We start from the raw sequence: 72,089 nt of genomic DNA, 5'->3' as shown, positions 1-72,089 counted from the left end.
CCTAAACAAGTTGCCTATTCAATTTCGACAGAATCGGTATGGATTTGTGTGAGCAGAATTTATGCACACCTCCCTGTAGGACTCTGGGCTTGCACCCGTGTGCAAGCAAACGCCCAGTCTTCAAGCTTTTAAATTTCGCAATTGGTGAGAGTAAAAAGTGTATAAATTTGTCTTTATTTAGGCAAGCACTCGACCCCAAGTTTGTTGCAGTTGTATTTTTGCGGGTACGCACTGTCTAAAAGTTGGGGTGCACTTAGCAAAACATTTTCTTGAAAAAAACTGACTTTACTTTGGAGAGGTCTGATGGTAGTACAGTAGGTATATATTTTCAGCAATTCAGGAACGTTCAGAGAAGAAAAGTGGATGCTTTATGAGCTTACATGCATAATTTAGGTTTCATGGCATGTTTAAAATTTTTTTTTTTTAATCTATTGTGACTGGACTTTTAAGTTTATGGCTTTGGGGATTGCTCTCCCTCAATGGCATCACTAGGAGGGGGGGGGGGGCAGATTGTCCCGGGTGCAGCACTTAGGGGGGTGCAACTGGGCGGTAAAAAGGGGAGTAGGGTGTCGCAGAGGGCCACCGTCGAGGTTGCCGCTGACCCTAGTGATGCCACAGCACCCGCTGCACTTTTAACTGTAACATTCATTACAGTCAGGATCGTCGGATGTGTTTGGGAGATGTGGGGGCTACGGGAGGTGGGGGAAGGGCACTTCTCTTCCCTTCTACCGTTTTGTGCTCTTAAAATGTCAGGATTATCCGGGCGTTAATAGTAGTCCCTCCTGTTTCGATGCACGTAATTCAGAGTGCACACTAAACGCTGGCTCACACACTTGCGACTGCTTATGGCCGACTTCTTGTGATATCTTACAACGAGTAACGCCGAGAGAACACGGTGATGCCATCTGTGGCGTGGCCTTGGAAGTGCATATCACGAGAGCATAGGTTTTTGCAATACTTGCGAGATCAAATGTACTACATACTATCTATGACAAATGGCTGTTTATAACATTGTTCAAAGTTTCTCAGGTCAATGAAGAATGAATGATGCTCAAGAAAAAGTAAATACTATACGAAAATTGCAAGCATTCCACGGCTGCCCAGTAGATGGAGCCAGTGTGTTTTCTCATTGTAAGAGATCACAATGCAGTCAGTTGTAAGCAGTCGCCAGTGTGTGCCCGAGACGAAGCATAGCTTGTCAACTGCATTGCAGCGCTTCTCACAAGCTTTTTTTATTTTTTTACAAATGTCTTTCAGCTCCACTGGTAAACATACGCAAGGCACTGACACGTCTCAAAGCCGAAATAACGCAGATGGACGTGCGCATTGGTGTCGCTGTTCACACCCTGCTCCAAGCAAAGCTGAAAGAAAAGGGAAACTTCCGAGTGACTGCAGAAGCTCCAGCTGCTAGCTACGATTCCGTGTACTAGCAGTACAAACAAAAAGAAAAATCGGAACATTGAATAAAACGTGGAAAGGCAATTTGTATGTTCCTCTGTTTGCACACCAGTTTACAAACTGTTAGATATTGAGAAACCCCCATCTACCTTGAATGGCGGCAAGCTGAGGAATCCCCTTCGCAGACATTGTAAGCAATAATGCAGAGAATGAGTGCTTGTTCACCAATGGGTGGCATCACTGTTACAATAGTGCTTCAGCTAAGGATATACTATTTGTACCTCCCCCCCCCCCCCCTTAAAACAAAAAGTTGCAGGTTTTTTTTTTTGTTTTTTTTTTATTGCGAAAATAGTTTATGTATCGCGGAACACACATCCTCCACCCAAATCTAGCGCTGCGGTCAGAACAATAGTCGGTTACAAGTTAAGAAAAGTTTTGGAGGGAAAGAAAGGTTGGGGAGGAGGAAGCAGACTAAACGCTGAAGAGAGGAGGAAGTCTCCTCCCCTTCCTTCCAGCATTCTGTCTGCTTCCTCCTCCCCAACCTTCCTTTTTCTCACAAACTTTTTCACCTGTAACGGACTATAGATGCAAAAGCTTCAGAACTAACCAAGCCATGTGATCTTCTGAAATTTTAAATGGAAAAATGGTGGCCGACAATGGCTCTCGAATACATGGAGCTGAATGGCGCCAGTTACCGAGTGGTGAATGGGCATTCGGCAGTGCACAGTTTATGTTATATGGTGTATGGTGGGTGGGTGGGGAGGAGGGGGGGAAGGCGGTGCGGTGCACGCATTTCTGTTGGGTACAGGGATGGGCAAAAAAATTTGGGCGCTCGGGAAACTACAAGGGTATCCCTATTGGAAAAACGTACAAGAAACAAACCTGCTGCTTGTACAGTCCTGGTATGACACCACCATAATTTATTGTTATTATACATGCAGCTAGTTTGGTTTTGCGTTCCCCATAACTGGAGATACCGGCACCGCTATGGCTCCGGGTCTGTCTATACTGGCAGCCGGTTTGCTCGCCGATATGACTCGATATGGCTGGTATGATTTTGCGTCCGATGACGTAGGCGACCGCCATCTTTCCAACGAAACGCCTATACCACAAGACCACCGGTATAACTAAACTATCTCTATCTTCCAACAAAAACGTCCATCGTTTACCACCGGTATCGTTACATACATTATACATGTCGAAAAATAACATAAGCCGCGTTTACATGAATGCGACTTAGTCGCATTGAATCCAGTTGCCGCATTCAATATGCGGTCATGTAAACGGCATAATGCGCAAAGCGCATCGCATTAAAGTCGCTAGACAGAGGTGGATCGAGATGGCGAGTGCGCATTCATTCAGCCCGTGTAAACGAAGATCGCATCGCATTTTGGAACGGGGAGGATTATCGGAAGGCGCTCGCTGCGGGAGCGAGTGAACAGCTGAGAACATGGTGGCGGCCAACCTCGTCGGCGGCGCGGAGAGCGGTCCCGCAATTTTTTTCCCGAGAGCAAACGCAAGCTTTTATTGCGATCATAAGTAAGCGGAATTTAGCGGAGCTGCTCGGTGAGGGCGGCCCCGTCCAAACCTTTGCGAAGTACGACTTGCGCGTCCGAAGGGGTCACAAAGGCTTCGGTGCAAGCACGCATGACACCGAGAGCTCCGATCACTGTAGAGCACTGCATGGTTGCGCAGAACGAGCAGCTCCTACCTCGCTGCCGTTCCTGGCTGCGCAAGAGCCTCTCGGACTCGGGGTCTGGTCGCGATCGGCGAGGTCTGGCGCGGCGAAACGTGGAGGCTTCCTCAAAGCGTGCACACACACGTCGCCTCTCGTTCAGAGTGGACCGGCGGCCCGGACTGGAGTCTATAAACGCCTTGGTTTTGATGCTTCTTCCGTCTCCCAACTTCTTCCACAGCACCGAAGACAGCGGGCGCGATCTTTACGTTCACTGAATGCTTCGAAAGGCCTCCACGTGCGATGCACCGGAAAACGTGGTGCGGCTGGTGCCGGAACGGAACTGACGGAACTGCATAACTTCGAGCTTTGAGTCAGCGTGCACGGCAACAAACCGATCGTGACACTAAGCCGCGGATACCGCATCGCCGGTCGACAGGGGCAAATGGCCCGTTGCTCGTATCGTGGGCCGTGACTCGTACTCGGCCAACTCGGCGTCTTTTCGTGGCCCCTCGCGTCGTCGCAACCAGCCGCAAACATACCAGCCCGCGACCGTGGCCGATGTCGGAGAAAAGCGAAACCGAAACGTAAAGCTTCCGCCCAGTGGCTTCCGCTGCCGCGCCTTTTCTAACTTCCCGGCCAGTCCCGGTTTACACGCTTCCGGTCGTCGCGGAGATGGCGACGCAGCCAGACGTAGCGGTTTTGGCGCTGGCTCCTTCTGCGTTTTACGGGACAGATGTTTTACGGTCCGTTTCTACTGCGTCTCTGGCTCTCAACTCGACGACGCCTCTCATGGTTCAACCAGGCGTGGTCAGCCGGGGTCAGCACAGCGCGGCCGGCTCAACTCGTCCGATCGCCGGACCGCAGGCGACTTCCGATTTCGGCCGTTAGGCCTAGGATCCGAAGGACTCTGTTTCCGTGAAGCGGTAAGCGAATCTCGTCCCGTTTTCGTTCTACTTTTAAATTACGTTAGGTGCGCTACAGTGTAAGCATGCGTGCCAAGTGTTCGTGACAATTTTGAACTAGAATAATTTTGCTTCATTGCGGTTTGTCATTTACGAAAAAGTAAATCGAGCAATGAACGAGGAGCCGTGCTTGAAAACGATGTATGTACGATGTTAACTTCTACCTGGGCGGCTTAAAAAAAACTCAAGACTGGTTACGGTTGGATGCGAGGCTGGTCCCAATGCAATGGTAACCACTTAGAGCACCTTTCTGAACAGCATGTAAGCAATATAGCGATCAACGAGACGAGCGACGACGAGAAGCTACGAGTGCCGGCGCCGAGCGACGAAGATTTCTCACTCTCGCTGCTTGCGCCGCTCGGTTCCTGGGCTTCTAGAAAACGTCGCTCATCACCTTGATCGCTCGCACCAATCGCTTTCATAATGTGTGTCTCGTCGCGCAGCTGACTACCGTGTTTATTCAAATATATGTCGACTTTTGTTTTTCTTTTCTTTTATTTTTTTTTATTTTTTTTTTTTTTCGGAAATCGTGACTAAAGAATTTCGACCTACATTCGCGACCAAATTTTGCGACCGTACCGGAGGCATGAAGCTATCGAGTCACCGAGCCGGCGTTGCCGTAGAGCTGCGCCGCTTCTTGTTTCCAAAAGCTTTTGTTAAACAACCGAAAACAACAGCGGTGGCCGATGCCGCTATCGCGCGCACCTCTTGGGGCATTGAATTTCGCCATCGCACCTCTAGCGTTCCCCTTGCTGGGCAATGGGGAAGGAGAGGAACGCGATGCGCCATGCACTTTGTCCTCCATCCTCGCAAACGCGCACAAAAAAATAAAAATAAAAAAGATGTTACTTTTGTTAGTTGCTTGAGGCGGCTCGGCTCGCGTGTTGCTCATGGCGACACGGCGGCTTTGTTTGCGTCTTTGTAGTTTGTCTTTCGTCGCTTCGCACCTTCTTTCGTTTCTTGTCGTCATTTTACAACGGTGTCAGTGAAGTATTGTGGCCGATTTGCGAGGATGTCTACCAAGCTGTGAAGTGATGTAAATAAAGGTTTCTTTCTTTTGCCCAAAATTTCCCCTGTTCTTAAAAATAAAAAAAAAGTCGACCTATATTTGAATTTTTTTTTTATTCTCGGTGGGTCCAACAAATAGAGTTCGACCTATTTTCGAGTAAATACGGTAACTTTAATTTTTATTTTGGGTTACGTCGGACGTAACTCGAATGCTTGACAGTTACGTTGGGCGTAACTTTAATTTTTATTTCGGGTTCCGTCAGACGTAACGTTAGACACTGCGTTACACTTAAGAAAAATAGGGGCTGATGGTTCATCATATAAACCAACCATTTGTGTTTAATTAAAGCGAATCACTGGCCTAAAAAAAATACTGCTGTCCTATAGGAATGTAGCGCTTCAGATAAATTTGTTAATTTTTGCTTTTAGTCTCTGCCCCACCAGATACAACATCTGGCCTAAAGCAGTGTTCCGGATCTCCTTCCAAGACCTCAGGCGGGTCGTCATTCAATCCAGGAGGCGGCGGCGTCTCATGGGCGTGTTGCTGGTGCTTCTTACTGGACGGTGCTACCGAGGGAAAAGTGGTCGTACTTGGGAAAGGCAAGTATGGCCGCCGTAAGTATAGATATTGTTTTTACCTTAGCTCGAACCCACCTTTAAGAAATGCACAGTTCACATGTGTGCATCTCTCAATGCTTCTACAGTCGGCTGTTAATATTTGGAGTGCTCCAACTCTGTCCGCGCTAGTTTCTCTAGATTATGCAAATGGGATGCAACACTAAACCACATATGCTCTCGCAACAAACAGTGCTCTGCTGAAGCACGCACTGTGGAATCTACTCTGGCTTTATAATGCAGCACAAAATAGTTGACGCCAAGTATAGCTACTTTTGTGACTCCGTTTTACCAAAAGCTCTGCCGAAATAAACTTGCCACCTTATAGGTAGTGCAAAAGAACCTCACGTGCCTAACCTGGAGAAGGGCATTTTTTTCATAGGTAAATTTTTCTTAAACCAATACCTTCAGCCTCCTTGAAATGTTAACATCATGTGACACTCAGAAGAACAGTAAACCCCTTAATGTTGGCGAACCTTTAATTTTCGCGGCCTTTAATTTTGCGGAATTCAGTGGCTGCGATTATGTCCTCTGTGACCGATTCGAGAAGAAATAGGGGCCACCAAGATAAGGGGGTTTTACTGGCCATCGGAGGAGAGAGGAAGTCACCTTTGTTTGTATGCAAGAGTAAAACCAACAACAATCATGGTGCCGACACTTTGTGAGCCTATCTGTGTCTATTGAATGATATCAATTTTGTTTTTGTTCGTTAAAAATTGTTGCCTGTCCACTGTGGATGTCGTCTTCAACACAAGCAGTGGTTTTCCTCTGAAGCAGGCAGCATGGATGCGTGCCGCAGCACAACATAGTTTATTTGCAGGTGGTACCGCAGTTTGAAGGATGGTTCGCACAATATGGGGGAATCGCAATTCAATGTTCTACCTCGGGCGTAGACAAGATTTGCTCATTCTAAATCATTTTGTCTACAAATCGGGAACTTGCAACGAATGTACCCGCATGGTTGGAAGGGCCAGACAAGCCTTGCGAGCGCTTCGTTTTCTAGCCTCTCAGTCCTGAACCTACTCACGCACCACATGTGTAGATGTTCCGGTACGTGGGAGCACTTATTTGGAAAATGGTGAATGGCAACTGTTGTTATCTTTAAGGTGGACTGCATATTTGCAGTACTTTTCCTCACTTAAAAATATGTCTTACTAAAAATATGTAGTATAGCCGATGACAAAAAGAGAATGGCTGGGCGTCCTCCAGCACATGCTTGTGCTTTTCACCCCGCTTTAGACAGATGCATGTGCTCGCTCCAGGCTCATCAGGCGCTGAAACGTCATCGAAGGTAGCAGACGGGCTGGAGGTCGAACAACGGAGACTTCTCCCTGCCTTTCTGATGGTGTCAGTGAGCATCTACTTCTATACTCTAACTTAGCTTAACCTGCACAGAGCTGAGTAGAATAGGCTTGGCAAGTGCCCTTATTGCATATGCATTTGTACAGCTGAGGCACTTTCTAAATCAAGAACATTGTGTACCTTACCTTCAAAAACACATAATTTTGGGGGTGCAAAAGGAATTCTAAGGCATATTTTTGTTTGTATTGTCCTATTACGCATCGACTCCTTCAACTTAATGCGGAGTCGACCCAGCCTCTTGAAAAATTTAATGCTTGCCAGGTAATTGTTTTGCATTTAGTTGATATATCAGTATTTAGTTAGGTATCCCAAGTCATTAGTCGTTGAGGTGGAGTCTCTCTGTAAGTCAGTCATGTTTAACAGTCATAGAAATGCTTGTCAAATAATGTCACTGTCGAGGACATGTATTCAGCTCGAACAATCGCTGGGCACAAGCTGGTCGTGTGGTTACAGGCAGCAAACATCCCGGTTGGAACGTCCTATTTCGCAATGTAGCTGCAGACTAGGTGAGGGCCCCACTCATAAACGTCTATACTTTTAGTCTCTTTAAGCTGGACCACTTTTGAAACTACAAGCCTTTGCAGCAAAAACAGCATGACGCATGATTATAAGCTCGACGTACCATGGCGTCCAACTAGAAGGTCACATGGCTTGCTTTGTGCACTGAATTTGCAAGGATGGCTTGAAGCTTCTGTCGTGGTTAACTTTAAGCTGAGATAGTTTAAAATAATGCTCTCAGTTTTTAGTGTTGCCCGGCATGGTTAACAAGTTGGTGATATAGCGCTGCATTGAAAAGTCTGTGCATTCATGACTGTATCACCTTATGAATGCAAGCTACCTATTAAACTCTTCGTTTTTCAGAGAAATGAAATGCACTTTGCTTCCAATTGCACCCGCTTCTGTAACTTCATGGTATGTAGCACCTTATGGCTGCAAGCTCTGACCGATTTTTGTTCTGTGGTCTGCGCAGGCCCATATGAGGGAGTCACTCCGAGAGCCTCACCAGAGTTTCCTGCCCGTGGTCGTTCTAAATGTTTTTGTTGTAGGTATGCATCCTTTCTGTCTTTCCCTTAATTGTACTCAAACGTCTTCTTTTCATTGTCGCCGATTTGCCTCAAAATTGGTTAAGCACACAAATGCACGCTGTACAACTGTATTGTACATATTTTTTCCAAGGTAACTTTTCTTTGCCAAAGTTAGATTTTTTTATGAAGGTTAGTCTTTTTTGTTTTTATTTTCAAATTTATGTGAGTTTCCATGGGCAACACTAAAACGTTATGCCAGAAGCAAGGACAAGTTCACTGCTCTAATTTGTTCTCAACTGATTGCAAGAAATTTCGTTAATGTCGTGAAACCTCCTTCCAGCGCTTGCTTTGCAGCATAAAAAAAAATTATACATAGGACATACTCTGTTTCTTAAACTGCTTGCTCATTCTGCAGGTCTGCCTGCCATAGATGTCGTGCTACTGGAGAGCAGGCGAATTCGATTGCTGGTTTTGCCATTGCTTTTTTTTTTAGACGTTGTCTTAGTAGTTCTTGTAAATTTGGAGATTTTCCTAAAAAGCAAGCCGGAAAGAATATTTAGTTTAGTTAGGAAGCTGAAAATAATGATTTAGTACCCCTTTGTCACTAAAATAGATACTGTGTGCCGCTGTTAGTGTCAAGCCGAGATCCACGCTTTTTTGGCATTTTGCTCAGAGTGGTACCCATTCTTATTCGTTAGCCTCTTGGTGTGCCAACTAAACTCTTTGTATACAGACACCTGCCCTCTGCTGGTACACTCTACCCTCATGTTCAGCGAGTGTATGAACCGGAGTTGTATCCACAGTCGACACTCGCTGAGCACGAGGGTAGGAAAATCTTTCCATTGCAGCAGAGCCATATATGGGGAGAGTCTGGCAGTCTATGATTTCGCTGCCGTAACGTCTCCCTTCCGAGTGAGCTGATCAGCCCGCGGCACAGAGCAAGAGGCGTGAGCGCATGCGCGTGAACTCTAGGCTGCTCCCAGCTGAGCGGGGAGGGCCGCCATTTTCATTCATTCGCCCGGCATGGGATCGATATTCAAATTTCGGTTCTTTCCTTTTATTTGGCAGGCTCTGGCAATAAAATGATATACCGTAATATCCCGAGTCATCGCCCATCCCCGAGCCATCGCCCACCCCATTTTTTGGGCCAATATCGATTTCCGAAAAAACACCGAGTCATCGCCCACCCCTTCAAATACCCCAGCGCGGACTCTGCGATCCGCGAACACTCATCCTACCCGAATGACGCGGTCGCGGACCTTACAGTTGGAGGACGTCCGTGACAAAGTAAAACGAAGGATGGTAAGACACTTTTTTTTGTTTACGCAATTCCTCCGTGAGCGACCCCAAAGTGGTCGTGTATCCGTGCGAAAAGAAAACGATGGAGATAACAAAATAAGAATTTGTTAACGTAACCGCGGAGTGTTAGCTCAAAGTCTGTCTCCGCCGAAGTAAGGTCACCGCGAACCCGCTCCCTCTTCCCGCTCGTCGCGACCGCGGTTGTGCAATATTTTAGGCAAAGCCAAAGCGTAAACAAAGCTTTGCTGGAACGTCCTACACAGACGTTCGCAGAGCGTCCCAACCGTGCATTGATAGCCCGCCGTGCACGGACGCACGTATGTACGCACCAAACAAGTTGCGCAAGAGCTTGCAACTGACAAGGCGCCCGACTTGGCCCGACGCCAAAGTATTTGCCAACGCGACCGCCGGCTTTCCCGCTTTCCCGGCATTGCTCTTGGTCGCTTCTTTGGTCCGCTCGCTCGCTCGCTCGCTCGTTGCGCCTAGTCGGTTTTTCTATTTTCTTGTAGACTTTTTTTTCTTTTTTTTTTTTTTACTAACTAGGAGAACATAATGGTGACATTCTTTCACGGAACTAACGTTCGCGCTATATGCAGATCGGCGGTGTTTCTAGCGCGTATGCAAGCAACGGACTTCGCTATAGTAAAATATTCTTTCGTGAGCATTTTTTCTATAAAACAATGAAACTAAATCGAGTTTTGAGTTTGATGTATCTCTTGTGCATCAGCGCTAGATACGCAGAGAAAAATAGGCGGGTTTTTCCGCTTTTTGTCAGGTGTTTGTGCTTACCCACCGAGACATGGCCCACCCCACTTTTTTAACGAATTTCAGGCGGTAGGGGGGTGGGCGATGACTCGGGATATTACGGTAGTGTTATTCCTCGGTGGCTTAAAAACCTAAAGAAAGAAGTTCCTCCATGTTTGAACGCACTTTTATTTAGGCAAAAAAAAAAAAATAAGCCCGTAGCAGACGACACGTAGCCTCAACAGTGCTCCGTGCAGACAGCTTTGCGTCAAAATGGTGGTCGTCTCCTCTTTGTTTCTCTGCTGCCTTCTCTCTCCCTCCTTCGGCGTTCTCCTCCCTTTCCTCCTCTCCGGCGCCTTCGTTGCCACACCCGCTGGCTAAACTCTCCCACTATACGGCTTTGCATTGCAGTAGTAGTTTTATTTGTAGTCTTTACAGTTGAATGTGAATATTTGACAGAAGTCTCAGGTTGGGGCGAAAGGGGGTTAAATGAATGCATTTGATCATTCACCTAAATTCGGTACCCATCATTTTAACGCCTACGTAGCTTTGTCCTGGGGGGTGACTATGACTAAAATAAGAGGATCTATGTGCTGATCACGAAAGAATATGCTAGCCATTCTAATGTAGCTCTGCCAAGTACTTGATTGTGATTTGTTTTTATTTTCAGCTACTTGGGTGCCTCAAGATCTGGAGATCCTAGTGGCCACAAGCTTGGACTCAATCTTTTTCTGTGGTCTGGGCAGGACCATGGGGGAGGTAATCCCAGCAACAAGAGCATCGCAGTATCTCCCTGGCTGTGACTTTCGGTCTGCGTCACGACAGGGGAGTCCTCATGCCACCAGGTGTTAGGTATGCCACTTGAAATAAGCATTTTTCTTACCTATTAATAGAACAGCAAAAGCACTACTAAGCCTAAAATGCAAAAAAACATATTCAAATCTTGGGTTGGATGAAATTCCAATTACAAAAAGGAGTCTGCAGACATGATTAACATGTGAACTTAAAGCCCGCGGATGTAGGTTCGACGGTGTCACAGAAATAACTTCCTGCAGATCGCCTTGCTCGTGCTATACCCAAACAAATTCTTAAAATAATCATTGTGTTTCGTTGGTGTCATCAATCTTATGTCCCTACCACACTCACCAGTCGGGACATGTGAAATATAAAAAAACAGGAACTTGCACATTGTCAGCTCTGCAAATATTTATATAGTAAACAGAGCATAGCACGTTCAGCTTAAGAAAAAAATTCAGTGCAGGCCTATATTCATGGTTCACATATGTGTAATTGCTCTTTATAATGAAGTGAAAACTGCTTAAGTTGTGGCCAACTACAGGCTTTCTATTAGTGTTAAAAAGTGCGGTAGAAAATATGATTGCGCTTGGAAGACGGGGACATAGGAAGGACAGACACAACAGAGCGCTAACTTTCAACTGATTTAATTCAAGAACCTCAGCGTAGAAACGGACTGTGTCACCGCACCACATCTCAACCAATCCGTGGCCCTGCCACGGACCGCAAGTACGCCAAATCCTTATCCGCCAAGTCAATTGACGCCACACTGACACAACTTGTGCCGGAACTATTTATAGTGTCAGCCTCCATAATCTCGCTAACAGTCCTATCTTTGTGCCTCTCAAGAACAATAGACGAAACAAATAATGGTTTGCACCCGCAGTCATGACAGTGACACGACAGATCATGACTGCGAGTGCAAACCATTATTTGCTCAGTCTACTGTTCTTGCTAGGCACAAAGATATGACTGTTAGAGAGATTATGGAGGCTGATGCTATAAATAGTTCCGGCACGTGTTGTGTCAGTGTGGCGTCAATTGACTTGGCGGATAAGGAGTTGGCGTACTTGCGGTCCGTGGCAGGGCCACGGATTGGTTGAGATGTGGTGCGGTGACGCAGTGTGTTTCTACGCCGAGGTTCTTGAATTAAATCAGTTGAAAGTTAGCACTCTGTGGTGTCTGTCCTTCCTATGTCCCCGTCTTCAAAGCACAATCATGTTTTCTAACGTACCGTACCAACTTGCCCAACAATCAGCACTTGCTAAAAATTGCTATTGTGTTTTAAGCAGCTCGCACCAAATATTTTCTTGAAATACATAGGTTCATGGAAATTATTATGTAGATGTTGGCAGACAGTCATGGTGAGGCCAATCTTTAATGCCAAGTGGTCCACTTATTCAGAGTTAATTGAGTTTGTAAATATTGTAGGTCGCAAATTAAATTTTTATGGTACGCAATGGGCACAATCATCCGTAATGACTAGCTCTACCTAGGGGAACTTCATACGTTTACTACGGCAAGATGGTTTCGAAAACCAAAGTATTTAGTTTATTCAACTCCTGCACTAACCTTGTCTTTAGAAACTTTTTATATTCTTTGCGATGCTGAGATAAGACTCTGTAGAACTACTCTAGATATTTCCAGTTCATCATTTTTCTCGCGAAGCATTCGAGAGAGCCAAACCCTGTAATGTACGGAGGGAACTCACAGAATGATGCGACTGACAGTTTGGAACATTCGGCACTGTAACAGTAATAATGACATGTCACTTATGTAATGTTCATTATCGCAGATCAAACTGCTTTTTCCGTCTACACTCATTTTCAGTAGACTCATTCAGCGAACTCCCACCTGAGACTGCAGCGCTGGGTTCTGCAAAGTAATTTGAATGAATATAGATGCAACAGGTTTCTTTGAGCGTGCGTCTAACACATATTCTTCATATTGAATCTGCTAACTGTATTCATGTCCATGTCCATAATTCCACATTCCAGCTTATTTTTATTTTGACATTTGAGTTTTCTTCAGTACTTTTCTCAACATCTGTGCTTGCTGAGCCGTGCTCAAGTCCATACATCTTGTCTTTCGCTATTACATTAATATATAAAACTGTTGATGCCGAGTGAGAATTCAAGGTACCGAATCTGTCGTGCGAGCTAAATAAGAACCAATAAAAAGCTCTACAAAGGAAATTTTGTTAAAGGATGCTGTATGGGCATTAGAATAGCACATGCCATGCTAAAAAAAAAATACAAATTCTTGTTAGGTATGCGAGGATGACAGTGCTGTGCTGTTTCTGATGTGTCACAAAAAAAAAAAAAAAAAATCAGTGCCATACAGTGTTCTTTATGGAAGTACAAACTGTTGAATTCGAAGCCCAGAAGTTTTATTCAAGAATGTTCCTCAATACAAATGTATTTAGAGATCTGAGCCACTGACTCATACATGACTATGTGGCAAACATTAATTTTCATGTGGATTATAGTTTACAAGGTCTAGTCTGCATTGATTTATTGCATTCATGCTGAAACTGGGAGGGCTTCTCTGGGTATGAATAAAGAGATAAACATTTCTTGAAATCAAAACATTTGAGAACGGACAAAAGGAAGGATCTGAGAACGGTATCTTAGATTCTCTTCTTTTTCTTACAGTATCTCTAATGTTCACTTTATTTCACCTGATGCATTTAGTTTTTAGCGCAGCTCTTAGCACCCGTTTCCGCGTTTCGCGGCGTCTCTGTCGGCGTAACCACCCAACTAAACTTGGCAGGAAATTGAATTAATGTTGTGGTCATGTGACGTTAATATTTCCGCTAAGTCTAGCTGAGAAACTGAATTTTTTTATGGATGACGTGACACGGTCATGCGACATCATTTTCCCTGCTACTTTTAGCGGAAAAACTGCATTTGTGTTGAGGTCATGTGACATCAATTTCTGCGCTAAATTTAGTGGGAAACTTAACCAGCTAAATTTAGTGGGGACATTTTCCCGCTAAATTCAGGGAAGTTTCCTGCTAAATGGGAGGGAGCAGAAGAGGAGGAGGGGAGGGGGAGGAGGGGCATACCTTCCCATCCTCTTCAAGATCTGTGCTCTAATTTCACGTTACAGAGAATTGTAAACGTCTCATATTTCATCTCATGTTTATTCAACTTTTATATTGCAGGTGCGCTCGCAGCACAAATCTGGGTTGTGCTGATCCTCTACGCACAAGTTAGGAATTCCTGAGTGGCAAGAGTGGGAGTTTGGTCTGACAGCTCAAGGGACACCATTGTTCAGTATTGAATTTTTAATAATCTTCTTTTAAGCAAAGTTAAGCTTTGCTGCATGCAGTTCTTGTAAAAATAAATACCTGCAACCAAATTTACCAGGTCACGACATTTCGCCTCTGCTCTTAGTGGTCCTGGTGAGCCTCGGATAAGAGCTTACTGGTGTGCAAACACCATGCTTGTTTGAAACCACTCACTGATGTAGAGACTCGCTGACATCCAGCATTCCAATGAAACGATGGATGTCCACAAGTCTTTCTTGAACAATGCAAGCGGGGAAGGAACCATACAATCGTATCGTATTGGGGGACATTCTACAGAGTTTTTTTTTCTATGTTTTACAGATTTTTTTTAAAAAAGCCGTAAAAGCTACATTTACGCGGTCTGTGCACGTGAGTTATATGGCCAGGGCGGCATAGTATAAAAGGCTAATTTGTAATGATCCGTCGGCTTATTACAGAGATGTGCCAGACTTCTTTCAGAAAACTAGATGGAGGTTCATTCTAGCGTAGTTTTATCCCGCAAATCTGAATATCCCGTTCGTTTTCCTCAAAGATATAACTAAACGTGAGAAAACACAAAAAACATCCCACCAACAGTGACATCGTAAGAAGACCTTTCGGCCGCCAAGCGTGTGTCGCTTAAGGGCCGCGCGTCCAATCGCAAGTTTTCTAGGTATATTCTCCGGCACTGGCACCAGTCGTGACACATTTTTCTGCCCTTTTAAAAAATAGCATGTGCGTGCATAGCTTTGATAGGCGCTGAAGAGGCGTGAACAAAGATTTTGAAAGCTGCTGTTGTGACGTCGCTCTCTACGGAGGTGCTTTCACAGCGCTTTAAAAATGACTATGCAGCCTTGATTAATTAAATTAGCAAATAATTTTGATATTTGAGATTCTGGAGGTCGAATGAAGAAGATTTAAAAGTGTTTTCTCAAATACAAAACTGCTTCAGCCTCTCTCTAAGTATAGTATGTTCGTGAAATTTTTAATCAGTGAAAATAGACCCATGGTTCCAATTAGAAACCTGCTAAGCATCATCAAAACACACTAAATCAATTTTCTTTGTAAAGATATAAGACGAGTAGCATTTTATGGCGTTATAAAAAAATGGTCAATTTGGACGCATTTCCAGACTTCGGTTTCTTACCAGAGCGCATCTTTGCACCTGCGGTCCAGCTGCCCGGTGACCGCAGTGCGAAGCCGCCCCCTCGCCTCCCTCGTAGGATGAAGGGAAGCAAGGCGCATGTGTGTTGCGTGTCTATGCCCCTGGGGAACAGGACCGTGGGCGCACAGATGAGCTCTGATAAGAAACTGAAACCTAGAAACTCGTCCAAATAAAGCTTTTTACAGAATGCATAAAACGCTACCCCTGAATTATATCCTTCTAAAAAAAACTTGATTTTGTGGTTTTCAATGACTCAGCAAGTTTCTAATTGAAACCATATTTTCATTTTCACTAATTAAAAAGTTGATTAACAAATTGTATTTAATTATCTGACTGATCGTTACGACTAGGTCCCTATACTACGTACGCCTGGCCGTATAACTCGCCTGCACAAACCGCATTAATATAGACGCTTTACAGCAGCTGTGCATGGGCGCCGCCATAACTGACCTTCAATTTTTGTTCCCTCTTATTCCGTTCGCTTCACTTCATCATTACCACAACACGACAGGTTATTGCCATTTTAGATGCTACTGTGTTCTTGTGCCCAGCATAGGCCCTTGTGAAGACCCTACAACGCCCGCTTCAGTGGCTCGGCATCTCGGTAAGACAAGAGAAGGGCGGCTATGGCGGCTCAATCTGGCGCGTATGTAAAGCGTCTATAGCTTTCACGACCTTTCTAAACATATATGTAAAGCTTAAAACTAAATCGCCCTGTACAACAGTGAAAAGGCGAAACCAACACGCTGGAGCCATATGGCTCCACCATGGTGGTATCGCCTTTTTGCTGGTATAGGATGTCCCATATTACGTTATGCATGTATGGTTCCGTCCGCCTACATGGTTCCGCCTATATCCACTACGCTGGTATAGGATGTCCCATAATACGACACGCTTGTATGGTTCCGCCGACCTGTATCGTTCCGCCTTATTCCACTATACTGGAGCCGCCTTTTTCGCTTGTATAGGATGTCCCATATTACGGTTACGCTTGTATGAGCCTTTTCCGTCATCTTTCCATCATCGAGATTTTCCAACAGGGTAGTCTCAAGAACCCTGGGCTCCTAGGAAGTTGAGTAGTGACACATCGATGGGGACTTTGGTTTTCGAGGTAATCTGCAAGAAAACGGGGAAGAAAACAATTCCGTGGTTCGATCCCTTTCTGGCATAAAGTAGTTATTTATTTAGTTTATTTATTTATTGATACTGTTAGCCCTATCACAGGGCCATTACAGGAGTGGAAGGTACAAACAATAAAAAGCAAAAAGATACAAGATGTAAATACACAGTTCTCGCATTTCGCTTGGTTTCAAAAAAAGCTGACACTTCACTGATAACTTCCCGTGCTGGCACGTAAACAAGACGATACACACGATATTCACCAGTTACTCGTACATATCAAAACGTTTTCAATGCAGTGAAGGAAGGCCGCAATGGATGTTGATGTCACCGTTTCATTCGGCAGTTTATTTCATTCCCTGACTGCTCTTGGGAAAAAACTAAATTTAAAGCAGTCGTTTTTCACAGAGTATTCTCTTATGTCTAAATTATGCCGGTGCCTTAATTGTTTCGTCTTTAAGGACTTGAAAATAATTATCTTTATCTTTACATAAATTTTAATCTTTCATTGGAAGATTAGCCTTTTGACTGAGCTCAGTAGGAGAATGATCTCGCCGGTATTTGTTTTAAATGAACCTATCAGCGAAGCGCTGAACTGTTTCTAATTTAAATGCATTTGTGATGGTATGTGGATCCCAGGCTATGCGGAGGGCAAGTTCGTCTGCTTCTTGCGCAGGGGGTAGCGGTGACGTCAGAACGCCGAGCCCTGATTGGCTGATCGCGACCCCTTATCTGAGCGTCGTCTGCTCTTCTGCAACGTCGTCTGCGTCTGTCTTACCTTTCCTGCGACTTTCGGAAGCGCAGAGGCCAGATTCAAGAAACGATCTTAAGCCAAAAATGTGCGTAAGACAAAACTTAAGAACAAATTCGTATTCACGAAACGAAATTTTCGTAAGTTTTGCGCAGGTTACGACGAAATCCTACGGCAGCTCCGAAGCTGTCTAACGCACTTCTTACGATCAAATCAGCATGGCCGACAGCGTCGCGGTCGCGACGACCCACGGACGTTTATTTTTCTACCTGCGCTTCTGACGCGTCCCGGCTTCAAGCAGCAAGAAAAAATTAAGTACTGCCCACGTAGCACGAAAACGTTCTGAGAACATTCCGGGAATGTTCAAAATAACATAGACAACATTCTTGGAATGTTGAAGATTTACGTAAGAACATTCTATCAACGTTGTCAGAATGTGGCGCAGGCACTTATCGCTACATTCGGGGAATGTCTTCAAAGGGATATTCTTAGACCGTTCTGAGAACGACATAGAACATTACCAGGTCATTCAATCAACATTGAAACATCCTAACAAGGTTCTGAGAACGTTCTCAGTACATCCAAAGAACTTCTGCAACATTCTCTGGATGTTGCTAATTTACGTAAGAACATTCTATCGACGTTGTCAGAATGTGGTGCAGGCACTTATCGCTACATTCGGGGAATGTTTTCCAGTTGATATTTTTAGAACATTATGAGCGCGACAGAACATTTAATCACCATTCTAACAAGGTTTTTTAAGAACGTTCCCAAAACATCCATAGAACGTCTGCAACATTCTCTGCGGAACGTTTACAAAGATTCCACAATTATAGCTTACTTACGTTACAGCCCCACTGAGCCGTACTACATATATTGATATCATAAATCTCAAAGAGCGAACAATAGTTTTTTAACCGAAATATATTTTTTCTAGGCCTAGCACAACCTAGCTGCTTTACCAGCGCATTAGCCACAGCCTTTACTATAACGGCAGTTTACTCCTACTTATCAAAACGTGCGGCATACATAACCGTTTACTCACTCGGAGCATAAGAACAGATACCTACGGCATCCCACACTCAAGCAGGACATACCTTCTTCAAGGTATTGACTCCAAGATGCTAAAAATCGGGTCTATTCAAAACTGCCCCTCTACATACGCAGTGAGTGCAAAACTCATTATCAAATTTTGAAGACCATTGCTTTTCTCCTACACCTTATCTCACATTCCTCGGTACACTCGTACAAGATAAAACTGATCCCTTATGCTAAGTTTGCAAAACCTCCACTTAATTTGCATATTTTTGGCACAAGGTGGCATACAGTGGATGGTGTTTCGAAACACAGGTTGCTTGAAAGCTCCGTAAAGTTGGCTTCACCTGCGAAAATCCTAGGAATGTTCGGAAGCGAACGTTCTAAGAATGTTGCACATATGAATGTTCAAAGGGGAACGTTCTGAGAACATTGTGCATACGAATGTTCGCCAACAAACGTTTTTAGAATGTTGAGCAGCTTACCTTGTAAGGAATGTTCGCATACGAACGTTCCTAGAACGTTCCGAATGGTGTTTAACGTTCCTTCAACATTCAGAACACCCAGGGAATGTTCGCACGACATTGGATGCTACGTGGGTGGAAACAGACCACGACGAACAAGAACGCTGGATCCACAAACACCCGGGAAAAGCTCCAACGGCCTCGATTCCACCGAACGCGACCAAACGAGCTGGGCAGTTAGGCCTAGCAGGCACTCCGCGACTCGGCGACCGTCTGCCCACGACCAGCTAGCGTGCTGAATGGAATATGCCCGTGCGACCCTTGTGAACCCTTCCCGTATTATACTTTGATCGCTGACCTCAGTTTTAGATTAAGAGGTCAATTTCTTCCTCTTGTTATCTCCTTGTTTCCCGAGGCAACGGTCACTCGCCGATGAAAAAGCGGTGAATCTCCGACAGACGCAGGAAAGGTAAAGCAGCCATCGCTTTGACTAGCAGACGTAAAGCAGACGACGTTAACTGCGCCAACCCGCCGACGCCGTTAAAGAGTTAGTGGTCTCGCCGCACACGAATGGAGGGAAAAAGTATTCGGGAGGGAACTTGCGGACACTAACACGCTCACTTTCGGTTCTAAGCAAACAAACCTCGGCGCCCCGGGACACCTCGCCAGTGAGTCCTTTGACTTCCCTCTTTGATGCGCGTCCGCTAGTTTTAGACAAAAGCAACGTACCGCTCGAGTTATTTCGTCTGCCCTCTCTTAAAGGCGAAGTCGAGTTCGCTCCGAAAGTCGCAGGAAAGGTGAGACAGGCGTAGACGACGTTGCGAGCAGACGACGTTGCAAAGGAGCAGACGACGCTCAGATAGGGGGTCGCGATCAGCCAATCAGGGCTCGGCGTTCTGACGTCACCGCTACTTCCTTTCTCATGCGCAGAAGACGAAAATGAGCCCACTTGCAAGGCGTATTTTGGCGTACTCTATGACTGGCCTAGCGAGGGACGTCCGGTGAGGCATACGACAAGTTTCTTCTTAGGTACCATAGCGATCAATTGGCTTTTGCAGACACTATGTCTATGTGAGCATTCCAACGTAAATCTGAAGCGAATGTTAAGCCTAAGTACTTGTGCTCAGATACCCTTGCGAGTTCATGCTCGTTGATACAGCATAGTCGTACTTCCGGAATTGTTTTTTCCTCGTAACTGTCATAAAGACTGATTTTCCTCTGTCACTCTTGACACCATTTGTTAATATTTTGTAGATTTCTATTTAATTCGGCCTGATCATCTGGTGTTCTAATTTCATTATATATCACGCAATCATCTGCGAACAATCGTATTGGCACTTTAATTACATTGTGGAGGTCATTTATAAAGATTAGAAATAACAGCGGACCCAAAACACTTCCCTGAGGCACCCCAGAAAGTACTGGAGCAAAACTTGATGTACGACCACCGGTCTCAACACACTGCGCTCGAGAAGATAGATAAGAACGAAACCATTGTGTCATGCTTGTGTTTCTAAATATTTTGTTCAGTTTCAGTAATAACTTCTGATGAGACACTTTATCAAAAGCCTTGGCGAAGTCTAAGATTACTATGTCAGTCTGACCGCGATGATAATTGTTTGGGATAGTTCGTGAACAGTTTCGATCAGCTGGGTTGTAGTAGAAAGGCCCTTTCTGAACCCGTACTGCGATTGATAAAAGAAATCATTGCAATCTACATAATTGAGAAGATGTTTTGATACGATATGTTCTGGCAGTTTGGAGCATGTGCTGGTAAGAGATATAGGGCGATAATTTCTAACATCAGAAGTAGTACCACTTTTATGAATAGGGATAATTTTCCATTCTCACGTAACTCTTTCATCGCGGTCACCTCGGTGAAAATTTGAAAAAGCTGATTGGGCATGTTTTAAACAATCCTCTCTTAGCTGTTTCATTTCTACATCAACTCTCAATCGATGAAGCGACAGAAAATCTCACAAAACACGTCTTGGAAGCTGCAATGATTGTCATACCGATGACGTCCCCCCATCTTCTTAAACGGTCAAAGCCGTGGTGGAACAAAGACAGCCGAGCGGCTAGAAAGAAAAACAAAGGGTAGGACATTTTTAGGGGATATGCCCTAAACCAGACACTCTTATTGAACTTTAAAGAAAGAGGGCACAGGCGAGGAGTATTCGAAGGCAAGCAAAGAGAAAAAGTTTTTGATGGTACGCTTTCTCGATTAACAGTGTCTGTGAAGGAAGTCTGGGACCGCGTGCCTAAAATCGACGGCTCACTACCGGGCATTCACTCTCCCACTCTTGATTCGAGATGGAGTGTGTCCTCTAAGTCTTGAGGAAGAGGCCAACATCCTCGGGAGTTGGTGGGCACTGAGTATGTTTCCAGCTCCACACATTACTCCCAAACCTTTCAGCGACACAAGATAAAAGCAGAAAAAAAGTTGTTATCACATCAGGTGACGTGCACGAACCCTATGATACTCTATTTACATTACGCGAACAAAAAATGTCACTTTGCTCCAAACAAACTGCACCTCCGGGCAGGTAATATTCATTATAAAATGTTTGAACATCTCCATCCATCCACTATCGAGCTAATTTTGTACCTTTCTAAGAGTTCGGCTTGAGGATCACTTTCCATCCTCCTGGAAGACTGCTGTTGTGCCAGTGCTGAAGCCCAGCAAAGATCCCTTTTGTGTATCTAGCTGTCTTTCCAACCCAGGTGAAAATTTCAAATCAAATCAAATTCAAATCAAATCTTTTTATTCTCCAGAAATTCTGGAGGGGAGCCTAGGCAAAAAGCTGTTCAAGAACAGCTTGACTGGGCTCAGGCTCCCCCGTTTACAGGCAGCAGCATTCAATAGAGAAAACAAAGAATGAATACACAGTACGCACACATATAGATACATGAAAATAAATGCTACAATTCATTCAAAAAATGAAAATACAATAAAAACCAACTAAATAAAATACGACAAGATGTCTTTCTTGCTAGCCGAATATATATCTATGTTCTTGGTGAGATATGTATTTAACAAACAAAAATGGAAGAATATGCCGCAGGGATTGCAGATTATAGTTTGTACGTGACCGAGGGATAGCCCAAAACTCTGTACGACGTGTGCTGACGATGCTGAGGCTTTCAGTTAATTGCGAAATACAATATAAGAATTCAATAACTGATGGCGGTGCGAAACGAATGGAACACATCAGGCGGTATTCATACAAATGCTTAATAGGAAGGATATTATACTTAGTAAACAGAGGTTCAGTGTGATCAAGATAATGTACTTCCGCAATGTGTCGCAAGACCTTTTTCTGGAGCAAAAATAATTTATTTATATTTGTTTTAGTTGTAGTAGCCCAGATGAGATGACAGTAATTCAAATGAGACTGATATAATGCGTGAAATATTTTTAACTTAACATGAAGTGGCAAAATACCACGACAACGAGCAAATACACCGACAATACGAGACAGTTTCGAAATCAAAAAGTTTACATGAGCGTCCCAGGTCACATGTTCGGAAAAGTATACACCTAATATTTTGTGCTGGTTAACGATTTCTATTTCCGAATTGCCAAGTATAATTGGGCTATGAGCTAAGATAGACTTATTTACGGATCTAAAAATAATTGCTTTGCATTTCTTCGCATTAATCGTGAGCGCGTTAGCCTCTGACCATAAAAAGAAGTTCTGAAGAACAGAATTTGCGCGACATATTAATTCATCGGCACTATCCGCAGAAAAAAAAAGGCTTGTATCATCGGCATAAATGATGAACTGTGCTTGGTTATCAACGTTTACAATGTCGTTGATGTAAACATTAAACAGAAAGAGCCCAAGTATACTTCCTTGAGGTACCCCACAAGGAACGTCTTGAAAAGAGGAAGCATGATTATTAATGACAACAGACTGTTTACGATCTTTTAAGTATGACTCAATTAGCTTATGGGGTACGCCACGGACACCATAGTAGTCTAGTTTTGCCAGCAATGTTTTATGATTTAACACGTCGAAAGCTTTAGAAAAGTCGATGAACACGCCTAATGTAAGCAACCTTTTTTCTATACCTTGTAATATAATTTCTTTTTGCAGCAGTAAAGCTGTCTCGGTGGATTTACCTTTCCTAAATCCAAATTGAAATTCTGTTAATACAGACTGTTTAAGAAAAAAGTCATTGAGGCGCATAAAGATAATTTTCTCAAGTACTTTAGAAAACACAGGTAGCACCGATATAGGCCTGTAGTTGGTGACAACGTTTGAGTCACCACCTTTATGTATTACTGAAACTTTAGCCAATTTCATATTAGTGGGAAATTTACCTGACGATAAAGAGAGATTATATATGTGTGTTAGGCAGGGTACGATGATATCCATCACGAATTTGACAGGTTTCAATTGTAGTTCATCAACATCTGTGCTTTTACTGTTCTTAAGTCCTAGAAAAATGTTAAATATCTCTTGGTCGTCAGTTGGGGCTAGAAAAAAGGTATGGCTACTACGCGTGAGCTTCAAAAGGGCATCGTCATTATAAGGTTTGGGTTGCAGATTTAGAAAACCCGTGTTGAAATATTCCGCCAAAGGCACACCAAACATAGCTTGGCCATCAATTTTTAATTCGCCTATGCGAGGAGGAATCTTACTACGATTCAGGACTTCGTTAATCATTTTCCATATAATATCAGGGCGTTTTTAGTAGCATCCTCGAACTTGCGCTTATAGTACAACGTCTTCGCTTTCCGAAGTTCAGACGTTAGGACGTTCCGAAATTTTTTAAAAGTTAACAGCTTGTTGTTATCTCTCGATGTGAGAAACGATTTGTATAGGCGGGCTTTTTTTTGCATAATTTTAATGTGTATGGGTGTCACCCAAGGTTTTCTTATTTTGTTGGTCACAGTTATAGTTTTAAATGGAAAATGTAAATTGTAAAGTCTTTGAAAACCATTTAAAAACTCGATGTACGCATCATCCACATCCAGCTTAGAATGAACTGAGCTCCAATTATGGTCCAAAACTGCATTTCTGAAGGCCAGCAGGCAACTATCTGACATGTTCCTGAAGGTGACCGTAGCCTTTGCAACCTTTCTTTTCAGGTCATGATTAAACAGAGACAAAAAAATTGGAAGATGATCGCTAATATCAGCACACATGGTTCCAGAAGCGTGTAGTTTTGTAATGCAATTCGTGATGAAAAGATCAATTGCATTAGATGTGGTCTGGGTGATCCTAGTAGCTGACGTAATTATATTAACAAACCCACTTGAGCTGAGCACATTTTTGAGCTCAATAGTTTGAAAAGAATCATCTAGAACGTTAACGTTGAAGTCTCCTCCCATAACTACGCTAAACTTGTTAATCGAAACATGTTCAAAAAAGCGATCGAGAAAAGCGATAAATTTTCCAAAGTCTCCCGATGGTGGGCGATACAAAACAGTTATAATGTAGTTTCCTATTTTTAGGCTTAAAACCTCGTAGTCACTTGTTAGTCCTGAAAAAGTGTTCAACAGCTCGCATTCAAGGGAAGTCTTTACGTAAATTGACACGCCTCCCCCTCTCTTATCCTGACGGTTTAGGAAATAGTGCTTGTAACCGGGTAAAACCAACATGTCAGCATCCTGCTGATACCAGGTTTCTGAGAACATTATTATCTCAAATGACACGCGGCATCGGTTCAAAAAGGATGTAATAGCGTCATGTTTATTTTTTACAGATCGCGCATTCAAGTGAAAAATACGGGTAAAATTTCCAGCTAGCAGACACTAAGGTCTTCAGGCAAGACAAGTTCAAAGTACTCCATTTGAGACGACATGCAAAAGATGAAAAGAATGACATAAGCAGGAAGCTGGACTAACAAATCTTATCAACTGCAGCTTCATTATCAATTGTGATTACTGAAGCGCTTTCGTTCTTACGGGCAAAAATCTTGCCGTTCCGCACCCATACGAACTTCCAGTTACATTGGCGTTTTTTTGCGATTGCTTTACCAAGAGTTCGCTTCAGGGCCTGGCAAAGATGCTCATTTACGAACACGGGTTCCTCCGAGCCAAGCCCTAGGGTTGTGTTTGTAAGACGCATTTTCTTTGCTTTTACGAGAACAGCATCACGTTTGCTGCGGCTCACGAACTACACAATTATGTTCGATTTGCCATAGTCCCGGGTTGGTACGCGATGGCAAATGGCAATATCAGCCCGTACAATAGGTTCTCCAATCGATTCCCCCAACTTAGCAATTACGTCAGTGAGCTCTTCGTGGTCGCTCCTTATGACGCCTTTAATTTCAAGATTTATATTCCTGGAGTATTGTTCGGCTTCTGTAAGCCGATCCTGGCAGTCACTTAGGCGTTTTTCCATTTCTTCACATTTCCTTGAAAGAGCTCCATTTTCTCTTTTTAGTTCGGAATTTTCTTTTAAGACCGTTTCAAGCTTCTTTTTTATGTCCTCGAACTCAAGGTTCATAAAGTCCATGCTATCTTTTACTCCCTTAAAGTCCGTTCGCATGTCACAGATATCACTGCGAATATCCCGTTCCAGAGTAACCCTGAAAGTTTTCCATTCATTGCGAAGTTCGTCTTTAAGCTCATTTAAAATTTTAGAAATTTCTTTAGACATTACGTCTTGGTTCACAACAGCCAGAAAACAAACAAACACAGACAACAGCTGTGGCAGCAGCGACGGTACACTTTCTAAGAAGGAAGCAACAAGAAGTCGAGCAAACCTGCAAAGATGGTCAGGCTATAGCGTCGATATTTCGTGCCGCCGCTGCTGCCAAGTGTCTGGAAGACCGGGTGCGTCCTCCTTTTACAGGGCCGAGTCGCTGATGTGTGTAGATCCGTCCAATGGCCTGCTGGGTTGATGAAGTGTGTGGTCACGCTGACAGCTGAGCCACGTGTCTGCAGAGCAGCGAGACGAGATGCAGCACCGGGGACGGGGATCGTGTTGCGCCAGCAGAAAGGCAAACTGCAAAGATGGTCAGCCTATAGCGTCGATATTTCGTGCCGCCGCTGCTGCCAAGTGTCTGGAAGACCGGGTGCGTCCTCCTTTTACAGGGCCGAGTCGCTGATGTGTGTAGATCCGTCCAATGGCCTGCTGGGTTGATGAAGTGTGTGCTCACGCTGACAGCTGAGCCACGTGTCTGCAGAGCAGCGAGACGAGATGCAGCACCGGGGACAGGGATCGTGTTGCGCCAGCAGAAAGGCAAACTGCAAAGATGGTCAGGCTATAGCGTCGATATTTCGTGCCACCGCTGCTGCCAAGTGTGAACTGTGATCCAACTGGTTCCAGTTCAACTGGTTTAAGGGACAATTCCCAGTTGCAACTGGGACCCAACTGGCCCCAGTCGGGTCTCAGTTGCAACTGGTCCCAGTTAGACTGGTCCCAGTTAGGCTGGTACCAGTTGGGTCCCAGTTGCAGCTGGTCGCACTAGGCGCCAACTCAGGCTTCTGGGTCTAGGACTCAAGTAATAGACCGGAAGGGATGATAAACAAGAGGCTGATATTTTATCTAGAACGAAGCAACCTTCTTGATAGGTACAAACCTGGCTTTACGAGAAACTAAGCCTAAACGGCGACGTCCGTTAGAGAACAAAGAAACACCCACGGCGGCAGGAGCGGCCACAGCGGCGGCACAGCAGCGGCAGTATGACAACCAACGGCATCGGAGAATACCTGCTCGGATCAGGGAGCGCATGGGAAGAGTACGTCGAAAGGTTGGAGATGTACTGCGTGTGTCACAAGCTAGCTAGCGAAGAACAAAAGCGCGCGGTTTTACTCAGTTGCTGCGGCGCCGAAACGTACTCGCTCATAGTTACGCTGGTAAAGCCTAGTCGTCCGACGACAGCGAACTATGCAGACATTGTGGCAGCAGTGAAGTCGCACATGCACCCGCGGCCTTCCGAGTTCTACGCAAGATTCAAGTTTTACAAACGGAATCAAGCGGCGGGGGAAAGCATCGCTGACTACGTGACAGCTCTCCGCAAGCTAGCGGGCGACTGTGAGTTCGAAGACAAACAGTTGCCGCTCGATGTCATGCTCCGTGATCGTTTTGTGTGTGGAATTCGCAGCGAGGCGATCCAGCAGAGGCTGCTCGCGGAACACAAGTTGACGAGAAAAGAGTCAAAGTACAGGCTAGCTGGTGGAAGTCAACCATTTCGTCGTTTACCCTGAGACTGGGTTTTTTTTTTGAAGAGCAGAAGTAACAGAAAAACAGACAGGTCTCAAACTCAGCTACAAGTTTATTTCGTCAACCTCCTCTTATATAGTTCGTTCTGGTCGTCATCAACCAATCACATACGACTTGACCTCTGCACCGTGACTTTACAGGTTCCACTCTATCACAAAAGAAGCGGACACTCCCAACGTTTCCAAGTGAAAAGGTTCTAGTAGCAGATATGCCTCACAAAGACTTCAAGCAACTCTTTTGTGTCCTCACAATAAACAGGACAACAGCCCACAACAACATCCCACTCAAAACCGGTCACCTCCAAAATTATAGAAAACAAACAATACCCTCCAAACCACACCACAGACAATACACACCAAAAAAGCCTTTCAAAATGACTACAAAAAAAAGAAAAAAAACAACAACTTAAAACTGTAAAAATTGCTTGCAGCGGTTCCCTATTTGCATGGAAGGTTGACTAATGTAATTTCCCAACGATCTAATCCTAATTGTTTCTCTCACCACCCTTTTAACATCGTTGCTTTCCTTAACAACTACATCCGTTCCAGACCAATCCGTTGTGCAGTTTCCACACTCCTCCAGATGCTTAGCCAACTCCGAATTTGCTGCATTATTTTTAACATTCCTTTTGTGTTCTGTTAAACGATCGTTCAAACACCAAGAGGTTTGGCCTACATGCTTAAAACCACACGCCAAAGGAACCTCATACACCACGCCTACGCTACACGGCACCGACTTTTCCCTATGCGCCTTCTGACAGCCCCTCTGAACCGTTTCAAAAGGTGTCAATCTATCTAACCTAAAATCAGTGCTGAATACTACATCTACTCTGGAATCTTCTTCTCGGAAAGAACTTCAGGAGGCATGGAGACTACCATCTGTGGAGCGCCGTCATGAGGACACATTTCGACCGTGCGTGGTATGTCAAAAGAAGGCATGTGTTGGACAGTTTCAAGTTGTGGAATTCTCGGGGGGCAGAGGCAAAGAAGTGTGTACAGGGCACAGGAAATTGTAAACAACGGCATTGTATAATTAACCCGGAAAATGTAGTGATGTCAAAGAAATTGGAGGAGTTCTTGGGTAGAGGTCCGAAGTACTGTGTAAACGTTAAGCCGTCTAGAATCGACGTGTTTTCTGACATACAGTCGATCGCCAGGGTTGTGGATAGTGAGGAGAAACTTGCGTTTGTCGAAGATGCAGTAGGGCGCATGGAAAAATTAATGGGAAACGCGTACCCCATCGATAGGAGGAATTTCAAGGATGTGAGAGCGGTGAAACAAGAGTTAGAAAGGAGTTCGTTAAAACTGTTGCAGACAGATAAAACAGGAAGGTTTGCAGTTTTGCCTGTACAGGCCTTTCAGAAGAAGTCGGAGGAAGCGTTGGGGTCATTGTTTAATGAATGGAAGGGTAATATCGGGAAGCTGAGGATGAGCATTTGTAAGGTTTTTCGGGAGGAAAGCATGGAAGAGGTAGCGAAGAGCGTGTTGAAACCGTTGCGTTCAACGCTCAACCTTAAATTCTTTTTGAATGATCATAAGATTGAAATGCCCCTACGTACCGTTGTTAACGAGAATGGGACGTGGCAGAGGGTGGTCTGATGCTTTTTACAGCGGGGTTTGAAGTTAGCTAATTTGGAGAAGTCGATTGCCTTAAGGAACTCTAGTGAGTTGATTGAAGTAATGGAAAAGTTTCACGGAAGGAAGTGCGCGGTATTCTCCATGGACATCAAGGACCTATATTACTCTTTAGAGAAAAACAGACTAATGAATAGAGTGAGGGTTGCCTTGGAAGGGAACCTTATTAAGTTTCAATCAGGAACAGGATTAGCGGTGGATAGTTTTCTTTCGGTGCTAGACCTTTATTTAAAGTCAACGGTATTGGACTACGAAGGTCGAAATTTTGTGCAAAAAGAGGGAGACTGTATAGGTTCGTCTGTAGCGCCTTTGTCAGCGGAAATTTACTTAAACACGGTGGACCAACAAGTCTATGACAAGGTAGAAGAGGTGTCTCCAAAGTGTTTTGTGAAAAGATTTGTGGATGATATTTTAGTTTGCTCTGTTCAGGAAGGGTTGGACCAAGTTTTGGAACAAGTAGTAAGGTCAGCGGCGCCAGAGTTGAGATTCACATTAGAGAGGCCAAAGGGCGAGGTCCTGCAATTTCTCGACCTGCGTTTACATTTGGAACGAGGTCTTTGTTGGGAGTATGGGAAGGAAAACCCAAAACCAGTTCTGTCAAAGAGTAGCTGTCACTCGAAAAATGTAAAAGCCGGGGTAGTCAGATCTTTGATTAGTAATGCTTTGGTCAGATCATGCATGCATTTTGGACCGGAGGCACTAAAAAACCAGTGGGAAAGACTGGTAATGGCAGGCTATGGGGAAGAGTACATCAAAAGGCAGATTGCCCTACAGTGCAGGGAGAAAAAGGGGAAGACGCAAGAAATCAGGAATAGGTACGCTGTGGTTCCGTATTTTCACGAGGTGTCCCACAATCTTAGAGCATGTGCAAAAAAATATGGCGTGGATGTAGTATTCAGCACGGATTTTAGGTTAGATAGATTGACACCTTTTGAAACGGTTCAGAGGGGCTGTCAGAAGGCGCATAGGGAAAAGTCGGTGCCGTGTAGCGTAGGCGTGGTGTATGAGGTTCCTTTGGCGTGTGGTTTTAAGTATGTAGGCCAAACCTCTCGGTGTTTGAACGATCGTTTAACAGAACACAAAAGGAATGTTAAAAATAATGCAGCAAATTCGGAGTTGGCTAAGCATCTGGAGGAGTGTAGAAACTGCACAACGGATTGGTCTGGAACGGATGTAGTTGTTAAGGAAAGCAACGATGTTAAAAGGGTGGTGAGAGAAACAATTAGGATTAGATCATTGGGAAATTGCATTAGTCAACCTTCCATGCAAATAGGGAACCGCTGCAAGCAATTTTTACAGTTTTAAGTTTTTTTTTTTTCTTTTTTTTTGTAGTCATTTTGAAAGGCTTTTTTGGTGTGTATTGTCTGTGGTGTGGTTTGGAGGGTATTGTTTGTTTTCTATAATTTTGGAGGTGACCAGTTTTGAGTGGGATGTTGTTGTGGGCTGTTGTCCTGTTTATTGTGAGGACACAAAAGAGTTGCTTGAAGTCTTTGTGAGGCATATCTGCTGCTAGAACCTTTTCACTTGGAAACGTTGGGAGTGTCCGCTTCTTTTGTGATAGAGTGGAACCTGTAAAGTCACGGTGCAGAGGTCAAGTCGTATGTGATTGGTTGATGACGACCAGAACGAACTATATAAGAGGAGGTTGATGAAATAAACTTGTAGCTGAGTTTGAGACCTGTCTGTTTTTCTGTTACTTCTGCTCTTCAAAAAAAACCCCAGTCTCAGGGTAAACGACGAAATGGTTGACAAGTTGACGTTCGACGCGGCGTATGACTTGGCGCTCACGGCGGAAGCCGCAGCCAGGCAGCTGAAGGACATCAACGAGGATCGAAAGACGGTCACGGACGGGGACGCCAGCGTGCATGCAACCGCAGAGAAGAGCTCGCCTCACGAAAAGGAAGAGAGTTGCTACCGTTGTAACGGTAAGCATCTTCCGACTTCATGCAAGTTCAAGACTTCAACATGTTATAAGTGTCAGAAGCTAGGGCACATCGCGGCAGCGTGTCGTTCGAAAAAACAGGCGGTGAAGCCAGCGACGGGAAGCAAACGTGGAAACGCAAAACAGGTGCACGAAGTGGATGAGTTATTCTCCATCTGCGAGCTAACCGAGGCACCAAAGAAGTACATGATCGAAGTTTCCATTGCAAATGAGCAAGTCACTATGGAAGTGGACTCTGGTGCATCCTGTTCGATAGTCAGTGAAGACACGTTCAGGAAAATTGAAGCAAGCTCAAGAAAAAAGATTCCTATCGTGGAATCGAGCACCAAGCTGGTCACATGGTCCAGTGAAACGCTGCCGACCCTCGGTAAAGCGATGGTGGACGTCATGTTCAGAGATCACGTTGCAACATTGCCGTTGCTAGTGGTCGGAAGGCAAGGCAACAGTTTGCTGGGCAGGAACTGGTTTCCAGCATTGGGGATTGGAGTGCAAGGCATCCAAAAGCTCAGCAGCTCCGAAGAGGACCTAACGGAAGCTTTTCAGGAGATTTTCGGCAGCGACTTGCCAGGATTCACAGGAGCACCCCTTCACATTGAACTGAAAGACACCGCTGAGCCGAAGTTCCTCAAGTGTCGTCCAGTGCCATTTGCCCTTCGTGAAGACGTCAACAACGAGCTGGACCGCCTCCAGAAGCAAGGCATCTTGGAGCCTACCCAGTATGCCAGCTGGGCGACGCCACTGGTAGTGGTAAGAAAAAAAGACGGTTCGCTGAGACTGTGTGGGGATTATCGAAGTACGGTGAACAAGGCAGTGAAAAGCAATGTTTACCCTCTACCGACCACCACCGAAGTGTTTGCAGCAATAGGCACCAGCTGCATCTTCACAAAACTCGACCTCGCGCAGGCCTACCAGCAGCTGACGCTGGACGATGAGTCTGCAGAGCTCCTCACAATCAACACCTTGAAAGGACTTTACAGAGTCCGACGACTGCCTTTCGGTGTTTCGGCAGCGCCGGGACTGTTTCAGCGTGTCGTCGACAGTCTGATCTCTGGAATCCCTGGCGTTGTGGCGTACCTGGATGATATCATCATCTCGGGAAAAACAAAACAAGAACACAACGAGCGTGTGGAGGCTGTGTTGCGACGGTTACAAGACGCCAGACTGAGGGCCAACAAGGACAAGTGCCAGTTTGGCAAGACAAGCATAGAGTACCTTGGACACAAGATCGATGCTTCGGGGATTCACCCAAGTGCCAGCAAGGTTGCAGCAATCCACTGCGCTCCAGCTCCAACTAACAAAAAAGAACTACAGGCCTTCTTGGGCATGGTGAACTTCTACAGTCGATTCCTAGAGGGGAAGGCAGAGGTTGCAGAGATTTTGCATCGCCTGCTAGACGACGGACGTAAGTGGACCTGGACAAGGGAACACCAGAACGCTTTTGAGAGCCTCAAGAAACTGCTGACTTCTGAGTCTCTTCTGGTGAAGTACGACACCGGTCGTCCTCTGGTGCTATGCTGTGACGCCTCACCAGTGGGGGTTGGAGCAGTGTTGGCACACCAAGACGACGAACGACGGGAATGAGCTTCCTATCGCATATGCCTCACGTACTCTTGGCAAGAGCGAGCGTAATTATGCACAAATCGACCGAGAAGGTCTTGCTGTTGTCTACGGGGTTAGACACTTTCACCAGTATCTGGCAGGAAGAAGTTTTTCGATCGTAACGGATCATAAGCCGCTACTGGGATTGTTCGGCACAGACAAGCGCATGCCTGAGGTCCTTTCACCTCAAATGCTACGGTGGACACTCCTGTTGAGTGCCTACAACTACCAGATCAAGTACCGGAAGGGTCAAGACAACTCTAACGCGGATGGTCTCAGCCGGCTGCCACTGCCTGGAGATGTTGACGAACCAGCACCACCCGGTGACATCCTGTTGCTTGAAGCCGTCCAGTACCCTCCACTTCTGGCTAACATTGCGGCCTTGACTGGAAAGGACACCGTGCTCTCAAGAGTGAAGCAATGGGTGCTCAGCGGATGGCCCGATGACAGTTCTGGTGGAGACTTCGCACCATTCGAAGTGAGGCAAACAGAATTGTCAGTGCATCGAGACTGTTTGTTATGGGGTAACCGTGTCGTGATCCCCAAGGCGGCAAGGAGCCAAGTCCTACAGCTCTTGCACGCAAATCATCCTGGAATGACGGCAATGAAGGCAATGGCTCGTAGCCTAATCTGGTGGCCGAAACTCGATGAAGAGATAGAGGAGTTTGTGCGCTACTGCGACAAGTGCCAAACCAACCGTCAGAGCGACCCCAAGGCACCAGTACACTTCTGGATTAAAAAAAAAGAGCAGCCCTGGAGCAGGTTGCATGTCGACTTCGCAGGCCCAGTCAAGGGCGAGGTTTTCTTGATGATCGTCGATGCTTATTCCAACTGGGTGAAAGTAGATATCATGCCATCGATGACCTCTACTGCCGTAATCAGGAGCCTGCGCAAGTGTTTTGCAACACATGGGTTGCCGGACGTCATTGTGTCCGATAATGGAACTGCATTCACCAGCCGAGAGATGCAAGACTTCCTCAAGCTCAATGCTGTCCGCTTTGTGTACACAGCTCCATACCACCCTGCAAGCAGTGGCAGGGCAGAGCGGATGGTGAGGGAGGTGAAGGCGACACTCAAGAAGCAGTCGGAGGGAGATACCCAGTGCAGAATCTCGCGATTTCTGTTCAAACAGCACACCACCCCCCACTCAGTGACTGGCAAGACACCAGCGGAGCTCATGATGGGACGGAAGTTACGTTCCCCACTGGACAGGCTTCATCCGGATCGGATTAGAGAACCGGAGAGACCAGACCTAAAGGTGAAGAAGTTCCAGCTAGGAGATGCGGTCTACATGAGAAGTTTCATCCCTGGCCCGCGATGGAAAGCAGCAAAGGTGGTTGCCATAATGGGCCCAGTCTCGTACAAAGTGCAGCAGGAGAACGGCGAGACTCATCGACGCCACCGTGACCAGCTGCGCAAGGCTTGGCTGGACGTGAGCATCAACCCAAAGAGCCGGGACAATGCTGTTCAGCTGCCACCCATCACCTGTCGTCAAGAGCCAACGGAACAAGTGCGTTCACCAAATGCAGAGGTCCATGACCAGCCGACAAGTCCTCCTCCTCGAAGTTCATCAAGACTGCGTCGACCAGTCTCCAGATTGGGACCTTATCTGTATTAACTAACGACTGCGCTCCTTACTAAGAGGGGAGGGATGTAATGTAGTGACAAGTTTCACTGTTTTAGCTATGTTTAGCGGACTCTGTGTTTTGGTTGTCAACCTTGTTATCTGTTTGTTACCGGATCAGCAAAATAAAACCTACCACTCGTAACGAAGACCGCGATGTGTTCGGCTCAAGTCATTACACATATGACACGGTCTGCCGCTACGGCATTCTGCAAGATTTATTCGATGTTGGTTTCCGTGGTCGAATGTTGAATGCTATGCAGTGTTATCTGGAGCAGGGTACTTTCCGCGTCAGGATCGGGACAACCCTCTCTAAAGAGTGTTTACAGGAACATAGAGTCACTCAAGGGGGTGGACTCAGTGTCACTCTTTTTATATCTTCAAATTTAATTGTATTGGCTTGCAATTCCTCCTTGCAATCTTCTCTATATGTTGATGATCTACAGATCTCCGTTTCATCCGTTATTTCCCCAATTTCCCCGAAATCCAGTCGACCCTATAATGTACACATGCATTTTGAACCCCGCCTCACCCTCTCCGCACCCCAAGTCATAAACATCCCACCCAGCTCACCTCCCTCCCTCCCACTCTCTGCACCCTAAGTCATAAACATCCCTCCCTCCTCCCCCCCCCCCCCCCCAATCCGAAAAAAATTCCAGGCTACGCCACTGCAGTCGTGTCCAACCTGCGGTTAATATAACTTGGTCAAATGGGCCGATACAACTGGTTTAAACTTTTCTCCCGAAGAAAGAGCTCACGTCTGTTTTTCTCATCAACGTGGAATTCTTCAGGAATCGTCTCTGAACATGTATAATACTCCAATTGTTTAAAAAAAAATCAACACATGTAAGTTTTTGGGCACTGTGTTTCATTCCAAGTTGACTTTCATTCCACACATTAAGAGCTTAAAACTCGGGTCTTAAATTTCTTAACATCCTTAAGGTCTTGTCGCATGTATCATGGGGCTCTGACCGACTATGCCTCTTGCGCATCTATCGCTCAGTCATTGGTTCTCAGCTCGATTATGGTAGTATTGTTTATAACTCCGCCCGGGCATCGGTCCTGAAGATGTAATGTCCGATTCATCATCAGGGACCGATTAGCTACTGGTGTGTTTCGAACCTCCCCGGTGCTTAGCCTTTATGCAAACGCGAATTGACCGTCTCTGGACTATAGGAGATTTTCTGTGGGCTTTATTTACTCCGTCAGGGTCCGTTTTGTCGCGGAGCACCCGATTCGAGACAGTATTCAAAATATAAAGTTCCAAGCATATTTCAAAACAAACCTTACATAGTCCCCCTCCCCCCCCCCCCCCCCCCCACACCTTTTTCTATGTGGAATATGGCAGTGCAGCACAATCTCTTGGAAGGATGCAAACCCTCTACTAGTACAGTACCTACCAAATATGGCCCCATGGAGCCAGGGCCGTACCCAGAAAAAAATTTCGGGAAGGAGGGGGGGGGGGGGGGGGGGGGGGGTTTCGGGGACAACGGCGGCCATTTTGAAAGTGTCTATTGTCTTATTTTCGCCTATGAATCATGTGCATCGGTGGCATATAATGGAGAGTTACAGCAAACCGGAGAACCGGTCCCGGTTTGGTACCCGGTAGCCGACCGGCGCCACTGCGCGTGCGCAGAGGTGGAGATTAAAATCGGCTGGCTGCCAGTGCACCGACCAGGGCCGTACCCAGAAAACAATTTCGGGGAGAATCAGAACCCCCCTAACCCCCCCCCCCCCCCCCCCCCCCCCCTGGTTACGGCCCTGCATGGAGCCACTGCTACATGCCTTGCGACTTTACACTAACCAAATACAATAAAATGGATGTTACACAGGAAGGCATAAAGCAGGAATGTTTTTAGCTTCAAACCCGATATCAGGAGTTCGCCCGTTTTATACAGGCAGGACGAAAAAAGACTCTGTAGTAGGCTGTGCTATTGTGTGACCATCGATAAATCAAATAAAAATAATCAATTCGAATAGGCACTATACTAAAAGCAGAGCTCTATGATTCGCTGCTGGCTGTTGATTGCATAATTATGAAAAAGGTTTCCTCACGCTACAATCTACACACACTTCTTGAGTTCTCTAAAGGCAGTCACATCAATGAACCGTGTAACAAACCTACTGGTTTTTGAGTTGATATTGATATTGTCCCATGCTGGGTTCCTCGCCACGTTGGCATTGCCGGAAATGAAGCGGCTGATTGCGCAGCAAGCTCTGCTGGTGAGAGAGAAATCGACATACATTAAATACCATACAAAGATTACCACAACTCTTTGAAACGTTGCATACGAGCAAAGTGGCAGCTGCAGTCAAACCTGGGGGTTGGTGGCCGAGTAGGTAAGCGCACACCAGCTCAGAGCACGTGGAGCGAAAGCTCGCGCTGCAGAACCCAGGGATACTGGGCTCATTCCCTACCCCTGCCCGTTTTGATCTGGATGAGCATCGTCACGGCGTGCGATCGTGTATCACTACTGCGTGACGCACGTTAAAGATCCCAAGCTAGCGGGAGCGCTTCTATGATTCTGTATCAAAGCTGGACAGAGATACTCCAAAAAGTATTCGGGAATACAATAACTGAGATGCATGCGTTTTAAGGCCCAAAATACATATTCTGAGATACATTTGTCAAGAAAGTATTCCGGAATACAGATACAGATACTTATAGAAATACATTTGTTTCCGAACGGTGCTACGTGGGGAGGGTGCATCGCGTTGCGAATGCGAATGGTATAACTTATTCACTCGTGCTCATCTTTTTGTACCATTTTATGCACTACCCCTAACCTCAAACTTTTTATTTATCATTAATGCCGCTAAAAAAACATGTGACCCTTGTTGAACCAGATAGTTACAGAACGTTAAAGCCTTCGTACCATGCTTGACAAAATTCGTCTGCCCAAAATGAATTCTGTTTTGCCGCGAGGCCGCATCTCAAACTGTCGTCTTATGTGCTTCTGAATCACCCATAGTTTGGGAAGATTGGACAACAGGGCCGTACTTTTTCTCCACTCAACTCTTTTACAACGTTCGCTCTGTTAAATTGGGATGAGTGGAGGGCTCTGTGAGACGAGCTGATTTCGATATTTTTGCAAGTAACCTTTCTTAAACCACAGTTTTTTATGTTGGTGACTGAGATGGATCATGTTATAGGGAGATTTAATAGTATAAATTCCGTAGCAACTTGCACCAAACAGATGTTTTATCCTTTAAATCTATTTAAATAAAAAGCAACAAATCTAACGAGATAGTAAGTCTGGCAAAGTATCGCGATACAAGCGATACATGTAAATGTGTTTCACTACTGAGATACAAATACATTTTTAAAATGTATCTCGATACAGAGATACAGATACTCGAAAGTAGTTTTAAGATACTATTACGCTACATTTGTATCGCGATACTGCCCAGCCCTGTTCTGTAGGTTACGAATCTGTCAAACCCGTCTCGCACATGGGCACCTTCTTAGCCGGGAGGATGCCCCTGAGTGTGGGCACTGTAACTTGCCTCTAAGTATTATGCGCATACTCATCGAATGCCCTATGCTTGATCAACGCTGTTACAAACACTTCTCACTGCTTTATAAAGAACACATTCCTCTACACCTTGGCACTAGGTGCCGCCCATCCCACACAGCTGCGCTTTTAACTTCTTCGCAGATGTCGGCCTTGTACACCGACTGTGACTTTACTGCCTATCTTAAACACATGGTCATCTTTTGTGACCACGTGTGACCATGAACTGTGAACACATTCATGTTCACAGTTTGATCACAGATTTCGCTACTATAGCTCTTTCCTCCCCTTAACCACATATTGCAGTAATCTAAGCTTGCCGCAACATAGCCTTGGATGCTGATGTGCCATAAACACCCCCCCCCCCAAAAAAAAAAAAAACAACAACATTATTTTAACATGTGTAATTACAAGCCCATACCCTGATCGGCTTATCCGTTTTATAGCCTAAAAGTATGATTCCGGGCAATGTCAAGTTCGTGCTGCAAAGTAATCGCTGATAGTATCAGGAATGTTTTAATTTAATCAAAATTAACTGTTGGGCTAGTTGGCTACACATTGTATAAAAATTCAAAAGCGCAAACACCAAGGAAAAGAAGATGGGACAGGACAGAGCGCTCACTCCAAGTTTGCGCTTTTGAATTTTTATACAATGTTTCAATTTAAAGCAACATTTTTTTTTTTTAAGGCACAGGGATGAGAGATGATTGCCATCAGGCTGCGGACGACTGGTATTTGAGCTCCCTGCCGTTTTGGGGTTGACTAGTCAACGGACTGACTACAAAATGATCAATAGGTGGCTACAGTGGACCTTGCGCTGTAAAAAGAGCTGGGAAAATCGGTGCCTGCGCATAGAAAGCTCGAACTTGCACTGAATTTTCACGTAAGTTAGACCAACAGTCCAAGGTTAACGGCGGGCGTTGCTGTTGAAACGTTGAATTTCCGTAAATTAAATAAGCCGCCGTCTCATTTCACTGCGAATCGCAGGCGAGCGCGTGGCGCCATCTCCCGATAGGCGCGGCGAGCAGATGGCCCGCGCTGTGTCATCTGTCCGCTGCGTCTTTCTGGAGATGGCGCCACGCGTTACAAGCACCTCTCTCAGAGAGCCTAGATTTAAGAGGGGGAGCAACTCATAGCTTGAAGAGCTTCGCAATTTAATGGTGGACGCCTCCTGTGCAGATTGGTTGGAAGCGCATGCGTGGCGTTGTCGCGTTGTAAGGAGGATATCGAGCGGAGACTGCTGAGCCGCTTGCAGACGATCACCAACCGCAATCACGTAACGCTGATCGTCTAGGCTCGCTCGAAGTTATCAAGAAAGGATGTAGGACAAAATCGTCCCGGACAAAGTGATCCAAAGTTTATGTTGTCTTTATCGTTTCTATCTACTTTTAAAATAAGTAAACGTATTCATTTGAAAGTAAACATCTTCGACAGAAATCTGTCTGGTTTGGGGAACAATTCGAAAAAAGAAAACTCAAACCAAAAGTTTAGAAACAACAGTTCCCAACGTTTCGGGGTCGACTTGACTCCTTCTTCAGGGGTGACTAAAAATGGAATTGGACAGCGCGAGCTTCAACCTCTCCTTCTTCTTCTACCGAGGTGATGTTTTCTGAACGTGACGCAGGCCATGGACGTAAATAGATGGTAAGGCCCCGAGGGACCTGTTAATGTTCCCCGGTGTATTCTGGATGTGCCACGACTCCAAGAACAGGCGTCTTCGAATATGTGGCTCCGTGTCTATCACGTGTGCTTTTCCGAAGTCGATCCGATGATCAAACACCTCACAATGTTCCGCGACGGCGCTACGCTCGCGATCGAAATTGCGCACATCGTTCTGGTGCTGGCGCATGTGTTCGGGAAAAGATTTAGTTTCACCGATGTAGGCGGCGGGGCACTCCGCACACGGTATCTTGTAGACCACGCCCTGTGCTTTCTCTTTTGGGAGGCGATCTTTTGGCCTTGGCATGAGCCGTCCTAATGTTGATACTAGCTTGTGCGCCACTTGGATACCTTCTTTTCGGAGCACGGGCGCCAGTGTCTCGCTCGTCCCTTTTACATAGGGGACGCTGATGCGCGCGATGGGGCGGGGCTGTGTGTCACCCGACGATCCATGGTTATTGCGCGTGCAGCACTGTCGACGGGCGACGCGTTGGACAAAACTCCTTGAATAGCCGTTTTTTTGTAGGTCAGCAAGTATGGTCTGGTTCTTCTTTCTTCTGTCTCTTTCCGACGAGCAGATGGTCGTTGCTCTAGACAGGAGAGTAGAGACCACCGACGTCTTGTGACTCGTTGGGTGGTTCGAGTCATAATCAAGGTAGCGTCCGGTGTGTGTTGGCGTCCTGTAGACCGTGAACCCCAGCTTGTCTCCTTGCCTTTTCACCAGAGCATCGAGGAACGGCAAGACTCCATCTCAGCTCGTATTCTACAGTGAACTGGATGGCCGGTTCTATGGAATTCAGGTGTGCGAGGAAGTGGTTCACCTCTGATTTCTTCACGATGCAAAAGCAATCATCTACATAGCGCATGAACTCTTTTGGCCTGTTGGCGAAAGTGCTAAGCGCTTTCTGTTCAACCACTTCCATTGTGAGGTTTGCCGTCGTGACCGAAATAGAGGCGCCCATTGCCGTTCCGCTGACTTGTTCGAAAAGCTCACCCTTGAAGCTGAAGTACGTACTGCCAAGGCAGAACTCGAGAAAGCGGCATAGCTCATCAACACTGAGGCTGGTTCTTGAGCCCAATGTTTCGTCTTTCTCGAGAACCTCTCTGGCTGCAGCAACTGCTAAGGGAACTGGCACGCTGGTAAAGAGCGACACAACGTCGAAAGACACAATCGTGTCATCATCGCTGAGTCTCACTTGCGAGGCACGTTCCACGAAGTGGCCGGTGTTCAGCACATGTGTCGGCGTATTTCCAACAAGGGGAGCTATAATCCGGTGTAGGTAATTTGACAGCGCTCGGAGCGGTGAGGTCGTAAAGTCCACGATAGGTCTCAAGGGGACGTTAGGTTTGTGGGTCTTGGGTAGTCCGTAGAAGCTTGGCGCAGAGCCATTCCTGCAGATGAGATGCAAGTAAAGGGCTTTCGACTCTGGATATTGCTTGAAAATGTCAGACAACATCTTGTTCATGTTCCGCTGAATTTGGGACGTTGGATCTTTCTTAAGCTTTTCATAGGCCGGACTTTCCAGAAGATCCCGTGCCTTCTGTTCGTACTCCTCGCGGTCCAGGACGACGGTAGATTTCCCTTTATCTGCCGGCAGTAGCACAATCTCTGTATCTTCGCGGAGCTTCCGAAGCGCAGCAGTTTCATCGCGAGATAGATTGTGGCGTTGCCTCGGCGGAACTGTTGTTTCTAAACTTTTGGTTTGAGTTTTCTTTTTTTCGAAACGTATTCATGTGTTTAAAAATTGTGGGATTATCCTGGAAGTCCTCTCCAAGACGTTCCAGGCCTCTAGAGCAGCAGATACGAGCCCCAGCAACCTACACATAGCATCGTTTGCTTTTAATTAAATAACAAAAAAAAAATTTTTTTTTGAGCATGATGATGGTGGCCAGATGAATGGCAATCCACAGAACGTTCAACGACAACAGGAGAACTTCGTCCTGCTATAGTTTACTTTTTTTTTTCTGCCCTTACTGAGTTGTTAATCCCCCTAGTGTTCATTTATTTATTTTTTCTGACCTTGGCCCGACCACTGAACAAAATCATGGCTAAAAAGAAATAAATCAACTTTAAAATGGCGTACATATGGCGACGCAAGTATACTGAGAAATATTTTCTGAGAAATAGCAACCCAGGAGCAGGGGAAAACTGGGGGTACGGACGAAACACGCCAAGTGCTCAGTTTGTATCAAGTAGCAATCGACAAACCCTCAAAGCTCTAGAGAGCAATGTCAAAAATTACAACAGAGATTTTGTCCGGGAGTCCCACTTTGCCCGCACCCCTTACAAAGGGCGGTGGCTTGCACCACTAAACCTAATTAAAAAAAGAAACAAAATCATAAAAATTGAGAATTTAAGTTTCTCTCTTTTTTCTTCTTGTAATTATAACCAGGCAGCGTGAGATATTGCCAGAATTACCTCTAAAAAAATCAAGGAATAAAACACACAAAAAAAAACGATTTTTTTTGTTTTTTGTTTTTGCCAAGGGATCGCCAGTTTTTATAACTCCCGACCCACTGGGAGACAGGGTTGAAACTCTGGGTGCGGAGTCACGCGAGGGGAGTTCAATTTTTCTCCGTTGCACTTGTCACCCCAGCTGTGCTAATTAGTTGTTACTTAGATAATTTTCACCGTTTTTCAGCATGAATTCGAGTTTCGACACTATTGAGTACTGTGTATTTCCAGTGTGTTGCCTCCGCGCGTACCAGTCCACCAACATTAAGTATTGCATATTTCGTTCTCCCAGTTCTCCTTCATCTTATGTTGCCTCGATTGTGCCCTTCCCCCAAAACATAATGACCAAGATAACACCTCCTGAGAAAACACAGTTAGGGCGCAGGCGAGCTGGTGTAAGTTTACCATTTTTTAGACCACCTGAGACTGGACTGGGTGGAAAAAACACGACGACGTCTCAAACCCAGCTAATCACTTTATTCAGCCTGAACCCAAAATCGTCACCATAAAAAGCACTCCAAACAAAGGCACCAAGGGGACATGTCTTGACTTCGCAGCCACGATAATTAAAAAAAAAAAAATAATAATAATAAAAAAAATAACGAACCACTTTGAGCTAACAAAGGCTGCACACACATCAAAAGCAGGGTGGTCCGGTACAACGGTAGTATGCAAATAGGTCAATGACGTCAAAAGGGTTGTCAAAGAGACAGTAAAAATTAGGTCGATCGGCAGTTGCATAAGCCAGGCGTCTATGCTTCTTAGTGATAGGGCGAAAGCTTTTCTGCGAGTATGAATTAAACAGGCCTTGCGTTTTTCGCCAGAGGTACCTCCTTTGTCATAATCTTGTTCCGTTTAACGCGTACGTAAAGGAAAAAAAAAGTGTAACAGGTTGATGGGTTCGGACTGCAGTCGGTTCCGTGTGATTCGCTTCTTCGTTTTTTGTAAAGATAAGAGTGGCTGCGAGGTCAAAGAATGTTCCCTTCGGCCGAAGTTTTGATGTGTGTGTAGCTTTTGTTCGTTCAAAGTGGTTCGTTATTTATTCATTTATTTTTTTAAAGATTATCGTGGCTGCGAAGTCAAGACGTGTCCCCTTGGTGCCTTTGTTTGGAGTGTTTTTTTTTATGGTGACGATTTTGGGTTTAGGATGTATAAAACGAGGCGGAACTGAATAAAGTGGTTAGCTGTGTTTGAGACGTCGTCGTGTTTCTTCCACCCAGTCTCAGGTGGTCTAAAATATGGTAAACCTCCTGAGAGACAGACCATACCTCTGTATTATTTTTGTTTCTTCCCAACAATATGCGACTAGCTGCTATGCTTTGATCTGACATTACTTCTTCCGTGTTTTAAGGGCTTTATCCTTTGCATTCTCCTTTCTCAGACGTTCCTGCATGCTTGCAACTCCGCAACGCCATAGGAACGCCAGTTCTCCGTCACATGGGCGGTGCCAACTTGGAATCACGTGACGCGGAAACCATAACGTGGCTTTGGCGTGCATTGGCACACCGAAGTGCTGCATCTCTGCCTTCGTACGCTTGGATACCGTCAAGAATCGACGCCGTCTGGATGTGTTAACCCTTCGGGAAAGTTTTGAAGGAGTGTAGCGCATAGACGTCTTTGCAACACACATGTCGGTCGCGGAACTTTGGATCCTCCAGCTGTTCCGGTAAGCTGCACTGATTAGTGGTTGTTATTAGGCACTATTAACAATGTTCGAAGTCTACTCGAAGGAATCCGAACTACTCCCGTCACATGGACACAAATGGAGCAACTCAGTTAAGTTTGGGTTACAAAGCACATCGCCGCTTTTATTCAATTGAATCAAAGGAGTAGGAAGTGTTTGGGAGATGGGGAGCGAGAAAGATAAGATTTCTGTTACCTTCTACTGAATTGACTGCTAGAGAGGTCTCGAAGGCGAAAAACGATCATCGCCGCCTCTGCGCTGTCCCCCCTTGGTTCCGTCGGCAGGGAATCAAACTCACTTCTGGCCCGCGAGTGCCGCAAGTTACAAATTAGTTCGGCAGACTAAAGTAAGACACTGCTCCAAAGGCACATACACTTTGACACGCGACACGCCTTCAATATCACCCACACGGCGTCGATTCTTGATTGGTATCCAAGCGTGCGAAGGCAGCACTTCGACACGCAAGGCATGTTCTTTGATGACGCCGCGAAACCTGCGTTCGACGAGTTGTGCCAATTTCCTGCGGTGCTGCGCTTTCGTAAAAATTTCCACGTCTTCTCACGACCGTTTCCAGAAAGTTTTAAAAATTCCTTCGGTGAATGACAGCGACCGAGCAGAAAGCGTGTCTTCATCACGCTGCCGCCCAGCCTGTGTAACGTTCCAAAAGGTCGACTTCCGGCACACGCAAGATGACTTTCAGGTAGCCGAGAGCTTCATTCCTCTAACCGAACGTCCGAACGTGACCGTATGACGCTGTTCGCAGAAACGTCCCCAATTTAGGCTAGAAATAAATTCGTAGTTTTTAAAGCGGCCACAGTGGTTCAGTTGAGTTCAGAATGCACAAGAGACAAATTTGCACCACCGTGAACGTGCCGAAACCAAAACCAACGAAGTTGAAGCCACCTTAAGCGCGATCCAAACCAACGCTTCTTTTTACGCCTGTAGGTCGTGCGGCTGCGGATGTGACGTATTTTCGTGACGTCGCGCCGCTTCTTCGCTCCTTCCGGGCGCGCACAAGAAAGTTGGTTGATTTCAACTTCTCAACGCGCACAAAAACGCGCGGTGACGTAGTAGGGCGCTCCTGTGTCCCGGCCAATCGGTGGAGGGCAAGCTAGTTCCGGCTCCGCGTTTCTCCCCGTCTGGCTGCCCTCTCCTCCTCCCCCCCCCCCCCCTTTTTATTCTCTTCCAACATGACAACGCGATCTCTCTCTCTCTCTCTCTTTCTCTCGCCGTCTGGCCGGTCAGTCTGTCGCAGTTGCACTTTGCTTGTGCGCTCGTGCCTGCGTGCGCGCGTGCGCGCTCGCCCGAAGTTTCGCCCGTCCAAACCAAAGCGCACGGTTCTGACTCAGAAAGCGCGCCCGGAAACAGCAAAAACGCCACGAAATGCGTCACATCCGCAGCCGCACGACCTACAGGCGCAAAAAGGAGCGTTGGTTTGGATCGCGCTTTAAGCAATGAGTGCATCAGCCGACGATGGTCAACCGAAGGTTGATCAGCAGCGCTGCCGTGGCCAAATAAAGCAACACTGAGAAGGCTAAAATCGACATGGTGCCACCGGCGTATGCTTGCGAGATGTCGTTTTTATTACCAACTATGCGCGTCTTGTCGCGCTACACGAACTTTTCTTAAAATGTCTCAGACGCTAAATATATTATTGCGTATGCGTCTGTGGTTGAGTGGTTCCAAAAGGTCTCTACCGGACCCAGAAAGAGGCGACAGAGGTGAATGAACTTATGTTACTTTTCAACATAGTCCCCTATCGGATCTACACACTTTGCCGAACGATGAAGCAATGCCTAAATCCCACCGTAAAAAAATAAAATAAAATACAGTGTAATTTTTTAAGAAGTGGGTCACAGTATCAATGACGTCTTCATCACCGAAAAAGCGAACACCAGAAAGTTTCTTTTTCTGCTGGAGGAAGAGTTGGAAGAGTGATTAGGCATGATCCGGTGTGTATATTGGATGGTTGATCACAGAAAAGTCACAGGAGTGGATAGCAGCAATCGCCACAACCAGCGCGGTGTGGGGGCGCATTTTCCTGGTGGAACAACACCCCCTTGCAAAGCATATCGCGACTTTTGGCCTTGATGGCGTTCCGCAGGCAATGAATCAGGGTTCCGTACTAGTTCTCGGTGATGTTGCGCTACGCCTTTATGAAGGTAATCGCTGAACAGCACGCCCTCCGAATTTCAGAATCAGCTTGCTTGCTGATGGAACAGACCAAGCTTTTTTCGGCGGTGGGGAGGAGGGATGTTTCGTCCACAATCAAAAATTGGGCATGGAAGCCTGAGGGTCTGACCTGAGCAGCTCGAGAGTTTCACTGTATGTGGTGTAGCGGGTGCGTTGTTGGTCACACGAGAGCAATGATTCGAACGCATCTGGCGGGGAGACCTTGTTTATGTCAAGAAGTTTGGTCAAGATGCACCGAAATGTGGTTTAGGAGGTGACCGTGACCTGTGCAATTTATTTTCGGTTGGCAATCTGCCATTACCTTATCATGCACATGCTAGATTTTTTCTTGCGCGGTCGCTTCCGCGTGTCTGCCAAGGCAGGGGGCGCCTTCCAGGCTCTTCACTGTATTGTAGGGTGCAACATTTTGGGCCTGCGTTGCCACCATGTCTTTCTGGACGCCTGCCGGAGCCTTTGCACAGTCCAACTAAACTCGACTGTGCGGATACACAGTCGAGCTCGACTGTGCGATTGTTGGCGGCCGCTATAAGAAAACGGTACTGCGCGCACGCGCGTTTTTGTGTGTTATAATAAAGTTTCTTGTCCCTGGTCGCATTTCTTTGGTCAGGCCGAAAATTTTAGGGACGCCAGTCGTAGTAGGTGCGTTCTTCGATAGGTTGAGACAAACAACCCAAAACGGGAACTAGCATAACAAAATTAAACGTCCAAATTTCAGCAAAACGAATTACACAAAAACAGTTTTTTTTACTTTGTTTTCGCGTGTCTTAATAGCACAAAAGTGAAGACTTCGTCGAGCTTGTTGCCTCTACAAAAACCAAACTCAAAGCGGCCCCTCCCCTCTTTTTTCAATAGCCTTACCAGTACTATACTACACTTCCCGCACGAATAGTTGACCCAATTTCGGAGAACAGTTGATAGCAATGTGAACAATCAAAGACCAAAAACTTTCGGATCAACACCTGCAAAGTGACGCATGAACAGCGCGGCCCCACGAGCAAGCAGGCTGGCAAAAGGGATCTTTCAGTGTTGCAAATATTCTGAGCCAATAGGTGCTACGCGTCACACCAAACTTGATTGCTTCGAGGCTAACCGTACGATGCCCAGATGGCATTAAGACGGTAGGGCCACGGCCAGACTGCTAAGCCGACACACAAAAGACAGTCTGCAGACACAATCTGAGGGGTGCTTGTTCCTTTTATGACGGTCTTCAATTAAATAGAAGGCCATCATGTTGGTCACACAAGCACTGTCTGGGGACGTGTTCGAATCGTACAAATGTTCGAAGCATCTTCGGACTTCCTTGAGTCGTGTCCACAAATGCTCATGTCGTCGCGTCTGCAGAGAACACCTTGTCGTTTGTATGATGTATGAGCAGTGTGACCCCGGCTTTAAAGCTACAGTAGGACTATAGAGCCGCTAAATGAGCTGTGCTTAGAGTATCCGCACTCTGTTCCCCGACATTTTTGTGGGCGCCGCCATTTTGGTGCTTGTGCAGAGCAGACGCAACTGCCGATCGTCATGATTCAAAAGTGCGACTTCCTCAGCATTAGATTCGGTGTTAGGAAGCTCATGTATAATCGCATTGTTTTATCACAAACTGTTTAAACATTTGCAAAGAACGGAAAAGCGTCTCCTGTGATTTCACATAAAGCTTCAGATAATTGGCAATCATGTTTTTAAGCCAGAATATGGCCAAGTGTAGCGCTTCGCAGTGCACTACAGTCTCGGAAAAGTTTAATGAAATGTTGTTCACATCGTTAGTCTCGAGCTTCACCAACTTCCGATAGTTCCGGAAGCGCGCAACATGAATGAGTTGCTGTTGTGGAGTGTTGCCTTTCGACATGTTTCGGTGGCGTCCTCACCTGTCCAGCCGTGACCAAGAATCTATGTCATCAGTCTTCTTATCCGCAGGACACGTCGTTATCGCGGGAAACATTGGCGGGAAACAAGCTATGTTCTAGAGTGTGCGTTATTGGCGGCTACGCCGCGTAAAATTGGCTGCATCCACCAGCCCACATGGGCGACATGTGGTGTGTCGGAAACCTCCCCACGCGGCTTCCAACTTCTCTCCTCTTGCTGCGTAAATGTATAATTTCACGTTGCGACAAGTGTTAATGTATGGATGTACGAGTCCTAGCAGAAACTGGCGGGCAAGATCGTTCGGTCGAATACCCGGCTCGTGGCGACAATTGTTCTCACCTGCGTCTTCGTCTTGATTTCCAAAGATAAGAAACGAAGGAAAAAAAAAAAAAAAAGAAAAGAAAAGAAAAGATTTGTTTATTTAAAATAAATTTGATTTATTTAAAGTAATTTGATTAATTTCAATAAATCTGATTTATTGTACTAAATTTGATTTTTTTTCTTTAATTTTGTGTTTACTGCACTCGTCGAACGCGTTAAAACGCGGAACAAAGGCAGCTAGCTTTAGGTCCACCCACTAATCCAGTGGTCTCAAAGTCATTTGAGTGTGGGGGCCAGATAGCCCCCACCGGAAATCTCGAGGGCCAGCGTAAGATGGTGGTGGGGGGCGCGGGGGGGGGGGGGGATAAAAGATTTGAAAGAGAAGAGACCTCGTGCTCTATTCTTTTTGTAAATTGACAGTTTATCCACTGACATCTTTAGATTTGATTTGTTTACATGACTACTTTGGACCCTAACATGACGTGATAAAAATAATTCAAATACATTTTTAATAGAACAAGAGAGAGAGAGAGAGAGAGAGCACACTGTCGTTTCCGTTGCTTTATTCCCTCAAGAATTAACCAAGCACAACATGCATCTGAAACCAATCCGCTAAGTTGACAGTTTTTGCTTTCCTATCGAATTTTATTACAACACTCTGAACAAATACTTGTGTTTTAATGGTAATATTTTTTGAAGGCGAGAATCCCGAGATCGTAGCTTTACCTCTTGCAGCTCGCGCAGCCGAGATGCATCCTTCAACGAATAAGTATTTCGCGCTTGCAGCCTTGGAATTGTTTTACATTACAAAAAAGCTGGGAGGCAGAAAATAAAGCCAGACAGAAGGCAAATGAACACAGATATGTATAAAGCAGGGATGGACAGTATTTCAAATACAAGTATTTGAAATACGTATTTCAAATACTTTGTGTATTTTGCATTTGTATTTAATTACGAATTGGGTAATGTATTTGACGTGTGTATTTAAATACTAAAACGTGGGTATTTGAAATACAATTGTAATCAAATACAATTTTGTGGGCGAAAATAAATCCCTCAAATTTAATGTCACTGTCCAGAACAGGAAGAAAACTACGTTCAGCACCGAATGCAGTGTCTCTCAATCAAGCACAAGTGTTTAGTGAGTTCGTGATTACGGTGCTAGTCCAGGGCAAGAATAGTGACAAAATCAACGTTCACAGGAAGCCTGGCTAAATAAGTGGCTGTGACAACTTGTGATGCTTTCCAGCCTGACTTTCATCCATATTTTAGCCTGGAACATTCTAAATGCGCGGGTCGTCCAGTTTTTGTAACTGGTGCGAGTTCCAACAATAAGAAATTCTCTAGCTGGTGCTGCGCGTCTTGGTCGTCTCGGTTCTTTGTTGATTTATACCAAAATGTAATCGACAAAAAAAAAAAAAAATGCTGCTTGAAGCTGTGTACCTTTTTCACCTATTACGTCCCAGCTGATTACATTTTTTTGTGATTATATTTCTATTACGTTACTAGAGCCTCGCACACTAACTCCCGAGTGTGCGATGCAAAATTAAAATGAGATACCCAGAAACCCGTTGCAGGTGCCCTGAAGTAGCTGACGCAAATTTTGAGGAATGTATTTGGAAAAATATTTGGAGGAGAACAAATACATTTGGTTGTATTTGTATCTGGTATTTACATGCTTTTTTTGGAAATGTAATTAGATTTGTAATTAAATACATTTTTGACAAAGTATTTTGTATTTGTATTTAGATACATATTTGCATGTATTTTGCCCATCCCTGGTATAAAGTATGTGAATAGGTGAAAAGAGCAGAGCTACTTTTCGAGCGAAAATGAATCGACGAGATGAGATCATTATGGCGCATGTCATTTGTATCGTTCTAGACATGGGAACCGGCACTCGTGGCCGGTGGCCTGCGGGCCGCTGCCCAGCGAGTCGCGGGCCGCATGCGGCCCGCCGGCCGCGTGTTTGAGACCCCTGCACTAATCCTTCCAATCAGAGCTCGCCGTTCCGACGTCCCCTCTCGTCTCCTTCTCTCCCTCGGTTTCTTGGCGCATAACGGTGACTCCAACGATAAAGGTTGGTTCCAGACGTGTACCTATCTCAAACACTCTACCCAAGATACTGTATTTCAAATACTTTTTGAAATATCTTGGTATCTTCCAAATACTTTTGATCGAGAGTATTTGATACTGTATTTTAATTAAATTTCTGAGTATCTTGTACTCATTATCTCAAATACATTTTTTTTTTAACATTCCGCCATTGTCCAAGTTTTTCGGTATGAAGTAGCGTGGGCGTACTCATTATCTCAAATGCATTTTTGACATTCCCCCATTGTCCGAGTTTTTTGGTATGAAGTAGCGTGGGCGTACCCATTTTCTCAAGTACATTTTCGACATTCCGCCATTGTCAGAGTTTTTCGGTATGAAGCTATAGCGTGGGCGTGGCACAAGCAGACGTCAACATTGTTTCGAGCAACCAAATCCTGTTGCTAGCTCCGATAAGCTACGGTTACTTAGATTGAGCTCGTGAAAAGGTCGCTTTGTGCCGATTGTGACTCATGTTTCACGCCAAAGTTCGTACGATTAAGATTCTCCCCTCGCCTTCCCAATGGCGCCTTTTGTTTAATAGAGCTTCCCCCAAAATATCCTCAATCAACAGGGGTCGTTTTAAGGTAGTAAAGGTTGCCACACTGAGGCGCAACGCAGAACGGGAAACAACCTACGACAACATTGCAAATTCAGTGTCAAGAAAATAACAAATAGAAGAAAATGAGAAGCAGACACAAAAAGAAGACACCCTTCTTTTTTGCCTGTATATTTGACCGCGACACTTTTTTTTTTGCTGCTTGTATATTTGATAGCGCTACGACAAAACGTCAAGGTTTTTTGTTTTTTTGTTTTTCTCGTCAGTCCGGCACCTATTGTTCTCGCGAACTGTCTGTAAGTGAACATAGATAAGCAGAGAACAGGACAGAAAACGAACCACGAGCAGGATGACCTCTCTGCCACCAGTGCTGTGGCTAGTATGTGGGCTCTCTTTGTTATCCATTCACTCATTTCCGTATTCCAAGTTCGTTTATTATGAACTCTCCACATAGGAAATATGAATTGTAGTTAAACGACGCGTCTAAGGTGCGCCGCAGGACGTGATATTCAGCGATGTCGCTACAGCTAAAGGGACTTTTTTTTTTTGTTCCAGAAATGTTTTGTTACATGAATCAGTGACATCTGCTCCTTATAGTTCGACTGCATAGAATAGCCCTACGATGTTTTTTTTTTGTTTGTTTTCCGTTTTGTGTTGTTGCCTGCTAATAAACCATTCTGGTAAACCCGATTTGCACAGCTGTACTATTGTGTTTGTCGCTGACGTCGATACAAATTACGCTACGCGAAAGTATCTTTAAAAGTAATTGAATTAAATTTCTAAGTGCTTGTACTGTACTCAAAAAAGATACTTTACACTGAAGGTAACTTGAATAGTATTTTAAATACTTTATGAAGCAAGTATTTAGTAACTTAACTTCAATACTTTTATCAACTATTTTGTTCAACACTGGATCATGGTTCAGACTAGTGTTGGACAACATACTCGACAGAGGTATTTAAGTTAAGTTACTACCTGTCTCATAAGTTAATACCTGTCTCATAAAGTATTTAAAGTACTACTAGAGTTACTTTCCCCACACCATACCTTGAGTAGAGCACAAATACTTCAAAATACAATTCAACTACTTACAAAGATATTCTGCATTGCGTAATTTGCATTGGCTTCAGTGGCACTAGAATGCTTCATTTGCAAGCAACAGAAGCAAACAAAATAAAATTGCAGTTCTATTCTATGCAGCCCACAAGGAGGATACATCGCTGGTACATGTTACAATATATTTTTAGACAAATGAGCAAAAGAGGAAACTCTACCTACAGTCACTTGGGTGATAATCACATCTTTTGGTGGTTTTATCATGAAGACCTCGGACGCACTGTGTTACTAAGCGCCACGAGTCACTATATCCGAAGTTGAATTTAAACAGATGTTATGTTATGCGCAAAAGAATGACTGAATAACAAGGAGGGCTGACATATAGTAGGCATGGCATGTGCCTCACCTTCTTCAAGTCGGGTACCCCAAACGCTGTATTTAAAGATGGCTAAACATCAGAAAGAAAGGCACAGCTGGACACGAAGAGACACTACTGTATTTCTCGCGGTTGTCGATTATTTTATTACTCATACTAAGCTCCAGGAACCCCTTCAAAAAGGCGTATAGCTTTGGGAGGACTCATTATTTGCATTTTGAAGTTCATCTTGCTCGAAGCTTCTTTTCAGTCTTGTTGCAATCGTTGTGCTCATGAAAGGGTCAGGCTATCGCAAATCTTACCGTAGCAAGGTCGAACATAAAAAAAAAAAGATCCCAGAAATGTTGCCTGCTTTTTTTTATATCCTTTTTTTCTTTCTTCTTATTTGTTGTTTCGTTGGCTTTTTGAGTCTGCATCCTTGGTTCTGCGTTTGTTTCCTGTTCACTGCTTGGTCGTTTCCGATCGCTTCAACCTTGCACTGGGGTGTGCGGATTATTATCCCTGTAAAATATTCCAGCAACAATTTGTTTTTAGAGCGCAGCTCTTAGGGGCCCGTTCCCGGCTTGAGCGGCGTCGGCGTCGCCGTCGGCGTAACCAAGGTCACCACAAGGTCACGCGACCCCCCAAGGTCACCCCAAGGTCACGTGGCCCCCAAGGTCACCCCAAGGTCACGTGACCCCAGAGGTCACGTGACCCCTCCCCCAGGGTCACGTGACCAACCGAAGTCACGTGACCACCCCCCAGGGTCACGTGACCTCCCCGATGACGTCATCGATGACGTCACCGGCATCCACATCGTCATCGTCATCATCACTGATGACGTCATGAGTGACGTCACTGATGACCTCACCGGCATCCGCATCGTCATCGTCATCATTGATGACGTCATCAGTTACGTCACTGATGACGTCACCGGCATCCGCATCGTCATCGTCATCATCACGGATTACGTCATCGGAGTCCGCATCGTCATCGTCACTGATGACGTCATTAGTGACGTCACTGATGACCTCACCGGCATCCGCATCGTCATCGTCATCACCACTGATGACGTCATCAGTCACGTCATTGATGACGTCACCGGCATCCGCATCGTCATCATCACGGATGACGTCATCAGTGACGTCACTGATGACATCATCGGCATCGTCACGTGACCCCCCAAGGTCACGTGACCCCCAAGGTCACGTGACCCCCCTCCCCACGTCACTTCACCCCCCAGTACCCTTCCGTCCTCCTCCTCAAGAGCTGCGCTCTAATTCGGTGTTACAGGGAGTGGTAAACGGCTTTCACTTTTTGCAAAGATTTAAACAGTCATTTGGAATAATGAGTACAAGGCTACTGAGAAATGTGATTAAGATAGAGTAGCAAATACTCACGATCAAATGTATCTGCAAGATACAAAATTACTTCCAAAAGTAATTGAAATGCAGTATCTTGAGTAGAGTATTTGAGATAGGCACAAGTCTGGTTCAGACACATGCGTTTGACTGCGTTGCGTTGAGAAGTTATCACGAAATTCGTGCTTCGTAGGCCGAGTTGCAAGCTACTTCTTATGTTGGTTGCCACGCTTCATTCGAAGCACAAATATCTCGCACACTCGGGGTCGTACCTCGACGCAAACCTGCGCGACGCAGCCAAAAGCAGCTGTCCGGACTAGGCTTAAAGGCAGCCACACCAATAAGAACTGCATCTTACCTAAACAAAAAGAGACTTTTCCAGATAGAACCCTTTGCCTCCACAACCACGAGACCCTTTGTAGTCCTGGCTAACACCTAACGAAAAAAAAAAAAAAAATAGTTTGAAGAGTTTTGTTTCTGTTTGTGTACTTTTTTTAAAGCTTTTCATATTTTATTAATGTCTCAGATAATTCTCAACGTAATCGTGAGAGCATTTGTTAAGCTGGGGTCATACGAATTATACAGGATGCAAAAAACAGTCTACATACAGATTCGAACGCAAGTCAGCGCGGGATCCGTGCTTCGAATGCCGCATGGAAATAAGTTCGAGGGCACTTGGCACGTGGCATTGGAACCACCGCCATTGCGGTGACTGGGGTTTGCAGATCGCCTTTTGTATGATGTGTGCGCAGTGTGACGCGGCTTTATTCATGACAAAAACCCAGACACTTCGGGTAAAAATGACGCGTATTAATTAAAGAGGTTTAAAAGGTCGGGCCACCGCCCGCAGCGGTGCTAACGCTCCTGTTTGCGGTGCAAATGCCACATCTGTGCGCGTGCCACGTATTTTGTTATTTTTACATGTAAGTGGTCAATTTATCATCACTGTCTTAGTGCAGAATGTGACATGCATTTTTTAAAAACTTAACGCTCAAAAAGAAACAAAGAACAATTTTTTATATTTTCAAAGATATAGCTCTACGCATTCCAAGTTTTTAGGCTTTTAATGTGTTCAAGTCGCGTTCTTATTTTTTTAATGAATAGATGAAGGACTCGTGCGGTTTTGTACTTGCGTTTCTTCCTTAATTAGTACACTCACATTTTAATATTTATTCAAAAAAGTCTTTTTTATGCGATTTTCAAGTGTTCTAACTCAGTCTCATATCATAATGCAGCAACGACATTTAAGGGCATGCTCCTAATAAACATAAAAACTCAGAATAAAAAAAAAATAAAAAATTAGAACTGCAACGTTATCCTTTTTTTTTGTAAACATTACATGAGTGTGATAAAAGTGTAAAGAATTCTTTTCACGCGGTCTTGGCTTTCTCAGACAGCGTTCTGGCATCTAGTCACCTTTGTTAAAATTGTATGCTAGAGGAACTGAGCTGGTTCCCTGTAATGCTAGTTTGGATGCATTCGTATTCAAATTTGTTTAAAATAATTTCAAATTATGGCACTATTTTGAAGCTCGACTCTGTAGGCAAGAAACCGTTTTCAGAAAAAAAGGACAGCTATATAAACAACGATTCTTTAATTAGAGCTTTTCTCGCTCTAATTAAAATAACTTTAAATGATTGTCATTTTTTTAAAGCCATACTAATTATTTTAAATATAAAAAAAAGACTTATGTTGTAGCAGACGACGCGCATATGCACCATTTTTTGAAAGGTGTCTGAAATTCGAGGTTGAGAAGTTCAGGAAAAGTGGTGCTGACTCTGTCCCTTATTCAGAGGGTTCTGGCCTCAAATATTTCCTCGCGCTTCTTCCTCCTGCTTGCAATGAATCCAAGTAAGTCTTGCGAAAAGGAAAAGCGAGGAGCACGTCACAAGAGTCACGAGCAAGTTCTCCAAAACACCTAGTGCCTATAAATAACCTAGTCAATGCTGCCCGCCATGTTCCGACACCACGAAAGGTGCACATATTGAACTACATATGATAGCGACGACGAAGGGGAATTTTTTTTACCTTCATCTAAGATAAACGAACAGAATTTTTTAAGGTCCGCCATTGTGCAGGGATTTGAAATTCTTAGTTTTAATGTTACTCTACTCGTAGACAACTTACGGGGAGTGTTATGTCCAAAACGCAGTGACTGGGCCTCACAGTAAGGCAACAAACAGCCAGTCATCGTGGCTCAAATCTGAGGCTTAGATAAAAGGGTCTTTCTCGTTAAGTGCGCTATCGAAATCGTTGCACATGGGAAAAATCCTTCCCAGGTCGTGTTTGTCTGGATTAATTTTTATTTAATTTATGGAAATAAGAATAATGTCAGACGATTAACTTTCGTGGTGTTGGTTTGATAACGCAACGACTCCAAGCTTCCACTTAGCGCTTTACACCAACCATGACTCTCGTCCTTTCCAGCTAAAGATAAGCAGCCAGGGCCGACTTGGTAGAAATAGCGTCCGAGATGAAACTATGGGAGAGAAAGTGCTGTCAAAGGCAACGCACAAGCTGAGCGGGACGAGTTCAGCGACGACACTCAGTTCATGTCCCCCACTGGACTGCTGTGTAGGGATGGAGACGTGACCACCTTTACAAAATCCCGATTAGACAGCAGAAATGCCAAAGGTAAGGCAAATCTCCGTACATACACACGAGTACTTTGCGCGTGACATTACGCCGTCGGCCATTCATCGCGAAGGCGATGCAGCTCATACAGTTCACGCGTTGCGATCACCTTAATTGTGTGACTTATGTAAAAATGTGACTTAAACTGAAGAGCGTTAAGTTTATTTACATTGTACCGAATTCTACATACAAAGAACTTAAAAGTGATGCTTTTACAAGACCCTCCGCTGTGGCGTTTCGCATTTCCTCTTGGGGACACTTTTAGGTACAAAATCCCGATGAAGTTTACACTCAATTGGCACTTTTCGTCGACGTCACCAACGCGCCGCGATGGAGTTCCCTGGCAGTTGAGTTCGCTGACGATTGAGATTAGGCTCCTCCCACCGGCGACGTCACGATAGAGTTTCTCAATCGCTTTTTCCAGCATAGACATACAGGAATCCGAGGGACTGTCACTAGAGCGCTTCCCGTTTCTTCCGCGGGAAGGCGAGCAACGAGCTGGAAACGCAGATACTGGAGGCGCAATCTCTTTGTATCGAGAGCCTTGTACGACACGCCAATAAATGAACAACAACAACAAAAAATATATATATTAATATATATATATATATATCACGAAAATATTGAAAGAAATAAAAAAAGAAATAAAAAAAAGGTGGTCAGCGCATGTGGCCTATGTCCACCATCCATCAGTTCCTCAGAGTCAAAGTTAATCAGTTCACTTGGCACCGAATACGCATCAGGTGACTGTTTGCACCTCTGGCAAAAGGACCGCAGTGGCCAGTGGCCGTAATGGTGACGCCCCCGATCTTACAAGCGAGTGTGTCACCATGCCTTGAGCCTCCGCTTTGAGCATGCTACATGGTTGTGTTCATTGGTGAAACCAAGTGAGTGCTCGATGCGGGAGCCCACGATAGGCGTTGGGAGTAGCGCCCTCCACGCCAGCAGCAAGTGTTCGATAGTCTCTTCGTCGGCACCATACACACTGCACACCGTTTCAGTCACGTTTCAGTCACGTTGCAGCCGCGGTCTAAAGGCGTTCAGAGTGACCGCGTTCACACACATGCGTCCCTAGGGAACAACCGAAACGACCGTTGCAAGGGTCTGCAACCGTCAGTTACCATAGCGACGGAGGGACGCACCCACTTGTCGCCCCTCCGTCGCTGTGTATGTGTCCTCAGCGCTTTGTATGTGTCCTTCTGCTTCTCGTCTCTCGTCGTTTACGTTGTTTTAACCTTTTAAAAAAGTCACACCAACAAGCTTCAACCTTAGCTATGTTCATTTCAAGTTTACTGGGCCCTTTTCAGCGCTGTGTATGTGTCCTTCTGCTTGTCGTGCCTCGTCGTTTACGCTGCTTTAACCTTTTAAAAATGCCACGCCAACTAGCCCAAGCTTCAACCTTAGCTATGTTCATTTACAGTTCACTGGGACCTTTTCAGCGCCTCGCATGTGTCCTTCTGCTTCTCGTCCATCATCGTTTGCGCTGTTCTAACCTTTTAAAAAGTTCACATTTACCCACCGCACTGATTATTTGTATTCCGATTCACTGCGTTTGTCTGAGCGGCGTTTTGTCGAGACTCGAACGAGCTTGCGCGGGCCCTCAGCCACAACATTTTCGTACTCGCAGAATGCAATCCGTTCGGCGTCGGCGGATTCTCATTTTATGGTGTAGTGTGTTATGGGTTTTTATGACCCTCCTCCCCGAAGAAAAGCAATAAATAAATACGGCGTGCAAGTGTACCGATATTCGTTTCGTTTGCACGAGCTCTCGCTAAAAAGAATGTCTTATGCTCGAAAACGACATGCCAATGGAGATTCCGTGCTGACCGGGAAGCTATGCACGCACTATCATTGCTCGAAGAAAACGTGGATAAAAGTACACGTTGGGGTAAACAATGAGAGCACACGTCGAGGGAAAACAAACAAGAGTGCTCACGCGCGAACACTCGATCATCAGCCGCAAGACATTTTTTCGACAAGGAACTGATGATCCGGGGTTCCCGCTAGTTGCTATTCTGGGTGCGTCAACCTGCGCTTGGCGTTTAAACGTGACGAGAAAGCATGTAGGCAGATCGAACCACTTGAGGCATGGTTTCGCCTATTTCTGCGGTGGTAGTTACAACTAGATCATGACACAGAGTACGATTTGTGTTTTGAAATAGGCAGAGAGAAGTAAACGCTCCCAGTAAATCAGATAGCAGAATGGTAGACACAGCACGTTGGTAAAGAGTTTCGAAATGTATGTAAAACCTAGTTTATTTATGATTTCTGTCATACAATTACTATTTCCTACCAAAAATGACATTTATTTACTGAGAATTTGATATTTCCATTTCAGGCGGAGATCCTGACGCCTGCAACCAGGCGTCGCGGGCTCTACGGGCCAAGGTACGCCCATAAGCTAAAAAAAAAGAAAAACCACCAACAGTTGGTGTGGTGCTAGACGGGATGATGAGATGTTAGCCCGCATGTCCCCTCTTGAAGATGGTGAACTTTTTGCCCGGCCAGATTCAACACCGACGGTATTATGCTGGATCTTTCAGCGGAACGAGTGAAATTAATTTTTAGTATAAGGGTTTCACATTTTTGGTGTCTTTTACCAGACCCAGACCACACGCCACTGCAAGTGGGTCGTCGTCAGCTGCTGCTGGCCCGGCGGCTCAGCCAAGAGAGGTCAGGGTTACCCCTAGAGGCAAGTTTCCTTGCACATTAAGAATGTCGAGTTTTTCTCAGCTGAGAGTCTGTACTCCATACAACCTCTGCAGTCTAGTAATATGGCTGCTAAATGATGAAGCTTTTTCAGGACTTACATGCTGTCATTTGTGAAATTTAAATAGCTCTAAACGAGTTCCTAATTGTTAGTGCAAAACCGAGTTTTTCTTGGAGCTTGTATGTGATATTTGCATTACGGATGGGCAATCGTACCCATTGCGCACTTAGCACCATATCCAGTTCCTTGTATTAGTTAAAGGGAAGGACTTCTGCATTTCAGAAAAAAACGCTTGAAACGCGTTCATTTGGCCTTTAAAATAATAGATATCACAATTATATTTCAATGCGACGCGCCGGAGAGCCATAAGAGCAATTTCAAAATGGGACTGAAGCCCCGCCTCCCTAGCCTTGGGCAGCCAAAAGATCCGTCGTTGACGTCACGTAGAGCGACTGTCTTTCGCGTTTTCTCGCGTTTAACAATACTTGCGCAGCAAATGGTTTGGGTATTCGGGTTCACGCAGTAAAGATACACTAGAATTCACTTCTAACTCATTTTTTTCCAGAAGCTCCGTAGCTTCCCTTTAAGAACATAAAGGGGACAAAGCCTGCATTCATAACATTCATAACACATATGTCAAATGCACCATATATTTTCAAGTCATTAAAAAATACTATCAGGATGGTTTAAGAATTGAGAGGGTCATCGTGCTCTTCAAAGTGCCAAAGTGCACTTTGTGACAGAAAATATATCACATGCATGCAAAACCTCTTATTTCTTCTGCATTATACAAGTGAGGGGCGTCTTCTGCCCCAAATTATTGTGAATAAGTCCAAAACTGCTCATATCTCGTTTGGGCAACATACATACCAAACTGAGATAAGAAATGGCAGATTCATTTTTGTGATTTTATGCTCCTGCTATTTTATAGGTTACAGTGATACCCGTGCTTTGTTTTTTTACGTGTGCAGACCTGCTCATGCAGGCCTAGTCCACTGAGATGGAGGACGTTAACGGGCTTTTGGCCCAGACGGCAGCGTGGGTTATAACAACGTAATATTCTAGCCGCTCACAATTTCTCTTTCTCGGTAATCCCCAACATGTTTGCATGGACATGTGCAGTCCGAAACACTTCGGCCTTTGACAATGTGAATGCCGCCAGAGCCGCTGATATTTGGCGGGGGGTGCTCTATAATTCGTTGCAACTCAAGAGCACCAGGAGACGAAGCCCTTCGCTCTTTCCACATTAGTAGAGTGAATGCTAGAGAGGAGGAGGGGGGACCTCAGCGTTTGCTGTGATAATGTGGAAAGAAGGAAGGGCTCTGTCTCCTGCTGTTCTTGAGTTACAACGGAAGATAATCCGTTGCAACACTCATGAACCATTCGACTCTTTCACTCAGGGGTGAAGCATTGGAAGTAAAAGAAGGATGCGTAGTGTTAAATTGACACAACGGTTTTTAAGCTGGACGTGACCCAATGTTTCTATGCCACGGAATTTATGCTGCTTTTTGTTCTGTATGCGTTCTTCCTGGTGCATTGTTTTATATTTCTTCTTTAAAAGACCTCGAATATTCCTTTTGAAGGCTTTCATGCATGTAACAAATATGGCAGTCAACATTTGTCTTTGATGATGCGTCGCTAAAAACTGAGCTCTGCTTTCTGAACCTGGAATTAGGTTGAGGGCTTTTGCCTTATAATTCAGTTTGCATTACTCGAATCACGTGCTCCGTACAAGTATTGCACTTCTCTGGCCATACGATATGTACAAAGCGCGACATTGCTAGCACGAACACGGCCTCGGTGGTTTTACGAATTTTGCTCGAACAGTGAAACGAGGGGTGCAAATATTTATCATCTACGTTGTTGCCCCAGATGAGCCCTTTCCACCACAGGAATAGTTTTCATGATAGTATTTTATTTGACAAAATAAAATGGCAAAAAACAGCGATGACTTGTTCTTGTTAACTGTCGTGCACCAAAGGAGGAGGAGAAAGCTTCTTTGGCATTAAGATGAAGCTACCACCACCTGACTTTTTGTTTGTGCATATAATAGAGTGAAAAATCAGAAAGACTACAACAATGGCAGTACCTATGTAGTGTTTCAAACTATTAAAATGCATTCCTCTACCACGAAAACTAGTTCATTTCTGTCTATTTTTTAATTTTTATAACAAAGAATGAATGACATCTCGCCACCTTTTTTTAACATTAAGCGACAAAATGCGTTGTGGCAGCAAAAATACATTATGCAGCATCTGTGGCAACACTTAACGAAGCTGTCCCGATCCTTTTCATAGGACACAACGCTGAATACCCTGGCACCTTCGGCGACATGCAAGATGCTGCTGCAGCTAGAAAAAAAAAACAAAAAAAAAAAAACCACCATAAGTTACCGAGTCCTTCACAGCTGTTACCAGCCTCTGCTGGTACCAGCTGTGAAGGGCCCACTCCACCACAGTAACCTGCTCTAGCACAGCAGCCTGCTCCAATGCAGCAGCCTGCTCCAGCGCGGCAGCCAGCTCGAGTGCATCAGCCCGCATCTGCTGAGGCAGCGCTTCACCCACCGGCTAGGAGGCGGGCAAGGAGGACAGGGCATCCTCGGCCGCACGACGACTCGGCATTACGGCAGGTCATTGCAGAATCGACCACGCATATGGTGAATGCACCTCTGCAACAGCAGCTACATATCACGGACCCCCTGATGGCATTTGCGGTTCACCTTTGTCACAAGCTACGGCTCGTGCTCTCCGAGCGGCTGAGTGACGCAAAATATAACTTACTGGGATTAGTGCATGATTACCTCGAGAGACGTGATTACCCAAATGACGAGTAAATATATCTCTCATTAAAAAAAAAAAAAAAATTAACCTAAATTTTTGGCCTCAGTGTAATCTTCTGTTTACACGGATGCAACTTATTCACGCCAGAAAAGGCTGTATTGTAATAGCCAAGGGCACCAAAAAGTAAGGTACACCTTGGACTAGATGCACAATATTTAAGGGATATTTGTATATGTGTATGGACAAGTTAGTTACATTTCAAGATGTGTTTCCAGTCCTTAGGTAACTGTGCTTAAAAATGAATGATTGTTTCTCTTTTAAGCGAGTATACATGATATGAAAATATGTCTATTTTTGTTCTTTGTACAAAAATGTCTATTACCTTTTGTTATGCCCTTGTAGTTTTCATTTAAAGCTGTGATAAATAGGTGATGTGCTGGCCTTTTTTCTGCAACTTTGCATCTACAATTTTTTTCTTGGTTTATTATTGTCATGCATTACCCAGGCGGAAATGCTGTTTACAAAAGTTAGTGTTCTCAGTACCATTTTCATTTCATGTATAAGTAAAATCCCTGAAGCAGTTTGTTCTCTTGTTATTTCCTTATGTTGATTCTTCGGCGCGCCCAAGGGCTGCTGGCATAATGTCGTGCCCGACAGGTTTTTTTTTTTGTACCTCGTGTATTATTCACACATTTTGAAGGTTAATTAACTCTAGAATCATGCTCAGCAGTGTGGTTTAAAAAGTACCTCAGAAATCGCAACCCTCATGGACAAAAAACTTAATTGCGGTGTCGATAATTGGTACTTCAGCCGATGTTCGCGTGTATGCTATGTTGTCGACTGTGAAATTTTATTAAAGAGATCATATATGTCGTATTTAGAGAAAGTGATATATTTATATACTATTTACTTCTTAGCATGTACTGAAAATTTTCTTCAATGTTTATGATCACATTTGCTTTCATGCAATCCATTTTGGACATGGGTGTATCATAAAAACTATGATCCGAGGACTTGTTCCTTTAAGGCACAGTGCAGTGAAGTCTTTTTTTTTCATTTTTTAAGGGGTCATGTTTTCGTGTTGTGGCACAGTGCAATGAAATATTACTACTATAATCCGAGAAGCCGTCCTTTTGAGGCACAATGCAGCTAAGCTACTGTGTTTTAGGGGTTGTCATGCCGTCATGTTTCGGCACAGTGTATGGAAATGTTACTTCTGTAATCTGAGAAGCCGTCTTTTTGAAGCACAGAGCAGCTAAGTAACTGTTTTCACTTCAGGAATCGTCGTTTCGTCATGTTGTGGCACAGTGCAATGAAAGGTTACTACTCTGATATGAAAAGCCGTCCTTTCGAGGCACAGTACAGCGAAGTTACTGTTTTTTTAGAAGTCATCGTGTTGCGGCACTGTGCAATGAAGTGTTACTACTGTGGTCTGAGAAGCCGTCCTTTTGAAGCACAGTGTAGCGAAGCTACTGTTTTTTTGAGGGGTAGCGTTGAGGGCCTGCAGAGCAGTTGATCGAATACCCGTAGCTAACTTCATTTAAGTTTCCACATCATACCACACCACGCTAATTAGACCTGCAACTCCCAAAGAATCGTTGTTTTCGATTCTTGCAGGCGCAAAGGAGAAAGAGTACATGTGTGAGAGAATGAAAAGGGCAGTGCTTAATGAAAAATAAAATCAGGAACTGTAACAACAGCATTTATACATTCATGTCTTTTTTGTTGTCTAGGCAAATGAGGCTTAATAATTTTTGTGCTGTAGATGGATTGACTTTGCGGAGTAGAAAATAGTGGTAAAAAAAAAATTAAAGATGTTTACAATTTTCTGTAACGCCGAATTAGAGTGCAACTCTTGAGGAGGAGGAGGGAAGGGTACGGAGGAGAAGGTATGCCCCTCTTCCTTTCCCGCTAAATTTAGCGGGGAAATTTTTCAGCTAAGTTTAACGAAAAAATTTTACCCTCGTGACGTCACGCGTGACGTCCCGTGCGACGTCCCGTGACTTCACGAGGGTAAATTTAGCGGAAATATTTTCAACTAAAATTAGCGGAAACATTTCCCCACACAATTTAGGGGGAATATTTGCAATGTTAGATGTGTGTGACGTTACCTGACGTCACACGTGACGTCATACGTCACGTGTTTTCTATAATGACGTCACACATGGCGTCACGCGTGACGTCAGGGAGGTAACGTCGTGGCTTTACTCTCGCGACCCTGGTGAGGGTAACCCTATGTAACCCTTACGAGGATAACCCTCGTGACGTCACACGTGATGTCACGTCTGACGTCATTATGGGAGACGTCCCATAATGCAACGCGCGGTTACGCCGACGCCGACGACGGCGGCACCGCCCAAGCCGGAAACGAACGCCTGAGAGCTGCGCTCTAAAATTAAAAACGTTTACAATTCTGTGTATTGCGAAATTAGAGCGCAGTTCTTGAGGAGGAAGAGAAGAGGGTACGGAGGGAAAGGTATGCCCCTCCTCCCCCTCCGTACCCTTCCCTCCTCCTCTCGTTCTCCCCTTCCATTCCATTTAGCAGGAAATTTTCGATAAATTTCTCACCAAACTTTGCAAAAAACCTTTCCCGCCAAGTTTACCAGAAAAATTTCCCCGCTCAATTTAGCGGAACAACTGTTCTGCCAAATTTATCGGCAAACTTTCCCCGCTAATTTTTGTGGAAAATTTCCCCGATAAATGTAGCGGGGAAACCTTCCATAATGCGAAGCGTGCGGTAACGCCGACGCCAGCGTCGACGCCGCTCAACCCGGAAACAGTTGCCTAAGAGCTGCGATCTGAAGAAATGAAAGGCGTTTACAAATTTCTGTAATCCAAAATCAAGAGCGCAGCTCTTGAGGATGAGTAGGGCAGAGTATGCCTCCTTCTCCTCCGTACCCTGTCGAGCTTCGAGAAGCATGTCATGCTTTGTCCTTACCGAAACCAACGCACGTAACTCCATTTGCTTGGCGGGTATGACTCCTCTCCTTTGGCACGCGGTTTTGGCGTTTACCCAGTTTTCAAATGTTTTTGAGTTTGTCAAATGACTTAAGAACACTACCTTCACTCGTTTGTTCTCCCTCATAGCCTCTTCGCTCCGGCATTCGTTGCTTACACGAATGTGCCTTTATTTTCTAGGTGTGCGAGCGTCACTTCACAAACGCCGAAGTGCTCCGGGAGAATTCCCACGTCGACGACGCTACCGGACGTGCATCTGTGCTGGAGTAGTTCCGTCAAAGTTCTCAGAGTGCTCGATCAACTTGTCAACTATGCACACCGCGAGACAAGACCCGAACTTTAAAGAGGAAGCGTATGGATACCGCTGCTGTACAAAACGCGGTTACAGAAGTGTTCTTTGGTTGTGCCTATATGTGGTTTGGTAGTGCCTCTAGGCTTATCTGTGATATTATTTGCCTGCTCAAGCCTTGTGCAATACACGCTATGGATAGCTGAGAGTTCTTTTAAAGGTGAGAAATAACTCATTTACTACGCCAGCTTCCCATGCGAATGCTTGAATCTGTGAGACTTCAATTATCATGTTTAAGTTTACACGTATTTTTGTCTTTTATCAGCATTGTTTGGTAGTTGCATTTAAGAAACTAGTTTTAACACCTATGTAGAACTAAAATGATGCATACCAAGTATTTCAGCGCACAATATTTACAGTTGTTGTATAAGCGCTATGAGGAAAAATGAAAGACGTTTACAAATCTTTGTAATGCGAAATTAGAGCGCAGCTCTTGAGGTATAGGGATATAGCGTGCTCCTCTTTCTTAACTTCCCCTCCTCCTGCGTACCCTCCCTTCCTTTTCCGGTTACGCTGACGCCGCAAACACGGAACGAGCGCCTGAGAGCTGCGCTCTAAAATCGGATTTACAACTGCAATTAAGTTTTTCTCTTTTTTCAATTTATGCATGCTGTGCTTGCTCCTCCTACACATAAAGAGTGTTGCGAAACTAACTGTATTACAGCCTGTAAACCGCACAAAATTTCCTAACTAGCGCGACAAGTGCATCATATGTGGCAAGTGCAGTTCCAGCCTCGAGAGTGTTCTTTTAGCTGTTGAGCGCGTTTGATGAAGCAGACTTTTTCCTGCGAAGTTCACGTCATGGTGCTCAAGAGCCGTTTTACTCATATAATTGTCTTTTTTTTTTCTTTTTTTAAGAAAAAAAAATCTACTGTAGCTCAGAAATAAAATATTGGAAAAATAATTTAGTGTCTTTCGAGGAAATACACTTGATCTACCTTAAGTTCTGTTGAAGTACGTTTTCTCCTACTAGACAGCTGGAGATCCGAGTACACGTCCGAGTATTATCGTTAAGGGACACTAAGTCTACGAATATAGATGCAGTGCGCAGGCGAGCTGGCGGAAGTTTATCCTTACCATTTATCAGTTCTGTGGCGCAGTGGATCCGCATATAAAGAAGGTTGTTCAGTGAAATCATTTAGCTTTGTTAGAGACGTGTCTGTGTATTGTTTTAGTTTCTCTAACTACTCTAAAAGTATTTTCCTCCTGCTCCAGTTTCGCGTTAATGTCATGATAACCTAAGTCTCTCATTTTCAGCGATAATCCCACCGTATTACGGCTTAAACGAACCACTCACATCTGCCTCGTGAAGCCATGATGTCCGCATGTAATAGTATTGTGCGCTCGCAGTTGAACATTATTTGTGTTCTAAGAATCGTTTGTAGCTTGCATTTTGTCTAATAAAAAAAAACAAAAACGCGGAGCAGTGATTGATGTCCACTTTCAACCGCGAAGCTGCGAAAAAGTAATCTCAATCGTTGGCGACCCGGAAACTCGCTTCGCGGCTTCCCTGGTCAGTTGTCCGCCCTCCCGCTGCTGACGTACACGGATTGGGAAAAGAAAGGATTTTTCCAATATGGCCAGTAGAAAGCTGCCTCCTGGAACGGAGGTCTAGCTCCAAGTTTGAGGGCAGCGGAGCTCTGGACAAAAGGGCTCCTAAATTCCATAATACAATGAAGTTCTTCTCTCCGTCTCTTCTTACGCGGCCGGCGTAATTTCAAAATTTAATAACTCCACGGAGAAAAAATTATTAAATTTTGTAAACTCTCTGGATTAGCAATTGCACGTGTTATTTATGTAGTTCATAGGTGGCAGGCGCCAGTTCATGAGACAGCCCGTGTTGCCTAATTGTGCTCTGCTCTCGGAGATCCTCAGCAGGATCTGCGGCCGCCATCTTGGTGCTTAGAACAGAGCATACGGAACTGCCGACCGTCAGGATTCAAAAGTGCGACTTCCTCAGCATTAGATTCGGTGTAAGGAAACTTACGTAATTTTGCTTTGCTCTGTCACGAACTGTCTAACTATTTGTGGACAAAGGAAAAGCTTTTCCTGTGATTTCAGATAAAGCTTAAGATAACTGGCAACCATGATTTTAAGCCCCAAGATGGGTAAGTGTCGTTACTCTAAAGGCCGTTCTCACATGCGGCGAAGCGCTGATGTAGCGCTGCTCACGTGTCGTCAGTTTCTTAACGCTTGCCTATTAGTTTGAACTGTTATGAACTCATAATCTCTTTACGATGTAAAATAACTTAATAAGAATTATGGTCGGGCAGTATGAGAAAGTGTATTTCTTCTACACATTCTTCGTGTCGTTGAAAGCTAATGTTAGTTTAATTCTCTATACCAAAAAAATTGCACAAAAAAGATGTTCTCGTGGCGTGAGAAGCAATTAAGATTTGCACCACACGCATTCGTTGCTTCATCTCACCGCAAGCACATCCCATCGATTCATGCTTTGAGAGATTTAAAATGTGGTGATCACTCTTTTTGAGTAGATCGAAGTGATGCAAGTTTAGGGTTCTGTTACAAAAACCATTCATTATATTTACTACTGGGTAGCTAAACTCGTGGAGCAAAACATTCTTCGCTTTCTGACGTAGCGGGGGGAGTGACCAAAAGAACTCCGCAAAGTTTCCTCCTTCCCGGCGCGCGCTCAACTTCGAAACTTTTGACGAAAAATCCCCCGCGATCCCTAGGCGGTGCGGTGCACGAGAGCACGAGACAGCGCGGGGAGGCGAGTGTTCACGCCGCTCGCTGTACGTTGTCTTCGAGCTCTCTAGCGCCGACAATCCCGTCATGCCTCGCCCGGGCGAGGAGCGAGAGCAGACGACGAGAGTTCGTCTGCTATGCGGCATTCGCACAGCGGAACTGAAAGAAAAAGTTTGTTTTCTGCTCAAAATCGCGTCCCGCGGGCCGCAAACTCAAACGGGAGCTTGAATTGTAAGCGTCTGATATTTCACGAAGGGAGGAATCGACGACCCGTGTTTTATTTGCAAAATTCGAGTCGCTGTGTTGCCGTACAGACGCTGAAACATACCGGTGTGTAATAAAGGCTCAGGACCAACACAGAGGCCGCGAGATCTTGCATCATCTGTGTGCGGGTGAAAAGTGGAACATTTTTCGACAAAGCTCCCACAGCAGAAACCTGTGACGCATTCACTCAGCGTCCGGGAAGGCTAAACATGGAGACGTTGCCCGAGACTCAAGCAAAGTCATATTTGAACGGCAGCTATCTTCCCCCGTCGTATTTTGTTTTGGAAATCTCTCGTTCTTAATGCCCTCACCAGGGAAATAAAAAGTCTTACGAAACGTATTCCTAGATGTTTCAAAGAACTAGATTTAAGCCGTATCCTTTCAGTGGTTCACTCATATTACTAAGCTTAAAACGAAGCAAGCTCTTGCGCGTACAGTGCCATCAATTTCCTCAAGTGTATACTGTTTTGTAGTCAGCTGGTTTCGGAAACTTACGCCGTCTGTAGATATCTCTGACAGCCGAGTTCCTTAATTGGAAGTCATCGCAAATATAAGTTACACGTTGTAGCAACCAACGTTTATAGATAAACCATGGCAGCGACTGGCGCTCTCACATTCCCACCCATCACGTCGAACAAAAAGGCGCTAGTTTCGGTTTGAGGTCGGTACTTTTCTACAGCATCTATGGCGACAGCATCAGTCTGCACTCGGTGCATTTGGCAAGTTCGTTCGGGGCCTGTTCTCCGTGCAGCATTCCGCGGGTGCAGTGCATTAGAACTATCACAGTGCAAGTCTTGATCGCGGATCGGGAGCCCGCCACTGGCCTTACCAACGGCCATTGCTTGACAACAGGCAATACGCCGCGTCCTGTCTAGATCTCACTTCATTTTCGTCCTTGTTGTTTTGGCGTATTACACTATGAGGCAATACACGCAAGTCTAAGGGAGAAACACGCAAAAATAGGAAGCTTGTACGCGGTGCTCGAGGGCGAGTATTTTATGACGTGCGGCGATGATTATATCTGGAGCTTGGAGATCAAATAGACATTCGTCAAACGTTCGAACATCGATTAAAAACAAAATGGGACAGAGGACCACCGACTTTACCGACGTCGCTTGCTTCGGTTGCAAAATAAATGGCAAGTACAGCGACTGAATGGCACGCTCCGAGTTTCAATTTGTCACGGAAGCCCTCACAGCAGTTCAAAGAAAAAGCTTTCACCATGAATGTACAAGCGGTTAAAACGATGCGAATGTCCCCAGTAAAGGCCTTCTAACTTATCGTTTGCTGAACTTTGATGACTCCGGAATCACGGATGACTCCACAATAACTCTCGGTAGCCCTTGTCTCATTAAACACATCACAGTTAACGCCCAACAAAGTCGCCCCCGACCCTCAACCACACAACATTTAGTTAAACAAGATTGGTATTCTAACGCGTTTAATATTCTTGCCCACAATATTAACTGTTATTTGCGGAAACACGATAGAAGTTTCATGGTAGAGAACAACCTACTAACGTAATAAAATTGAGTTTTCTCGTTTCTCCTATAGCATGCATGAGATCGTGTCAAGCGATGACTGCCGGTGGTGCCGCTCGACCCCAGCAATACAGGCCTCTATCCGCGATCTAGCCTCCTAAAGGGGTGTCCAAACAGGACACTACAAAACGCAGGACTCCGACAAATCGTGAAAATTGAAGCGGGCTTGAAGCGGGCGCGTCCGCTTCAATTTTCACGATTTGTCGGAGTCGTGCGTTTTGTAGTGTCCTGTTTGGACACCCCTTAAGAAATCAGTGGTGCCAGTGCTAATGGACATAAATCGTTTATTTGCATCAGTACACCCATACCTGCCGGATGTCGGGACGAGGCGTAAAACCGCACGTCCGGCCAATATTGAAGCCGGTTTTCGGCCGAAATTGCCTTGACACTCGCCAAGAAGCAACGTGCTGTTTCGGCTACCCGTTTGTGTAATTTATTTGTTCAGTCCACAGTACTGTGGTACCACAGTACTGTGGTAATTACACCTTTACGAGAAGCAGGCACGTAGCCAGAATTTTGTTTAAGGGGGGGGGGGGGGGGCGCCCATAACAAAGTGCTCTATGAGGGGGAGGGGGGAGAGGAGGCCCCAGCAAAATGGAAGATTTCGGGGGGGGGGGGGGGCGGCTTTATGCACCCCCCCCCCCCGGGCTACGTGCCTGACGACAAGGGGTATTGTACTTTTCCATCTTTATAAAAAGGCGTAGTGCATTATCACACGTTTTAAGAAACGTGTTTAAAAAATCACACATTTTCGAAGGTGTGAGGTTTACTTTTTTTTATAGCGTCTATTGCTACACTTATTAGGGTGTTAGTTATTGGACATCCCACTTAAATGTATAGCCTGGCGAGAAGGGTATTGTAGTTTTACATCTTTATAAAAAGCTGTAGTGCATTATCACACGTTTTAAGAAACGTGTTTAAAAAATCACACATTTTCGAAGGTGTGAGGTTTACTTTTTTTATAGCGTCTATTGCTACACTTATTAGGGTGTTAGTTATTGGACATCCCACTTAAATGTATAGCCTGGCGAGAAGGGTATTGTAGTTTTACATCTTTATAAAAAGCTGTAGTGCATTATCACACGTTTTAAGAAACGTGTTTAAAAAATCACACATTTTCGAAGGTGTGAGGTTTACTTTTTTTTATAGCGTCTATTGCTACACTTATTAGGGTGTTAGTTATTGGACATCCCACTTAAATGTATAGCCTGGCGAGAAGGGTATTGTAGTTTTACATCTTTATAAAAAGCTGTAGTGCATTATCACACGTTTTAAGAAACGTGTTTAAAAAATCACACATTTTCGAAGGTGTGAGGTTTACTTTTTTTTATAGCGTCTATTGCTACACTTATTAGGGTGTTAGTTATTGGACATCCCACTTAAATGTATAGCCTGGCGAGAAGGGTATTGTAGTTTTACATCTTTATAAAAAGCTGTAGTGCATTATCACACGTTTTAAGAAACGTGTTTAAAAAATCACACATTTTCGAAGGTGTGAGGTTTACTTTTTTTTTTATAGCGTCTATTGCTACACTTATTAGGGTGTTAGTTATTGGACATCCCACTTAAATGTATAGCCTGGCGAGAAGGGTATTGTAGTTTTACATCTTTATAAAAAGCTGTAGTGCATTTACACACGTTTTAAGAAACGTGTTTAAAAAATCACACATTTTCGAAGGTGTGAGGTTTACTTTTTTTTATAGCGTCTATTGCTACACTTATTAGGGTGTTAGTTATTGGACATCCCACTTAAATGTATAGCCTGGCGAGAAGGGTATTGTAGTTTTACATCTTTATAAAAAGCTGTAGTGCATTATCACACGTTTTAAGAAACGTGTTTAAAAATCACACATTTTTAGAGGTGTGAGGTTTACATTTCTTTTGTAAGGTCCATCGCTACACTTATTAGGGTGTTATTTAAGGGACACCCCACTTACATGTATAAAGGTGTGAAAATGTTTAATGTGTATATACCTCTAACGAAAGAAAATCTCTTTCATGTGATTGCATCGCGTGCCGATGAAACGATCTGTCGATGACACGTCGTTCGATGAACTGATTTGACCACCAATGAGTGACGACTGCCAGTAGAATTTCGGGGAAATAATTCTGCCGGCTGCCTGGAGACTCGACCCTACCCAAGAACTACCCCGGTCCTTCTTTGTTTCCCAACATTCTGAATTGTATACCGGCTTATTAGTACCTCTTCGGATATTACAAAAAAAAAACAAAAAAAAATGAAAGCCGCTTACAACTCCCTGTAACGCCGAATTAGAGCGCAGCTCTTGAGGAGGAGGAGGGAAGGGCACTGGGGGGGGGGTTAAACTAACCAGGGGGGGTCACGTTACCTTGGGGGTCACGTGACCCCCAATGCCGATGATGTCATCACTGACGTCACTGATGACGTCATCAGTGACGATGACGATGCGGGTACCGATGACGTCATTAGTGACGTCACTGATGGCTTCACCAGTGATGATGACGATGACGATGCGAATGTCGGTGACGTCATCAGTGACGTCGCTGATGACGTCATCAGTGATGATGACGATGACGATGCGGATGCCGGTGACGACATCAGTGACGTCACTGATGACGTCATCAGTGATGATGACGATGACAATGCGGATGTCGGTGACGTCATCAGTGATGATGACGATGACGATGTGGATGCCGGTGACGTCATCAGTGATGATGACGATGTGGATGCCGGTGACGTCATCAGTGATGATGACGATGACGATGTGGATGCCGGTGACGTCATCAGTGATGATGACGATGACGATGCGGATGCCGGTGACGTCATCAGTGATGATGACGATGACGATGTGGATGCCGGTGACGTCATCAGTGATGATGACGATGACGATGTGGATGCCGGTGACGTCATCAGTGATGATGACGATGACGATGCGGATGCCGGTGACGTCATCAGTGATGACGATGACGATGTGGATACCGGTGACGTCATCAGTGATGATGACGATGACGATGTGGATGCCGGTGACGTCATCAGTGATGATGATGATGACGATGTGGATGCCGGTGACGTCATCAGTGACGATGACGTCATCGGGGGGTCACGCGACATCGGCGGGGGTCACGTGACCTCGAGGAGGGGGCCACGTGACTTCGGGGGGTCACGTGACCCCCCACGAGGTCACGTGACCTTGGTGGGGGGCTCGCGCGGTGCATTATGGGACATTTCCCATGATGCACCGCGCGGTTACGCCGACGCCGACGCCGACGGCGACGGCGACGCCGACGCCGACGGCGACGCCGCTCAAGCCGGAAACGGCCCCCTAAGAGCTGCGCTCTAAAAAAAAAAAACAATAGCAGCTGCAAAAACTCTGACAGCCCGG

General features: G+C 45.1%; 1 protein-coding gene, 1 long non-coding RNA gene and 1 pseudogene across 2 annotated transcripts in view; all 3 read left to right on the top strand.

Moving 5' to 3' along the window:
• Positions 1–1,482, top strand: part of LOC115317150 (intraflagellar transport protein 57 homolog) — a 34,441-nt gene extending 32,959 nt beyond the window's left edge. The window contains exon 12 of the mRNA XM_029976732.2: positions 1,258–1,482. Coding sequence (XP_029832592.2) covers positions 1,258–1,430 — 173 coding nt within the window. The 3' untranslated portion in view covers positions 1,431–1,482. The remainder of the gene's footprint in view (positions 1–1,257) is intronic.
• A 2,243-nt stretch (positions 1,483–3,725) lies between these two features.
• Positions 3,726–14,264, top strand: LOC121837666. The gene is made up of 5 exons (XR_006078282.1): positions 3,726–3,999; positions 5,476–7,008; positions 7,994–8,069; positions 10,762–10,943; positions 14,053–14,264. It is a non-coding gene; the product is annotated as an uncharacterized LOC121837666 (long non-coding RNA).
• A 13,503-nt stretch (positions 14,265–27,767) lies between these two features.
• On the top strand, positions 27,768–64,207 carry LOC120842639 (annotated as a pseudogene).
• The last annotated feature ends 7,882 nt before the right edge of the window (positions 64,208–72,089 follow it).

Source organism: Ixodes scapularis, unplaced genomic scaffold (genome assembly GCF_016920785.2).
Source record: "Ixodes scapularis isolate PalLabHiFi unplaced genomic scaffold, ASM1692078v2 PGA_scaffold4__175_contigs__length_147842914, whole genome shotgun sequence".
Taxonomy (NCBI): domain Eukaryota; kingdom Metazoa; phylum Arthropoda; class Arachnida; order Ixodida; family Ixodidae; genus Ixodes; species Ixodes scapularis.
This window is presented reverse-complemented; position numbering and strand designations above follow the sequence as displayed.